General features: G+C 56.5%; 1 protein-coding gene across 8 annotated transcripts; it reads right to left on the reverse strand.

Moving 5' to 3' along the window:
- Positions 1-15,230: 15,230 nt before the first annotated feature.
- Positions 15,231-51,725, reverse strand: ADGRB2 (adhesion G protein-coupled receptor B2). Of its 8 annotated transcripts, none has more exons than XR_005718922.1 (30): positions 51,548-51,725; positions 43,925-44,750; positions 32,701-32,784; positions 32,282-32,446; positions 30,915-31,079; positions 30,151-30,315; positions 29,901-30,068; positions 29,725-29,826; positions 29,443-29,549; positions 28,474-28,668; positions 28,228-28,296; positions 28,042-28,150; positions 27,384-27,714; positions 26,898-27,003; positions 26,666-26,709; positions 26,273-26,399; positions 25,707-25,810; positions 25,493-25,595; positions 24,733-24,883; positions 24,452-24,521; positions 23,987-24,053; positions 23,745-23,830; positions 23,342-23,440; positions 21,118-21,289; positions 20,681-20,776; positions 20,292-20,327; positions 19,004-19,623; positions 16,639-16,674; positions 16,291-16,386; positions 15,231-15,720 (listed from the first exon to the last, which is right to left on the reverse strand). XR_005718922.1 is itself a non-coding variant. In XM_040227987.1 (30 exons), exons 2-30 carry the CDS (start codon positions 44,733-44,735, stop codon positions 15,535-15,537), a joined length of 4,674 nt encoding a protein of 1,557 aa, XP_040083921.1. In that variant the 5' UTR covers positions 44,736-44,750; positions 51,548-51,722; the 3' UTR covers positions 15,231-15,534. The 8 variants fall into 8 exon arrangements, 5 of the variants coding, with proteins under 5 accessions (XP_040083921.1, XP_040083920.1, XP_040083923.1 ...); XR_005718921.1 differs by having other exon boundaries at positions 16,291-16,389; XM_040227987.1 differs by having other exon boundaries at positions 20,292-20,331; positions 51,548-51,722.
- Between the last annotated feature and the right edge of the window lie 18,042 nt (positions 51,726-69,767).

The following is a 69,767-nucleotide window of genomic DNA, read 5'->3' on the forward strand; positions in this document are numbered from 1 at the left end:
CTTTCTTTTAAATTTTTATTTATTTATTTATTTAGGCTGCGCTGGGTCTTTGTTGCTGCGCGCAGACTTTCTCCAGTTGCAGTAAGCCGAGGCTGCTCTGTTTTGGTTCACGGGCTTCTCATTGCAGTGGCTTCTTTTGTTGCTGAGCATAGGCTCTAGCTAGGGTGCACAGACTTCAGTAGTTGCAGCGCATGGGCTTAGTAGTTGAGGTGCACGGGCTTAGTTGCCCCATGGCATGTGGAATCATCCCAGACCAGGTATAGAACCTGTATCTCCTGTACTGGCAGGCAGATTCTTAACCACTGGACCACCAAGAAGTCCTAGGTCTTAGTTCCTTTACCTAAAAGTCAAGCAAGAACTCAGCATAGTGTTAAGGGTGGGGGCTACAGCCTTAGAATAATTAGGTTCAAACCTCACTCCTACCACTTACGAGCTGTGTGACTTTTGACAAATCCCTTCATCTCCTGGAGAGAGCTTCAGTTTCCTTGTTGGTAAAATGGAATTGTCCACAGCTCACAGGGATGCTGTGAGAGTTCCCTGAGATGAGACATTTCAAGTGTTGCGCACAGCTCCTGAAACTCAATAGATGCTAGCTATTCCATACACACGATGAGAGAGTGTAACCTTACCACCACTTCAAACACAGTCTGTTGGCTGCCTTCCCTTCCCACCTGCCCTTCCCATGTTTAGCTTTGAGACTATCTTCACCTTCCTTCCCAAAGGGGCTGAGGAAGGCAATTGGGAACAGTCTCCCAGAAAGGGCAGATCTGAGCAGAAGCTGGGAAGAGGGAGGGGTGTAATTAATTATCAGCCTGCCAGACTGTAAGCCACAGAAAGCCCTGTTTTTGCTACCATTTATCCCTAGAGCATGTGACAGAGACTAGGCCCTTTATAAATACTGGCAGCAGGAATCAAACAGGGCCCAGGACAAACTCCCTTTGGTGGAGAGCAAGCCAAGGAGTCTCCTGGGTGAGGCATGGTGGGGAGAGGAGCACTTGGGGACTCCCGGATTCTGTCTTTGCATGCAAGAGCCTCAGACAGTTGGACTCATAAATTCTTTGAATCCTGGAACTCTGGGTGGAGAGAAACTGGCTGCTGCCCAGCCCCACCTCCTCCCAGTAGTGCCCGGGGCTGGGTTGGGGAGTCCTAACAACCTAGCTAGAAAGGGAGGCTGAGGGAGTAGATTTTCAGGGTGAAAATCCAACTTTTTCATCAAGGCAGGAAATAAAATCTAAGCTCGGAGAAGGTTTGTTCCTGGCTCTGCTACTTCCTGGCTTCATTCTCTTCCTTCACCTCTCTAAGCCCTTAGTTTCCATATCTGTAAAATGGGGTGATAAGGATAGCACCTAACCACACGGAACTGTTGGGAGGATTAAATGAGACAATACATAAAGCTAAGGCAAGTCCATAGTAAATGCTAACAATGTTAATTATTAACATCATTAGTACTGGGGAGGGCTGCTAATTCACCAGGCACTCTTGCTCTGCATCTTACACCCATGTTCATCACTGGCAGTCCCTCCCCACCCCACCTGCCTTCCTATCTACAAAGCTGATTTCATGTAGCTTTGAAAGGTCAATGACATTTCCAACAGATATCAGACAATTTTTTCCATGAAGTGGCCTAAATAATATATTATAAAGAAATAAAACCAACTGGGGTACTGTCAGCCTTGATCATTCAGAATTGGCTTGATATTGGTATCTGGATGACAGAGGACAGGTGGTTGGAAGGTGGGGAGAAAGAGCCAGGACCGGAGACCTGGATTCAGGGCCTGTGCCCTTTGCCAACAAGGGAAAGATGATCTTAGAGACTGTTGAGCCCCTTTGTTCCCTGAGCCTGAGGCTCTTAAACCTGTAATGACCCAAACATGCCCCCTCCTCAGAACAGGAACCAACGTTAGTTGCTCAGTCATGTCCCATTCTTTGGGATCCCATGGACTGTAACCACCAGGCTCCTCCGTCCATGGGATTTTCCAAGAATACTGGAGTGGGTTGCCATTTCTTTCTCCAGGGGATCTTCCCAACCCAGGGATTGAACCCGGGTCTCCCATATTGCAGGTGGATTCTTTACCATCTGAGCCAGGTGAGCCAGACCCATGCAAAGCCAGGATGCTGCCCTTCTTCCCTCCACTCTGACCCAAGCGTTCCACATTCACTTAAGCGCCCTGACCAGGCCCCAGTCATCTTGGCTGAGCCCCTGGGGGTAGGAGGTGGGGCTTACCGCACCACACCCATTAATCCTCCTCTGCACATCCAGAAGCTAGAAAAATAGGTGACAGAGATAACTGACTTGCTGAGCTGGAACTAAACCCACATGTAACACCCAGCAGGTCACTGCTGCTTTTTAAAGAATAATTTTAATCGTCTGGACAATCCTAAGTACCTATACTTATTCCAATTTTACAGGTGAATGGGTGTCATCTTCAACTCGAGCACTTTACCGTAAGGAAACAGGCAGGGAGAAGTGGCTGGCTAGGAATCAGAGCTGGGATTTGAACCCAGGAATATCACAGCACAATCTTCTGTGTGATAGGCCCCTTCCTCTCTCCTGGACTCAGCTTTCTCATCTGTTGAATGGGAATGCTAACTCTGGAACCTCGAAGATCCAAGTTGGGACTTCTTGCTGCCCGGAGGCCAGGTCCCCACCCAGAAGCCTAGAACATCTCTGTGGGCCTGGGCAGGAGAGAAGGGCAGATGTAGACGTGACTGCCCCGCGGGCGGGTGGGGGATGGGGGCGCTGCCGGCAGGCACACAAAAACAACTAAATAAATCAGGACCGGGGGATTCCTAATCCTTCCCGGCTGTGGCTGCTACCGCTCACGCGGCCGGGTCCGCCATCGCCTGGCTGGCTCCCCGGGCCTGGGAGGGGGACATGGCACGGCCAAAAGTGCAGAGTCGGGCCAACAGGATCGGAGCGATGCCCAGCCGTCAAGGCGGCCTCGGCTCCCGAGACGTGGGAAGGCCCTGCCGGCAGGGTGACTCAGGCCTCCCAGACCCCCTCCTGCGTAGGCACGCTCCCGGGCCTCGATCTATTTTTAGAGCCGGCTCCAGGCCTGAGCATCGAGGGGCGGCGGGGGGAGGTTCACGGGAGTGCAGGCGCCTGACCAGCTTTTCCAGCTCAGGACGTAAGCCCCAGGACCTCCAGCTGTCTGTCTAGCAAAGAACGGAAACACTTGGGGTGTAGGGGGCGGGGAGGTGCGCGCCCAGAAAATGTATCTCCCCTTTCCCCTTCGGCTTCTCAAGGCCTGGCAGTTTCAGGGAGCTGGGCGCGGCCTCCTGAGAAACGACCTCTGTTAAGTGGGGCCAGGAGCCTCCCGACCGTCGGTCTGTCTGGCTATTGGACTGAAAGCCAGAGCGGGCAGGACTCCCGGGCGACCGCAGTGGCTGGGACGGGGCGGAAGTGGGGAGTGCTGGGAGAGAGCGGAGGAAGCCTCCAGTTTCGGGAGATCCCAACCCCACCCCGCCATAGGCCACGCCCCTAACCCGCCTTGGGCCACACCCACGGCCCGGGTGGCATCCCTGACTCCACCTTGGGCCCCGCCTCCTAACTAGCTCCGCCCACAGCCAAGAGTGTATCGTGTTCCCAAAGTCCAGGAAGGCCTAGATGCCATTCTCCTTAACAGCCTGGCACCGGAACTGGGCCCGTCTTTGGAGGATGGGGCAAAAGTGAGAGGGATGGGGGCCTCCTCCCGCAGCGTGAGGTAGGGAGAAGGAGAGCATCGAGGGCAACAATGGCGCCATTGATGGGGATGCCTCTAGGCTGGGGACCTATCTGTGGGAGCCAGGCAGTTTTGGAGGCTGAAGGGGTGGAGGCAGCCCCCAGCACGTAAACACTACTGTATACCTGGGCACAGAGCTCTACACCGAGGGAACCTGGGGCAGAGGGCCCTTACTACTGGGCCCTCGAAGCTGAGAACAGAGTCCTAGGGAGTGGGGACAGCTGATGACCCCAAATATTGATACATGTGCTCTGGGTCGAGTTCAGGGACACACAGGGTTTGGAGAAGCTCAAGTGGAGGCCCAGCCCACTGAGGGTGAGGGGCAGACGATGAGAGGCGGAGCCGGTCTCCCAGCACCAGCCCTCCATCTAGTGGGAAGTTTGGGAATCGCGGGATGCAGAGATGGGGTGTGGTGAGGGGTCCATTGCACCCCGAATCCTTCCTTCTTCTCCCTAGATTTTCTACTGACACCTTCACACCAACATCCTGCTCTGCTCTGTCTCAAGGTCTCACCCCTGATAGTCATTAGAAGATCCACCCTCCCCCTCCCCCCCAAACCTGTCCCTCTTCCCTCATTACTTATGGATAATGCCCTCTTCTGTTTATCACTGCCACCATCAGGGGTCCAGGCAGCCACCATCCTTTGCCTGGATCCCTGCAGTTCCTGGCAACTGCCTTCCCTGCCTCCAATTTTACCCTCTCCCCATTCATTTTTCTACTACTAGTCAACTAAATGTTTCTGAACCAGACCTCTGCTTGGGTCACTTCCTTGATTAATTTTTTTCTGTGGCTTCCCGTGGTCAGATGAACTCCAAACCTTGGCTTGGGACTTGGGAGGCTCTTCATCACCCAGATTCACCTCCTTCAATCCCAGCTATTCTCACAGAGCAATTATCAGTTCATCACACACCCCTGGTGGCTGTCACCTCGAGGCCTTCATACCTGCTGTTCCCTCCTCCCAGAATACTTTTCCTTGCTGTCTTCAGGACTCTGTCGGAAAAAAAAAAAAAAAAAAAAGTCCCCTCCTTGGGAGGCTTTTCCTGACCTTCTGGCATGAGTTAGGTACCTCTTGTCTGAGCTCCCACAGGAGCCAGTGCCTGGGTCTCTCATCACCTATCCACTTTTGTGGCAGTATATTTTATTGAGATGTTAATGATTTTGCTCCCTTTCCAGTTCCAAGCTGGTATCTGAGCCCTTTGATTTTTCTAGCCTCGGGGAACTTGTGAGGGTTGAACACAAAAGCTGCTTGAAGTCTGATGGCTCATCCTGACTTTTGAAAAAGATAACCTTCTGGAAGTGACTGTGCTAGGTGTTCCCAATGGGGAGAAGAGGGCAGCCAACGAGGGCAGAGAAAGGAGAGCACGCAGCTAGCTGCAGTGGATTCAGAAGCAAGGGTCGTCTGAATGGTGGAGATTGGGGTCCAGTAGCCCCTCCCCCCAACAGATAATGGGAACTGAGGGGAGGGGTGGAACACCTGGGGAGGCCAGAGCCCAAGCACTGGGATACCAACCTCAATGCCTCTGGGTGGCAGAGGAACAGCTGAGTTGCCAAAGCTCAAGGGACCCCATGGACTAGTACAATGAGCATCTATCTCTGTGTAACCAGTGTACCCAGAATCAGGACTCCATGTTTAGACCCCAGGTGGGATAGCAGGTCCTCGCACAAGCCTATAGGGAAAGTGACAGGCAGCCCCAAGGATGGTTGAAACTGAATCTTCTGCCAATATGCAGGAAAAGGCTTAGAGTGAGAGTCAGAGTGGAGCTGATTTAATGAGAATACAAAAATAGGGTGTTTCTTGAGTCCGTGTGCCAACAGTCCCACCTGCTCCACCTGTCTGTGCTTCCAACTGCAGGACTGAGACTAGGTGTGCCTCATTCAGAATTGAATTCTTAGGACCCAGCGCGGTGCCTGGCACTTTGTAAGGATGCATTCAAAATGTATTTGTTGAATTCATTTTCCCTTGGGAGCTACAGAAATCTTTCTAAAGCCCAAGTCTGTTCCAGTGATTTGCCAGCAGTCCTCAGAATAAAATCCAAACCCCTATTGTGGCCCACAAGGCCCACTGCCATCGGAACCTGCCTCCCTTTGCCACCTCATCTCTGCAGCCCATCCTCCTCACACTTTCCTTTCCACCCAAACCTCATGATTTGCAATTTTCCAAACTTTCCAGGTTGTTTCATGCCTCCGTGCATTTGCTTACATGGCACCCTCCACCAGCAGTGTCCTTTCCCTTTTCTTTGCCTGCTGAGTTTTCAATCAGTCTTCAAAGCTCTGTACAAGTGTGGTCTTCTTTAAGTGCCTCCCCTGACACCCTTCCCCTAATGGCAAAGGAGACGCCTCCTGCTCTTGGGCCTATTGCTCATGCCCAGTTCTGACTCCTTCTTCCCAGGCTCATTTTCTTGGATCGTGAGCTTCCCTCGTGTGATGAGTCCCCAGTGCCCAGAGCAGCGCCAGGTTCACCATAGTTCTCCATAAATGCTCAGTGTCCACTCTGTACTAGTCCTGACTCTCCCCTCCATGGACTCCTGGTGTAATGTTGAGCAACCTCTCCCCTCTGTGGGCCTACACAATGTGGAGAGGGGGGAGTGAAACTCATGGTTTCTAAGGACCCTTCCTTCCCTGGGTTGGGATTGGAAGTGATGGCATGTAAAACATTAACCACTCATGTGTGCTGTCAGCCAGCTAAGGGCAGAGCCCACTCAGACACGTAGCTGCATGTGCTAGCACCCAGGGACCACCTGGGAGCAAACCCCTGCCTAAATAGCTGCACATAACCCTCTCACACACAAGTGGACGCAGCCTTCATCCCCAATCAACCGTTGGCCCTAACACTAAAAAATTCATTAGCAGCTGGAGCTGCCAGTCCAGCAGCAAGTTAATATGCAAGGAAGAAGCCTCCTGCAGTATGCATGCTCGAAGGCTGGTGTTCTCTGGGGCTCTCCCCTTTCCAGGCCTGCACACGTAATACCCTCCCTCAATACCCTCCCTCCACTCCCAAGTCTAGACACAGACGCAGTTGGTCTGCGGTAGGGAAACAAGGGCCAGAGCCTTAGCTCTACCAGCTTTCTGGATACTTGCCTCTTGATCTCCAATGGGAACCTTAAACTCCACATTCATTCACTCATTCATTCAATATTAGCTATGAAGTTCCTATCATGTGCCAGGCAATGGTGTGAATGTCAGAGACTCACCCTGTTTTGCCCTCACAGGCTTACAGTCTGGTGGAGGAGACAACCCTCCTCCAGGGAATCTTCCCAACCCAGGGACTGAACCCAGGTCTCCCACACTGCAGGCAGATTCTTTACCATCTGAGCCACCAGGGAAGGCCAAACAGAAGATAGGTGCCATAATTTCACCAGGAGAGCGGTACTATGGAAGGATTAGGGTGATGTGATTAAAAATGGTCCAAAAGGGCAAGGGGTATGCAGGAGGTGCATTAGAGCTTCAGTCAAAAGATGAGAAGCCAGCAAAGCAGATAACCAGGGAAGAACCTTTCAAGTGGTGGGTATAGCATATCCAAAGGCCCTGGGGTGGGAGAAACATGTTCAAAGAGCACAAAGGAGGCCACATGAAGAGCTCTGTCAAGAGAGATAGGCGGGGCCACAGAAGGAAATGTAACTTTATTCTAAGAGAAACAAGAGGCCCCTGGAAGGTTTTGGGTAGAGGAAACAAAATCCCTCCCTTTGTCCTGCTTCCCTCTTCTTCTATGTCCATCTTAAAAAGTATGTCTTCCTCATCTTTACATTGTTAGTGCCCAGTTCAGGGTCTGGCACAACCTGGCATCAGCCAATGTTTACTGAATAAATGAATGACCAAGCCAGGCTCTTCTGGCTTTAGGCTTGACTGAGTGGCTCCGAGTGGGTCAGCTGGGCTGCTGTGAAGTTTCGGCAGCTCAGAATGGGAGTCATCTGGGCCAGACTAAGACATTAGATGTCCTCATACTCCCCATACATGATCCATAACAGAAATAACAGTAACCCCCAAGGCATAATACTTACATGTCTGCTGAACTGAAAACAACTTCTTTGTGGATTTTTCAATCACAAAACTCTGGACAAGTTCATCGAAGCAGTATTTCTTCACACACACGTGTGTGTGTGTGTGTGTGTGTACCTATGTTGTTGCCACCTTGCTGGTGCCCCAAGCTGGACTGTCTGTTGGGCAGTGCCACATGGCCGGCCTGACCCGACTGTCCGCTTGGTGACACAGTCTTGGCTCTTGAGCTCTGCATAAAGAGGAACACCATGGGGGCCACAGTGGCGCAGGCCTAACTGATAGTGAGCAGCCTCAGAGCATCGTTGCCAGCAGCTTCTCAAGCCTGCACCAGCTGTGACAACTGCTCGGTGTGAGAACTCTCGTAATATCCCCTTGGGCCACCAAGGTTTGCCCTTGCCCATCCCTGACCCTCTAAAACTATAAAAAATGATCCAGGCCCTAAGAAACTTCTCAGAAGAGGAATCTAAGGCTCAGAGAGGTTATTTAATTTACCCAAGGTCGATCAGAAGTTTGGGATGGAGTTGTGGTTTGAGCACAAGCCTGGCCTGTAAAGCAGACTCCATGCCCTTCCTGAGGGTGAGTGGGCTGGGCTGCGTGCAGAGGCACAGCCCCCCAGCCCATATCTGGATCCACACAGCTGACAAGAACACATGGTGGAGCTGGTCCCAGTCTAGTTTTGAGATGGGCTCTGCCCGCCCCTCAGCCTCTTTCACTGCTCAGAGGGGCTCAAGGCCTCTAAGCTCAACTCTCCCCGAAGCCCGTCTCCAGGGCCCAGAGAAGGACTCCATATAAAGTGCCTGTGTGGGTTCCACAGCATCACACGGGCACAGTGGCGGGCACCTGGGAGGGGCTCCAGAAGCCTGAGCCAACACGGCCCTCGGGTTCTGGGTCTCAGGACTGGGCCTCACTTTTGTCCCACAGTGGGTCCTTCACGGTTTCTATCCTTCCCTTCATTGCTCAGCCTGCAACCACACCTGCTCTGTATATGGACCCTACAGGGAGTTAGGCTCAGTCCCTGCCTGGGAGGAATGTACACCTCCCCACCTGCTCCTCACTGGAGACAGAGCTCAGGAAACTCAAACAAAGATCAGTGATTTGCAGGGAGAATGGGAGGCTGGGTGGCTAAGGGCAGCACCCTCATATGCAGCCAGTTTTCCCAAGCGGACCCTGGCGGAGCTCCACCGCCCCTGGGTTCCAGTACTGCATCACCCCACCCCGCCCCCCATGGGTGGGAAGTGACAAATGAGTCTGAGGAAGCGGAGGAGGGGAGTCAGCAATCGATGGCATTAACATGGTGCCCAAATTAAATATTGACTTTCTTGGTTGACCCTGGGGATGCCTGGATTGATGGCTGGGGCTGTGCTGTGCCACCGCTGGGGATGGGGACATACCAGCCTGGAGAAGGGTCAGTGGGCAGCTGAGGCTTGTGGGGTGAGCTCGCCCCTGTTCCTGCCTGGTCAGAAGGAACAGGGACAAGGGCCGCAGAGAGCCCAAGGCAGTGGGTTTGTCTGTCCATCTTGTGCCCGGGAGCTCCCTACTCTGTAAAGTCCAGAGTTTCCTCTTCCCAGAAGACCTTAGAGCCAAGGTTTCGTTGAATGCCCACCCCTCTCCTCCCCCATCCTCCTTCAGGAACTGTGGCTGGCCTGCCGCCCAGCAAATGAGCAGAATCAATCTCTGTGATGATATCCATTACCAGGGCTCAGGACCCTGCCTCCCAGGACAGTAAGGCTGGTTATTTTTGGTCTATCATTATGTAGGATCTTGGGGAGGGGGTAAGGATGGCCTCTCCATCCTTGGAAACATTCCATCATCCTCTCCAGGTAACTTCACCTTCAGAATCAACAGTGGCCCCTGAGCTTTCTTTCTTTCTTTTCTTAGCTCCATTTCAGAAATTGTCTATCCTGCCTTAATTTCTTCACCTCCTCCTCACCCTGAAGCCTGCTCCAGTTATGCTTCCTGCCATGTCAGTGACTGTAGTCCCACCCTTCTCCTGAATTCTAGTCCTGTATGTCTAACCACCTACTTCCTACTTGAAATTCCCCCTTGACTATTTCCAAGGTATTGCAGTGTTAACAGGCTCAAGGTTAAAGTCGTAATTGTCTGCCCCACAGCTGGTCCTCTTCCTGGCCTCCGAATTCAATGGCATGGTCATCCATCCAGGCATGTTAAGACAGAAGCCCACAAGTCGCCCTTGGCTCCTTCTGATAACGCCCATACCAGGGGCTGACAATCCCATTGCTGCATACATTCAGATTCCATGCCCCCTTTGTAGCATCCCCCTAATTTAAGTTTCCTTGTTATGGGTGGTCTCTTCATTGGTCTCTCCACACCCATCTCACTCTTCAGTAACTGCCCCCATCCATTTCCCATCCACCCTGAACAATCCTATTAAATCGCAGCCTGCCACCCCCTGCCCAACACCCTTCTTGGATTTCCACTAGTCTGAAACACCAAAACCCTTATTAGAGTCTCCCCTGCCCTGGACACTTAGCAAGTGCTTCGAGGGCCTGAGAGGTAGGGGGGTTCCTGGGGTTAGTGTCCTTGGAAGAGTGCAAGGAGGAGTAATAGGGGGGACTGGGGACTGGCTCTAAAAAGCCCCAACTGTTGGAGCCCATGAACTGCCCAGGGGGTACAAGAAGAAGCCTCAAGGGAAATGAGTCCAGAGAGACAGGAGTTGGCAGCCTCCTCCACCCAGGTTCCCCCTCTGGCCACCTAGGCCACCTAGGCCACCTAATTTTCTTTTAATTGGTATCTAATGGAAGTGAATTAAACTCAATTGAGTTTTAATATGTTGATCCAAGTGCCTTTCCTAACGTGCCTCCCTTATCCCAGGACCTGGGGCTGCAGGCAGGAAAAAAGGAAGACAGGTTGTGAGAGTGGTTGTAGAGGGTGAGGGGAGGGGGTGTGTAGTATAAGTAGGCCTGATACCAGCACACAGGTCTCCTCAGGACCTTCTCCTACATCCCTAACACCCCCTCTCTGCCAACTAGCGTCTCCTGAATACCCAAATCCCAGGAATATCGACTTTGGACCTTCTCGGTACTGGCACTGAGCTGGGAACCCTTTTAACATCACCCCCATGAATCCTCCCATGACCATTTGAGGTAGGTAGTATTCCTACCTCCTTTTCAGAGGTCGCTGAATTGATTTGCCCAAGGTCACTGCCTTTATTCTGTCTACAGCTGTGCTGTCTAATATGATAGCCACTGACCACATGTGGCTACTGAGTCCCCAATTCTGAATTGAGATGTACTGTACATGTAATGCACACACTTTCAGAGAATTAGGTATGGAAAAAAAATGTAAAGTAGCTCATCAGTAATTTTCTATATTGATTATGTGTTTTTGAAATAATAACATTCTTGATATAGTGGGCTAGATTATTTAAATGAATGTCACTAATTTTTACTTTTAAAATAATAGCTCCTAGAAAGCTTTAAATCACATATGTAGCTTGCATTAGGCTCAGACAGATTAAGAATCTGCCTGCAATGTGGGAGACTGAGGTTTGATCACTGAGTCAGGAAGATCCCCTGGAGAAGAGATTGGCTACCCACTCCAGTATTCTTGCCAGGAGAATTCTATGGACAGAGGAGCCCGGCGGGCTACAGTCCATGGGGTTGCAAAGAGTCGGACACGACTGAGCGACTTTGAGAGTGAGAGAGAGTTTGCGTTATATTTTTGTTGGACATTCCCGGGGTATGATCTTATGAAAGTGGGGATGGTCTGCTCACCCATGACCTTGCCACAGTCTAAAAGGCAAGGAAAGGCTGCAGGTGAGCTTGGGTGAGCTGCTCAGGCTGTTGTCTCCTTATTGCCTGGGAGGGCGGCAAGTCTCTTTCAGCACCCTGGACAGCATCTAGGCTTGCTTCCCACCTGGGGTCCTAAGAGCACTGAGGCCCAGGAAAGAATAAGGGGAGGGAGGAATGGATACCACCTGCAAAACTCTCCCTGGGAATAATTTCAAGCCATGTTCTGGATACAGGAAGGCTGGGTAAGGATGATCAGTATCCCCATTTTGCAGATGAGAAAACCATTGTTTAGAGAGATTTGTGCATTCCATCTCTCTCAGGGTTTCCTTGGTGATTTAGTAAAGAATCTGCCTGCAGTGTGGGAGACCTGGGTTTGATCCTTGGGTCAGGAAGATCTCCTGGAGAAGGGAATGGCTACCACAGCAGTATTCTTGCCTGGAGAATCCCAGAGACAGAGGAACCTGGCAGGCTACAGTCCATGGGACGCAGAGTGGGACAGGACTGAGTGACTAACCTGTTCACTTTCTGGTCTCCCAGTAAAGAGCCATAGTTCACATGGAGCCCTCAGCTGAGTGCACAACGCAAACCACTTGACACAGATGACAGCCAGTGACAGTGCAAGAGTGGCAATGTGTGCCAGGGCTGTGGGAGCCCAGTGAGTGCTGAGGGCTGCAGTGGGGAGTTCAGGGGCAGCTTCACAGAGGGGGCCGGATCTGGGAGGCTAAAGGGAAAGTTGCCAATGGGAAGTTCCAGGCAGAAGAAATGGCCTGTGCAAAGGCACAGAGGTGAGAGAGATGGGTCAGGCAGGAGAGGTAGGCAACAACCACATCACCAAAGGCCTTGCATTCTAGGCTAATTCCAGGGTTGATGGAAGGCTTCTTAGTAGGGACGGCAGTGGCCTGGCCAGATCGGCATTTTGGAAAGATCACACTAGAGCTAGGTAGTGACTGGAGGCAGAAGGAATAAGGAAGACAGAAAAATCAAAGACAGGACAGGGGACATCCCTGGAGGTCCAGTGGTTAAGACTTCACCTTTCAATGTAGGGGCTGCAGGTTTGATCCCTGGTCAGGGAGTTAAGATCCTACATGCCTAGGGGCCAAAAACTAAAACATAAAACAGAAGCAATGGTGTAACAAAAATTCAACAAAGACTAAAAAATAAGAAAAAGAAAGACACAACGGTTATTAGATATTAGTCCAAATGAAAGGGCAATCAGGACTATAGATAAGGAAACCCAAGTCAGACAGGGCCCGGCACCCTGTCTGAGGAGACACAGTGCGTCAGTGCCTGGGGAGTGGGGACTCAGGAGCAGAGAGGAGCACAGCCCTCCACACAGGAAAGCTCTGCCCTGACCGTGGACGAGGTGAGTTTCAGAGGCCTCCAGGAGCCTCTGCTGCAGCTCTGCTGTTGGAGCAGAATCAATCAGGTGAATATTAACCCTCCTCCTCAAACCAGATACAAAGCAAGAAACTAAGAAACTGCAAGGGGGGTGGGCAGGGGTGAATGCACCTTGTATCTCAGCTGGAGAGATCCTAGTGGAGCCAGTGGAGCTCAGGGAAGGAGGAAGGCAGGAACAATGGAAAGGCACCCAGAGGATTTTAGGTGATGCATCAGAGAAAGCCTAGCCCAGTCATGAGGGGTGGGGTCTGCTGGCACAAGGTCAGAGACAGGGGGCTTTGTTTGTGTGAGCCTTTAAATCCCCTTCTGGGAAGAGCTCAGACGGTAAAGAATCTGCCTGCAATGCAGGAGACCTGGGTTCAATCCCTGGGTTGGGAAGATCCCCTGGAGGAGGGCATGGCAACCCACTCCAGTATTCTTGCCTGGAGAATCCCATGGACAGAGAAACCTGGTGGGCTACAGTCCATGGGGTTGCAGAGTCAGACACGACTGAGTGACTAAACACGACTGAGTGACTAAGCACAACTGGGACTAGGGCTCCCTTTTCTAGAGACCTACGCCCCTCCCCCTCCCCTGAGGCTCTCAAGGGGGCTGCCAATCACAGTGCCCCACCCCCTGCCTGGGGCCAATCAGAGTCCTGCCTTGGGGGGTTTCTGATTGGAATTCAAGAGAAAGTTTCTTTCCCTCTGGGGGCAGAGTTGAGTGATTTGAGCTGGGAGAAGGAAGCCTGGGGGCCCAGGGGAGTGAGGGAGTTTGCCCTAAAGAACGGCATTGACACAGAGAGCAGCTGGAAGGGATGGCAGCTCTGGCCACACCCTGACCCTGGCTCTCATCGCCCAAGGCAAACCACCCACCCCTGCCCCCAATGCTGCAACTTCAGCCAAAGTCTCCTTCTGCCCAAACTGGCTGGTGCCAGGGCTCTTCTTCCAACCACAAGTTCCAATATAGCCGCTTACAAGCCATGGGGGGTTTGGCCCCTCTCTGAGCCTTGATTTCCTTGTCTGTAAAATGGGGGAATCACAATATCCACCTTGAAGACTCAAGTGAGGTGGTACCTGAAAGAACGCTTTGCGCCCAGAAGTGCTGGCGCTGCCGGAGGGGAGGGAAGCCCAGCTGCTGAGCGATCATCTGGGGGGAGGTGGTCCGCTCTCTCCTCTGACTGGGCCCACAGGTGGCAGGGTTCAGAGAAGCCTGGGGGAGCCTGTACCATCATGACCCCCAGGCCTCCAGCCACTCCGGGAGGCCATTATCTGTGGCACCCACGCCCACCCCAGGAGCCAGTCCCTTCTTCCTTCTCCCTGATTCAGTCCCCTGCCACCTAATCCCTCCTTCTGATATGTCCACCCCAGAGATGGTCAGCTCCCCCAGGGGCTGCGCCTGTGTCTCAGAGGCGCCCATGCTGTTAACTGAGCAGAAGATGTACCTGTGGCCTCTGCCCAGGCTGCTTAACCACAGAAGAGCCAGAGCAACACATCTCCACACTGATCCTATCCGGTCACTTCTAGATTCCTGGGAACTGAGCAGCGTCCACTCACTCAGGCCTGTAAAGACTATGCCCCAGAAATTGCCCTCTGGCACTGAGCCGGCCTGGCCACTCCTCCCCACATCCACCTGAGCCCTGGAACCTGAGGCTCCCCCAGCAACCAGCTTCCTGACGTTTCCTGCAACCATGAAGGTTAGGTCCCCACAAGTTGAGCTCAAGCTTCCAGTCCTACTAGGAGAGTGTTGATAAAGATGCAGTCCCAGCCCTGCCTCTGACTGTGGCCCTGAGCAAGTCATTTCCCACCTCTGGCTTCATTTTCTTATCCACAAAATGGGCTGCCTAAAACCTTCCTGCAAAGTTGTGGTGAAGGGTCCAGACCGAGGGCGTGGAGCTCCTAACATGGAGCACAGCAGGAGACCAAGTATCTGGGACAACAGCTAATAAACAGCTAATGTGCCAGGCACTTACTAAGCTCTTTGTATCTGTTACATTGTTTCATTCTCATAACAACCCTATGAGGTAGCTACTGTCACCATCCCCATTTCACAGATGAGGAAACTGAGGTCACTAAGCTCTTCCTGGCCTCTGGGTCTCAGTGAAAGGCAGCCATGCCCCTCACAGCCACTGAGGAAGTCTGGCTTCAAGGGGCCCCACCCTACACTCCCAATCTGCTTACCCTATACCCCAACAGGGGAAGGGATGTGTCACCCAGAGAGTCAGGGGCAAAGATGGGGTCATAGCCCAGGCCACCCCTCTTCCAGCTGGACCCCATCACAATATGTCAAGACCAAGAGAGGTGAATCACAGAGATAGAGGAACAAAGCTGGGGGTCCCAGGGCTGGGCCTTCTCCTGGGGAAGCAAGCAGCTCAGAAGCAAAATCCACAGAGTGAAGTTTATTCCCAACAAAGTTCCCCTCCCCCCTCCCCAGCCCGGGACAGGGACAGACAGGCTGGGGGTGAAGATGGGGCTCCAGGAGCTGAGGGGCCTCTGAGAAACAGGGAAGGGCCCCGGCCCCCCGGCCACACCATGCCTGGCTCCCCCAGCCTGGCCGAGTCCACTGTGCCTCCCTGCCCAGCCCTCGGGAGAGGGGAGGGGGCGCTGGCTCCTGGGTAGTTCCAAAGTGGAGTGTGAAAATAGAGAGATATATAATATTTATACGCAGTGGGCAGTCCGGCGTGGCACTCACACCTCTGTCTGGAAGTCGCCATCCGGTGGTTCTGTGGGTTCCCAGGCTGCTGCCCGGTGCAGGGCCAGCCGCTCTCGGGGTTTGGGGGGCAGCGAGCCCAGCGTCATAGACTTGAAGGTGCTCCAGCTCTGATGTCGCCGCTGTTGGGATAAGCCGGGACGCTCCCCTGGACTGGGCTTCTCCTGTGGGCGGAGCAAAAAGGGCCAGTGGAGATGGGCCAATACCCTCTCACCCATTGTACAGAAGAACCAACTGAGGAGGCCGAAGGAGAGGGCCGGTGATGTCTCACGTTACCACCAATCAAGTGAGGTTCAAATCCAGACCCACCAGCTCCGGAGCTGGGTTCCTGACCCATGTGCTCAGAGCGGGCCCCTGAGACCATGTCTCCTGTCTGCCCATCCTCCTCAAGATCCTGGGGGAGCCCCCACCGATACCCGCCACCTCCCGAAAAACCCCAGACTGTTGCTTATGCCACAGGCAGGCCCTTGGTGAGGCAGGCTGAGGCTGGGGAGGAGGGCAGGAAGAAAATGAGTGCCCCGTGGGCCACCTCACCCCTACTCAATCCGGGGTACTTATGCTGGACACTCTCCATTTGGCTGCCCCAGCCAGGGACACACACACACACACACACACACCCCGCCGGCTTCTCCCTCTGCAACAGGGGACCATGGCTCAGGGTCTGACCGCAGGAGCCACTGTGTCCGGGCGGGCCCCCAGCTCTGGGCAGGGGCAGCCACGGGAGGAGCTCTCACCTTGGCTGTGGACTGGCTGCGGTAGCGGTCGAAAGTGTGGAACTTCTGGTTGAGCTCGTGGTAGAGTTCTGAGTGCCGTTTCCGAGTGTGCATCACCTTCTGGGAGCCACAGGGCGTCAGCAGAGGTGCTCCCCGCGGGGTACTCAGTGCCTGGGTCCCCACATCCCTGCCTGCTGCTGGCCCCGCTCTGGGACAAGGCCTGGTTTGGTCTTGGGCAGCAGAGGGCCTGTCACGGGCTCAGGCTGTGCACTGGCGCTTGGATTAATTTTAGGAGGGGACCCTCTATGGCCAGACAACCCCCCATCCCCCCCTCACACAATTCAAACACACGTGTACTGGAGCACTTACCTCAAAGTCCAGGTCTGAATACCGTAACTTCTTTCGCTGAGAAGGAGCAACCAGGAGGCAGTGAAGGAGAAGAGAACTTTTTAACCAAGTGCAGGGGCTTTAGAGACAGGAAGTCTGCTCCCTCGGGGTCTGTCCCCCTGCCTAGGCCCAGGAGTTAGGAATCCTTTAAAGGGCAGCCCTTGAGGTTGTGGAAATGGGGTGGAGGCATGAGAGATGAGGCACTGAAATGCAATCCCACCCCAAGGGGTACACACGGATGGGCACACGTGTAGACGTGCACCTACACAGCGGCCAGATGCCACAGGGCAGACTCCCAACGAGGCAGGGACGGGGATCCCCACCCCGGACCGCGGGGCAGACCCTCCCTCCTCTGTGCCCCGGAGGCAGGCCCTGCCCTAGCCCATCTCGCCCATCCTCTCTGACACCAACAGGCTCCCCTCTCCCTGGAAGCCTCCACCCTGCTGGAGATACAGGACTTAGCATCACAGAAGCCTTCCATCGATTGCACTTTGTCCCCTTTTCCTGCCAAATGGCCCCGCCTCCCTCCCTCTCTCCCAGCTCTCACTTGCCCAAGACCACCTTCAAGCCCCAGTGGCCTATGCCACATCCAGTGCCGCTCAAGAAGTCTTCAGCATCTCAGAACATCCGCATGGGAGCACTCATGAGACCAAGACCAACCTTCCCAGGTTGTACGAGGGAAACAGGTCCAGGGAGAAGGGACTTGCCCACAAGTCCTCAAGGATGTGGCTAAAATCACCATTTGGATTTCCCCAGTCCCAGGCCTGCACACACTCACCACCACTGGGGTTGGTTTACACCCTCTCCTGGTCCTTCCCCCTCCCTGCCTACTCTTTCTCAGCCACCCACCCTGACTTCTCCAACTCCAGGCCCCCATACTCTGCCCTGGACTCTCCCCGGGCCTTCTCCCCGGTCCATGTGCATGGACACGCACATGCGTGTCCTCCCCATTTCTGGCCACACTGCATTTTCAGAGGCCGTGGGACTCCTTCTCCTTGCTCCCTGATGTCCACAGACACCGTGCACACAGCTGCGCCCAACGGAATAAACTCTAACTTCCCCCGCCCCAAACGCACTCCTCTGCCCCCGCCCCATCGCAGTTGCCCACACCAGAATTCTGGACGTCATTCCTGACCCCTTAAGACTCTGCCACATTTATAGCTACCTCCCACACAAGGAGCCCAGCGCTGGCCCCTCCTCAGGGACCCAAGCATGGGCAGGTGTCCACAGAACAAAACCTGCCGTGATGCTGAGCACTCCCCTCCCCATTGCCCGTGTCGAGAGTTTTCTGTCTTTGTGACGCCTTCCTGTTTCTGCCATCTGTGGCAGGAGCAGGCACCAAATGTTCAAGAAACATTTTGGGAGGAAAAACTAAACTTGCAAACCTTCTAGCTGCTAACTTAGTTTTCTCCGTAGGGAGGATGGGAAGCCGGTTTCTGGGGCCCAAACATGAGCAGCCAACAGTGCCCAAGTGGTGACGCCTGCCCCTTCTCTCATTCACACCTTCCTCATCCTGCCAATGAACGTTCTAGAATGTTCTAGAGTTCTACAGTGGGTCACTATCAACTGTTTGTTGCCAGTGATTCCCTGCAGGGAGTGGGCCTGAGGGAGACAGACAGAAGGCAGGGAAAGAGAGGGGCTTCTGTTTTCTCGGGGTGGGGGGGGGGGGTAAGAGGGAGGCAATTACCATAGGCCTGTGGGCAGTGCCTGAGGCTGATCTCAGGAATGGTAACAGTAGCACTCCTCAATTATCTAGCACTTTCTACCTGCTCCACACAGAGATAAATGTTTTATATCTGTCAATTAGTCCTCGCAACAACTCTACCAAGAGACTGCTACGTTATCCCCACTTTACAAATGAGGAGACTGAGGCTCAGAGAGATTAGGGCGAAGAGAAATTACGTAAGTCTCAGGGAGGGAGACTGGGCCCCAGATCTCATTGCTGATCTAGCAGCACTCAGATCTCAACTCAGGGACTTGGAGGCCCAGGCTCTCAGCTCCTAGATACGGCTTCCCTAGCCATTAGGCCCCAGGCCTGAGCCACGGGCCCCTTTAAGGAGGGCCCACCCTGACCGGTTCACCCCAAAACAGGCACGCAAGCAAATGTGAGCACCTTCGAGAAGGGCACCCTCAGCGTGTGGAGACCACGCCCATCTGAGGAGCTCAGAGGAGCCAGGATCCCCTTGGAGCCACCATGGGCATCAACGGAGGAGAAACCCACAGCACGCACACTTCCTGGGACTTTGTATGGGGAGGCTGCCAGCTGTCCCTTCCCGGCTGCTGCCAAAGTCACGGGCGCCCTGGGGCAGGCCTCCGACCCCCAACCCCAGGCCCAGCAGCTCCTCACCTCCAGGGAGCCCAGCTTCATGGTGGAGCCAGGCACAGTTCGGGGCATGGTCCGGCTGCGCTCCCCCGGCTCCGGCACCTGGCGGGCGCTGGGTGTTGGCGGTGGCGGTTGGAAGGTCATCCCGTAGGGGTTCTGTAGAGACCCATAGGCAGGGCCCAGCCCCAGGCCCGAGTGTTCCACAGACAGGAAGCTGGGGTAGGCTTCGGTGTGGCCCAGGGACTTGGAGGCCCGCCGGGGGGTGCCCTCAGGCCGGGCCCGCGGGGGATCCTCACCACCTCCGCCCCCGCCGCCAGGCTGCAGACTCAGAGTCCTCCGGGGCAGCACCATGTAGTCCCCCTCGGAGCCCGGCTCGGCCGGCCGCAGCCACGTGAGGTCCAGCTGCCGCAGGCCACCCTCTCCACACATGTACACGGGGTTGGCCTCCTGGGGGGGCGGTGGCTCCCCCAGCCCTGGCGAGGCTGCCATGGGCACCAGGATGTTGCCAGGCAGTGGTGAGAAGCTGAGGCTGCCCTCGGGGCCCACGAGGCAGGACTTGGGCTCCTCATCCTCGTCCAGAGACAAGCGGGACAGCGTGCCCGTGATGGTGGATGGGTTGCAAGTGTTGACCTCCTTGAACAGCACTGGGGGCAGGAGCAGAGGGAAGTCAGTCTGGGGGAGCACGAGCCCCCAGGTGTCCCCTTGCCCAGGCTGGGCAGCTACCAAGGCCCTGAGTTTGGATGGTGGGGGCAACTGAGTCCCGGAGTGACGGCTGGGTGGCAAACACGGGGGTTAAGACAGTGACTATTCCCGAGGTCCACAGCCAGGCAGAGCAAGGAACGAAGCCAAAGCCCCCGCCCCCATGGTGCCCAGGTGCAGGTCCTGACCTCTGACCCCACAGCCCCAAGGCTGTCCAAAGGGCCTTGTTCCTCCCTGCTCCCTGGGCAGCTCCGCCCTAGGTGACAGAACTTGGAGATTCTGATAAGAATCATGAAAATGACACAATAATGTAACAGCCACTTTGTGCTGAGCACCCTGCTAGGCATTTCGTGTCCCCTAATTGATTTAAGGCTTCTATCCACCTTAGGAGAACAGATTTCTCTCCTTTATAAGTGAGGCTCCAGGAGTAAGCTGTCCACGCAAAGTCATACAGTGGGTAGTATTCACAGCCTTGACTCCAGCTCAGGGCTGCCTGACTCAAAAGCTGGGCCCCACAGCCGGAATCCATCGGAGCATCCCACAATAGGGCTGGGGGACCCCCTGTTCATCCCCATCTCTGGGGCCATTCTTAGCGCTGCCCTGGCACACTCACCAGTCTGACAAGCCAGATCCACATCTTTTTCAAAGTCTGACTATAGGCAGAGAGGGAGAGAGCAGACAGGCAGAGAGAGGATCCATGTATCAGGGTGGGAGGGAACTCAGGCCCCTCCCTACCCAGCCAGAGGGTCTGCCCGTGGCACATTGCCCAACAGAGCAGAGGGGCCCCCCCGGTGTGGTCTCCTCCAGCCCCACCCAAGAGGGGGGGATGTCTGAAGAGAGGACTTGCCCAAGGCCACTCAGCTGTCAGCGGCTAAGCCAGAATCAAACCTGATCTCTGTTCCCAGAAAGATGAGGACAGAGAAGAGGGAAGGGGAAGGTGAAGGGTCTAGGGCAGGGGCCACTCAGAACCGATCTGTGTCCTGCCCGGGCCTCCTCACTCACCAGGATCTGCAGCTGCCCATTCTTACACGAGTCGGGGGAGTCTTCACTCTCATCAGCCCGGCACACGCCCATCTGGCACTTCACCACGTCCTGGACCTGGGGACAGCAGGTGTCTGCTGGGCCTGAGGCCATCACAGGGCCCCTTGGCTACGGCGAGCTGTGCCTTCCACCCTAGGCACCCAGATGGGCGTGGAAGGAAAGCGGTGTATCCAGCCTAGGGGGGGTGGGTAGAAGGAGCCCCAGGGGGGCCACGGCTGCCCAAGGTTATCAGCTCCCACACCAAGAGCTGCCCAAATGGGGGCCTGGTCGGGGCCTTAATCCTCCCCAGCTGTGCTCGTCTGCACCATGGGGAGCGGCAGGGGAGCGGCAGGGGAGCGGCAAGGGCCCGGCATGGTCGCGGGCAGGGGTGGACAGGGCCCGGGAAAGGCCCAGCCCACCTCTCGGCGCAGGAAGCAGTGGACGGCCGTGATGACAAAGCCCTGTGCAGAGTTGAAGACCGCGAACAGGGCCTGGAAGAGGACGGAGCGGCGGTCTGTCATGGCCAGGACGGCAGACATCCAGGTGAGCGCCAGCAGGGGCAGCACCACGCAAGAGCTCCAGAGCGAGGCCCTGAGGACGAGGCAGACGGGCCGTCGGGGACCCTCCCGGGGGCCAGGCTGGACTGAGCCTGGGCCTGCACTCAGCCTGGGGCCCTTGAGCTGCCCGAGACTGGCGGGGCCCCCAACGATACGACCCCAGTCACGTCCCCAGGCAGAGAGGGGCTGAGCAGCTGGGGGCAGAGAAACGGAACAAAGACAAAGAGCAGAAAACTGGGGGACCAGGAAGGAGGAAGGGACAAGACACACTGACATAGGGGATGGAGCCGGAGGCAGCGTCAGGGGCAGACGGAGAAACTGGAGAGGACCAGTGGGAAGAGGAGGAGGGAGACAGATACAGATGCTGTGAGTTTCAGCCCCAATCTGCACAAAATCACAGGCCTGGGCCGCATCCCCAGAGACTCTGGGAGGGGAGGAGAGGGAGAGGGACAAAGCGAGACAGACACGGTGAGAGCAGGGGTGAGATGGGCAGAGACACACTGGAAGATTAAACGGGCGGAGAGGACGGAGGACATCACAGAGCACAAATATTCAGGGGAGATGAGGGGGCCAGGGTGGCAGAGGCTCCTCCGCCTCAGTTTCCCAAGGAGGAGGTGCCAGGCTCTAGGGTGCCTGCTCAGAGCTGGGCAGAAAGACCATAGCTGGCAAGGGTGAAGGGGGTGGGGTGGGGGGCAGGATGGGGAGGGCGGGGGTCAGGGCCAAACCCACATGTCCCCAGCCTCCTTGACAAATGAGGGCAGAGAAAAAAGGCAGAGGGTCCCTGGCGTCTGGGCACCAGTGTCAGCCTGCCCCCACCAGCAATAGTTGATGAGGGCACAGTGGGGGCAGTCTTGCCCTCCATGCCACCCTGCCCACTCTGCCTCATGAACACTGGGGTGGGAGAGGCAGGCAGGAGTGGGCATGGCTCTGGACAAGGCAGAAACATGGGCAGGGAGCCAAAACCTGTCCTAGGAAGAATGGTCCAGGGTTGTTCACCCTGGCAGGGAGCGGGCACAGTGGCCTCCACAACCCCCGGGGGGCAGAGCCAAGGCTAAAGAGAGGGCTTAATCACAGCCATGAGAGCTGCCATTGATTAACCACCAATGCTCTGCCAGGCCCTACACCGAGTACTTTACGTACATGAGTCACACTGCGACCAAAACACCTCTAAGAAACAGGCACGGGGATTATTATCCCAATTTACAGATGAGAAAACTGGAGTGTGCCCAGCTGGGCAGAGACAGAGCCAGAGCCAGCATGCAAACTCAGCTTGGCTGCCTCTGAAGCCCAGGCTTTTGACTTAGTTCTGAGAGACTGGATCAGAGAAGCAGATGGCAGCCCAAGTGAGAGGGAGCTTTCTACTACATGAGCTCCTGGAGATGGTCCCTGCCACCTCCACAGGCAGTGAGCTCCCTGACCCTGGAGGTGAGCAAGCCAGAGCTGGGCCCCCACTGGTCAAGGGAGGGTTAGCTGCCTCTCTGGCCTCCGTGGAAGGTTGGGCCTGAAGCCCTTGTGTGCTCATTCATTCATTCTACTCGTGTGGCTGGGATTTTAAGGGTCTCAGCTGCCAGGGGACATCTCAGCCTAACAATTCCCTACCTCCAAGCTTCTCTGTCCTCCACCTGATTGTGAGATTCAATGCCTCTGAAATTCTAAGTCTCAGATTCTATGACAGATGATAAGACTCTCTGATTCACTCATTCGAACATTCTTAGCTTCTGATTGTCTTATTCTAAGATTCTATCATTCTAATTCTAAGGTTCTTTGGTCTCAAAAATTCTGAGAGCCGAAGATTCTATGAGCCTCTGTAGGTTGGGGGTGTAAGGAGGAGGGTGTGGCTGTGCCTGAATAAAATGTAAGCCGGGGGTGGGGGACAGGGGCGGGGAGCAACGTGGGGGGGGGCACAGGACTCCAGCATATTCTGGAAGGCACAGACATTCATTCCCTGTGCCCTTTGCTATCACCCTTGAGAGTGGGAGGAGCTGGCAGGGCACTGGGCTGAATCCCTCCTCCCCCCCCACCACGAGCACTGCCCCCCACTCTTTTGCCCCCGCCCACCCCCCTTTCCCACGGGGGCACAACTAACATGGCGTTCCTGGCCGAGGCTGAGCTGAGCAGGGGGCTGGGGACCGCTCCACACGCTGAGCAGGGGAGGAGCAGGCTGGCCCAGGGGCACCGCTCCGACCTCGGGGGCGGCACAGACATGGGAGAAGGAGGGGAGACACACAGGAAATGGGAGGAGACGGGGCGGTGTGAGCCCCAGTGGGGTGGGAGGGGGAGGGCAGATGAGAGAGAGAGAGGTGGGTTAGGGTGAGCGAGGGGCTGCAGCTGAGCACACCAGGTGCCCACCTTGCCTGCACCCTTGATGCCCCAAGGCCAGGGAGCGCCAGTTGCATCATCAAGCCCTGAGTCTCCAAGGGTGGCTGCGGCCCACCCTGCCTACAGCACTGCCCACGAGGCCGTGGCACAGACAACCCCCCTCCCCTTACCCGGCCCTCTGCTTCTTGGACTTGTCTGAGATGCCATCGCGAGCCATGAGCTTGTTGAAGACGATGATTCCGATGAGCATATTCACCTGGGGGCCCGGTGGAGTGGGAGTAGGGGAAGACAGGATCACCAGATGCCCTCCTGGCAGGGACACCCCCAGGTGGAGGAGGCGGACACCCCCAGGTGGAGGAAGCAGACCCCCTGGGGCCACACGCCCGTCCCGAGACGCTGCAGGGGCACATACCAGGACAATGACAGCTGCTGGGCCCACGAAGGCATAGAGCAGGCCACCCTCCAGAGAGAGCCAGCAGCTGGGGAAGGGGGAAAGGGGGCGTCAGATGATACCCAGGGAGGCTTGCCGCCACCCTCAAACGCCATCCCTCAGGGCTCCCTGAGCTGCCAGGTCACATCACACATGGGGCTAGGACCCAGACGGGGTGAGAGTGAGCCACTGGCTCTCACAGAGCCTCGGTCACCCCTCTAACAAAGGCTCTGGGGCTACCGCGGGGGTCAAACAAGGCTGATCCCTGAGTAAACGGTTCTGAGATCATCCAATCCCGGCCTTTTATAGTCAGGGAAACTGAGGCTCAGACATGGGACAACAGGCCCGAAGGCCCACAGCAGGCATGGGCCAGGATCGCAGTCTAAGAAGTCTGGAACCCTATCAGGCTCATGGACCCCCACTGCCCACCCTGGGAGGCCCACGTACTAGCTGGATGTACCGTATCCTTTCGTGCGGGTAAAGCCGACAGACACGGCCACCACCAGAGCAGGCAGACCTGGGAGAGCGAGGGAGCCAGAGTGAGACGGCCGCCCGTCCTCAGAGTCCTTGATCCTCCCAGACCCCCAGCCCAGCTGACCCCTGTGCCCAGAGAGCAGGGCCGGGGCCACGTCTGGCGCCAGAGAGCAGACCAGGGGCCAAAGCTGAAGCTCTCCAGCTGCCCTTGCCCCCGAGGCCCAGGGACAGGGTCCAGCACGGGCCCTGCTCACCCCAGCCCAGGCAGAGGAAGCGCTTGCGGACGAGGCGGGTGCGCATCCGCCCGATGACAGCCAGGTAGGACTGCCAGGCCTCGGTGAGCACCCAGCAGAAGGACGACAGGAAGAAGAAGTGCAGGAAGGCGGCGGTCATGGTGCACACGCCCTGAGGGGAGACCAAAGGCAAGGAGTGGCCCTGAGCAGCCGCCAGGCTGGGAGGCGCTGGGCTTCCCACGTCCGCTGCTGCTGGGCGCTGCCACAGCCGCCCCCTGAGCTGTACCCCCCACAGAGCCCTGCCAGGCACCCCCGTCTTCCTGCACCCACACACAGCACGACACGGGCCCAGTGACACGCACACGGTGCTCGGCATCTGGGGGCGGGTGGGTGGGTGGCAGGCGGGCTGCCCATGCACAGACGGGGCTGCCAGGGAGGGGGACAAACAGGACGGCCTGCGACGTCACGGCCGGGCGGGCAAGGGGTGCAAGAGGCTTCACTTGGGCTCCCTCATGCCCGCAGGCACTTCCAACACACGTGCACACACTCGCTCAGCTCACCTCCACGTTTGCAGATGTACACAGACATCTCTCCCTGGAACACACACACCCCCCTCTCCAACGCCCGCATGGATGCTCACACACACCAGCTCCCACTCACACTCTCACACAACCCCCGCTTGAGAGTCTACACACTTCAGTTTCATACACACGCACATGTGTGTGCCGTCCCCCCTTCACCCCACTCTCGCACCCCGGCACCCCTGTGAGCCTGCACCTGCCTTGCTCAGCACCCGCGACTGGCCCACAAGGATCAGGATGTTGGATGCCAGGATGGACAGGCAGAAGTTCAGCAAGATGATGGAGCGTTCGGATTTTATGAACCTGGGGGTGGCATGGGGGGACACAGTGGGCACAGAAAAGCTAGCTGCCCTGCCCAACGTGGGGTGGCCGGACATCGCCTTCCCCACCCCTACCCACCACCATCCCACCTACCTCCAGAAGGCGGCGTAGATGGCAAGCAGGGTGAGCAGTGCCATGCAGGATACAGCACAGCCGATCACCAGGGGGACCGAGGGGGACCCCGCCAGCTCCAGGGTCTAGGGTAGAGGGGCAGACAGTCCGATGGGTCACGGGGTGGGGGGCAGCTGCAGGGGTGCCCTCCCCCTCCCCCGCTTCCTGTCTAGGACAGACTGGCACCTCCATCTGGGTCATGCGTACACACAGAGGGGGCTCACTGCTGCCTTCACACGTGCACGGAGCAGACCCAGTCACATACGTTCACGCGTATTTATGTCGCCCACACTCTTCCGCTCACAACCAGATGCACACGTGTGTGTACATGCAGGCAAATCACCCACTGCCACACACCCCCAGGCGTGTGTCATCGTTGCGGGCACCATCCCAGGGGCACAGACTTCCTTGTGCCCTCCCACAAATATACCTACTCAGATGCCACGTGGGATCACCCAGGTCCCCCCCCCCAACCAACCACCACAGATGGCCCCTGGCACCCAGGAGCCTCTTCTCCTGTCCAGCCCAGGCACTTCCCTCCCACTCACCAGGTCCTTGGGCGGCTGGGCCAGCACGGCAAAGGTGGACAGGCGCTGGCACTGGCAGCGGGTGTGGGCTGCCTGCGTCTCCAGCGTCTGGCAGCTCTCGGTGTCCCAGTCCCCTGAGCTGGCGTCTCTTGGGTCCAGGGAGAGGGGGAATGAGCCCCAGGCTGGCTCGGCAGTCCCACCCCCAGTGCCGGCCACTGCCCAAGAAGAGGTGAGACCCAGGGCAAGGCCACATTCAAGAGGCAGGCAGCCGGAGCCCCGGGGTCTGCCCTTGATCCCTTAGGCCAAGGATGGTGCCCAGGAACCTGCCCCCTAGCCTTCCAGGTGGGACATCCACACCCAAGGGGGAACAGTGCGGCTGCAGCCTTCCCCACACTGAGCCCTTGCCCAACTCACGCTCTGGAGTAGTCCCAGCTGGCACAATGGGGATCCGTAGTGCCCTGGGGAGCAGAAGAGCTGAGTCCAGCATGGAGTAGGCGCTCACCACCCAGACCACCACCCACCCTGCCATGGCAGGGCCCCACCGGTCAGAGGTTCACCGTCAGGGGGACACCACCTCCCCATCAGACAGGCCCTTGGCTGCCCTTGCTGCATTACCCCAGGGTCCCCTGCCCAGGCGCCTACTCACATTGATGATGTAGGAGAGCTCCACTGTGATGAGGGGCTCCGCTAGTGGCTGGGTGGGAGGCCTCACGGTCACTGTCATCACCCTGGATGTGACGGCCAGAGGGGGCCTGGGGGACAGATGCTGAGGTCAGCTCCTGCCAGCAGGCACCCACACCTAGCTGGGAACCTGGAAGGTGCTTTGGACCAAAGGCAGGAGGCTACCATGGGGCCAAGGCTAGAGGAAGGCCTAGGGTTCAGCGGGGCCAAGGACTTTGAGTGAGGTCTAGAACCCAGTCCAACACCACCTAGACCCCTCTGCAGCCTCTGGGAGCTGCAATGGACATCTCTGAGAAGGACCTGTGTCCAGAGCCTGGCAAAAGGTCCAAGAGGCTGCAGGAGGCTCCGGACGGATCTCTCTGTGGCCAGCGTAGGCTCAGCCCTCCTGCCTCACCTGGGCCTGCCAGGATCTACAGCAGCCCCATCCACGTCCCTCCTCCCAGGGACTCACCTGGGTGGTGGCAGGATGAGGCCCAGGGTGCGGTAGAGCACAGCACCAATCACAAAGTAGGAGGAGGAATCCTCGGGGTCTGCCGGGAGGAGGCGCTGGTGGGAGTGGCCGGGACCAGGGGGCACGGTTCCTGGGCCTCTCCCTCTGCCCAGGTTGCCCGCTGCCCCAGATGCGGCCGGCTTCCCTGGGGAAGAGAGGCTGAGCACCTCCTTGGGTAGGAAGAGGCGGTCCTCTGAATACCGCACCCAGTCCTTCATGCCCCGGCGGCCCCGCATGGGGAACGTGATGTCGCTGGAAACAGCGGAGACAGGCTCTCGCTGAATGCTGATCACTGCCATTGACCGAGAGAGATAAGAGACAGAGAGAACCGTCACGGGGAAGAGACAGACGCAGGGGAGACAGAGCAGGAATGCAGATGGAGACGTCAAGGTTGGTACAGACACAGAGGTGGGGCGGACACACAGAGAAACAACAAAGAAATGGGGGAATGGGAAGAAAACACGGAGAGACAGATGTAATTAAGGAGTTAAATGAGGGAAGACAGGACCTGGAGAACAGGAGAGGAAAATAGGAAGAACCCTCGGAAACCATCCCCTCCCCTATGGCGTCCTGCATTTGGCCCCATCCAGCAGCCCCTCCCCGGCCTGCCTCTTTGTACCCAGGTTATCTGTGACAATCAGAGAGCTCTGGAAGGCCTTGAGAGCATCGCCCACCAGGTGAATGAAGTCTTCCACGACCCGGAGCAGGTGCACAGAGCCTGGGGACACCTGGGGACAGAAAGGGTGTGAGGGGTCGAGGTAGGAGTGAGCCACAGGGCAAGAAGCCTGGCAGCCCAGCCCCTCACCTGCTGAGCATCATCCCACTTGTCTTTGTTCTCTGCATCTATCATGAAGCTCACCACCTGGAAGAAGCGCTGGGGAGAGAGCAGTGGGGGTCGGGAGGTCATGACCCCAGGGACAGTAGCTTCCCCGCCACAGCCACACCTGCAACACCGCCTGCAAACTCAGCCATAGAGGCTTGGCCTCCTCCACTTCAAAAGAGGGCTTCTGAACCTTCAGCCCCACTTCCTCTTGACAGAGCAGAGTGGTACCTGCACGTCATCAGCTGAGGGCACGTAGGTGGCTCTCTTGAAGGTGTCAGTGACGTTCCTCAGAATGTCCACGGAGAAAAGCAGGTCCCCGCTGTAGTAGGAGCGCCGGGCCAGGAGCTCCTGCAGGCTGCGCACCACCTGAGACATGCCCTCGCCCGCCAGCATGCGCTGCCCCTTGGCCAGGTGCTCCCGAAGCTGCAGGTGACAGGGGGACCACTGTAACAGAAGCGTCAGGAGCTGGGACCAGCCCCTGGCCCGTCCCGCTGCAGTTCAGCCACCACGCGCATCCAGAGGGAGAAGGTCAGATAGAGACGCTCAAAGGGACTGCGGGGAGAGAGAATCTCAGAAAGAGACATACAGAGAGAGAATCCCTAAAGACACTTTAAAAAAAAAAAAGACTGAAACAGAAGTAGCAAGAGAAGGAAGGAGCTCAGATGCACATGGAAAAGATGATAAACACAGTCCAGGGACCTCCCCAGTGGAAAGGAGTCCACCCATGCTGAAGTGTGCTGTGCTCTCTCCCTCTCAAACACAAGTTCCAAGCACAAACACAATACCAGCTCCAGTCAGATAAGTACACACAGGCCAGGCTCGCGAACACCATGTTTACCCGACGGGGAGCCCTGGGTTGGGCACTGGGGACATAAAATAATCTCAACTTTGTTCCTGTCTTCAAGCAGCTCACAGACTCACAGGACCCAGACACTGTGCTGAGCACTCAACACCTAATGGCGGAGAAGCTCAGGGGCCTGTAGGTGCCGAGAGGTAGGCCCCAGGGCTAAGGGAAGAGAGTCCGGCACTGAGGGACGAATAGGAGCTTGCCAGACAAGGAGAGGTAGAGCTGGGCAGAAGTGGGCACGCATCTATAGCCTAAGGCACATGGGCATGAGCAAGAATCAAGCTCCCTCCTCCCGCCACCAGAGTCTGGGACAGACCCTATGTTGCCCCAGCCCAGCAGGGTGCACTCACTGATAGATACAGGTAGCGGTACTCATGGGAGATGCAGCGGGCAAAGCTGGGCAGCCCCCAGTAGGCCACACCCTGGGCACTGAGGAGACAGCGGCGGCTGGCAGACCCTGCAGGGGAACAGGACAGAGGGCTGGATGTGGAGGCTCAGCTTTCACCCACTTCACTCCACACCTCAGGATGGAGGCTCAGAGAGGCCGGAGGCTTGGAAGGGAACAGCAGGGATGGCGGGTGTCGGCGGAGGGGGGCGTGGGGGGCCTGCAGGGAGAGCCACCTGCCCCTGACCTGAGGCGTTGGGGGGGCACTTGTTGTAGATGATCTCGCCAGCAGCCGCCTTCTTCCACGTCATCAGCATCACGTACTCGTCCCTGCACATCTCATGGAAGGCTGTGGGTACAGCGGCGGGGCTCAGCCAGGCCCAGGCACTTGCCCCCCAAGCCCCAGGGCCCGGTGGGCAATACCTGGACACCTCTTCTCACTGCAGGGCTTCACCTCCTCGCCGGTGCCCTCGCAGGGGTAACCCTGAGCACCTGTGGCCTGGCACATGCGGAAACGACGCTGCCAGCCCGTGTCACATGTCTTGGAACACAGGCTCCACGCATTCCACGGCCCCCACTTGCCATCTGTGGCTGCAGAGACGGGGGGCGTGAGTGGCCCCAGGCGCCCCCTGGTCCAGGGCTGCCACCTGCTGCCTCTGCACCGCACACTCACCCGGGCACTCAAGGTTGCCGCACTCCCGGGTGTCAGTGAGGGCCCCGGCACACGTGGCCCAGGCTGGGCCTGCCACGCTGCACTTCCGGCTGCGCTGCTGGGTCCCGTTGGCACAAGACGTGGAACATGGGCCCCAGGGACCCCATTCTAGCCACTGGCCTTCCACTGCATGGGGAGACACAAGCAGGGGTGGCTGTTGAGCAAGAGGTGTGGGGATGGGTGGGGGCAAAGCCCTGCAGGGAGATGGTATTCAGATTTGAACGAGGCCAGACCCACTGGAAAGGGGTGGATGAAGGGGGGCTAGAGGGAGCTGGTGGTGCCTGGGCCTGGGCCTGCCTGCCACCAGCTCCAGGAATACAGGACCCTCTCCACTCAGCACTGAGGCACGCACACTCTCTTCTGGCTAGGGAAATTGGCCCTGGGCCACCACCTTCTGATCTTTGCCCACATATAAGCCCAGCTTTGGGTCCTCTCAGAGCCCAGCTAGCCATGAGCTCCAAACTGCTGTGAACAAGGCATAGCTCAGGGGAAGGGGCATGGGCAAGCAGCCCCCTCGGATGGGGGTCCCTGGGGCGCCAACTCCAAGTACTTGCTGGGCCAGGTCACTTCCCACACTGGCAGGTAGACTTTGCCGGTCTCCCCATGCTTGGTCAAAGTTCCTGGGGTCCCCCAGGGGCAGGGTACTGGACCTGACTTCCTCCCCTTTCCCGACCCCCCACCCTGGCTGGGCAATGCCCGCCTGGAAGCCCACGGGTGCTACTGACCCGGGCAGGCGGCCATACTGCAGAGCTTAGTCTGCAGCTCGGGACCCTCGCAGGCCTTGCCGCCGTGCTGGGGGGGCACGCAGGTCCGCATCCGGCTCCGGGACCCCCGCCCGCAGCTGCGGGAGCACAGGCTCCAGGACCCCCACTCCTCCCACACGCCGTGCACTGCAAGGAAGCATGTGGCCGGTGGCTGGGCGGCACCTTGGCCCCGCCCACTGCCATCCGCCCACCAATCAGGAGCTCCGGCGGCTCTGCCCCCGCTCCTCATTGGCTCTGTCCTGGGCCCCAGGACACCGCCCTTTGAGGGTGATCGTAGAAAACACAGACTTCTAGTCCCAACTCACACAGGCCACACTGCCTGTGGACACCCGACCTGGGAGACTAGAATCAACCCAGGAGGGGAGCCAGGGGTCCTCCTCTCCTGGGGGCACAGGAAAGCCCAGGAAAGGGCTCAAGATCTACCCCGCCTTACCCCATCCCTGCCCCTCCCCACCCCAGACCCAGAACGAGAATCCAACAAGGCTGGCAGGGGCAAGAGAATGCCCCTCCCGATCCCAAGCACGTGGACAAACAAATAGACATGACCCTCTACATGGACACTGACACAAAGAGCTCACATCGGAACACAGCTTTGCCCCAGCCCTTTGCAAGCTCCTGCACACCCCCAGTTGCCAAGATCCCCTTCCCCTGGGTAGCCCTACTCTAAGTTCCCAGCCAAGAGTCGGTCTGGCCTAGGCACCACTTCACTCCCTCAGGCACAAGGGGCAGGACCCGCTAAAGCCGCCAGGCCCCTCAGGCGCATGCGCATTCCCAACAACTCCATGCTGAACCAAGGAAGGCTTCAGGGTCTAGAGGGGACTCCCTGGGGAGGAGGACAGGCAGTCAGAGGAGAGAGGGGATGGTCAGAGAAAGTTTCTTTTCTTTTTTTTTTTCAAAGTGGCATTTCTCCCAGATCTTGAAGGACAGGCTGAATTTTAATAGCCCAGGGGGAGGTGGAGGGGATAGGATGAGAATAAGCCAGTGCAGGGAGGTGGGAAAAGTGCAAGAGGTGCCAGTGTGGCCAGAGCACAGGGAACAGGGAGGACAGTGAGGGTAACAAGACACGCCTTGATTACCAGGATGCAGGTATCAGGGGAGTGACGTGCCCGGAACCAAGCCCGCTACTGCAGGCCCTGGTCTGATTCATCTGTGTCCCCAGTGCCCTGGGTGGGGGCTGGGCACGGATGGTGGTGGGGTGGCGGGGGCAGACAATCAGTTTTGCTGAATGAAAGGAGGAGGCAACCAACCATCTTTGGAAGATGAACTTGCCCAAGTCCCAGGCAGGACCTGACCCTGCAGGCAGACCCAGGAGGGGAGGATGGGCATACCTGGGCAGGTGGCTGAATTGTTGCAGGGCCGGGTCTCCCGCAGGGGCCCGCTGCACAGGGTCCCATAGGGGGAGGACACGCAGGAGCGGGTCCGCACCTGCAGGCCCTGCCCACACGTCAGGGAACACACGCTCCACGGGGACCACTCCTCAGCTGCCGGGTCGCCTACGAGAGAGGGACAGCGTCGGCGGCAGGGGGTATCTCCCAAGCACTGTCTCCTAGGAATCCTCTTACCCTGACCCCGGAGCAACAGGCTCTTCAAGAGGTGACCCCGCCCTGCCCCAACAGGCGTCACATGGCAGAGACATGACTTGAGCGCCAGGACACAGACACAGACAGGCACACGCCAAGCACACATGCCACCAGACGCCACACAGTCGGGCCCCCGCCACAGAGGAAGGGAGGCGGGCCCGAGTTACCTGTCTGCGCCATGTACAGCCCAGGCTCATCTGCAGACCTTGGCCACTGGGTTTTCACCTTCGGTTCCTCTTCCGGCTCCTCACCTGGAACACGGAGGTGGTGGCAGGGGCTCAGCAGAGGCCAGCTCCGTCCTGCCAGAGTGGCACAGAGCGGGTCTGCCTGCCCTCAGCTGGAGGGCCTGGAACCAACTGCAGGCGACGCTGAACGCATCACGTCCTGCCCCCTGCCCCACCACCACCACCATTTTACAGATAAGGAAGCTGAGGCTCAGAAGGCCACACTGGGTTCACGCATAGCCTCACAACTATCTGCCTCTTGCCTCAGCCAGACTAGGGGAGACTGCAGGGGAGTGGCTGCTCATATTAATGAGCTCTGGGAGGCTTCTCTGCCAAGCGCTGTCCTTACCTATCTCCTTAAACCCTCCTTGCCTGGGAAGTAGGGACCATCACCACCGTTTAAAGATGAGAAAACTGAGGACCGGAGAGAAGGGAAGTGCCTCATCCAAGATGACACAGCTTGGTAAGCCGGAAGTCCAGCCTCTTGCCCCTGACCCGAAGGCGGACAAACAGCCAAGGTGAGCAGCCATGACCACCCCCCAGTCCTGCCTATGGGCCTGGGGCCCAAGCAGCACTAGACTGTGATCTGGAGACACAGGTCAGAATGCTGCTCCTCCAAGACCTAAGGGCCTAGGGCAGGTGCCTCCATCCAGCAGACCCAACGCCCCATTGCTCTGTGGCCGGAGAGCAGTGGGCGCTCCAGGGTCTGCGGCTGCTCCCTGGCCCCGCCTCACTGGGCTCTGGGTTGCCCTGATTTATGTGTCTGATCTAGGGCTGGGAAGTACCACCAGCCCTGGAGGAGGGGCTGGGAGCTCCCTTTCTCCAAAGCCAGGCCCTCCTGCTCAGACATGAGCTCATCAGGCCCCCTCCCACAGGCTGGGTAGCGGGCATGGAGGCAGACATGAATACAGGGGAGAAAGACCCAGCCCATGTAGAGGCTGCTGGGGCAGGTGGGACCCGAACATAATTCTGGGACAGGGCTCAGCCCACGCTGTCCCCAAACTAGAAGGTACTCCTCTCCCCCCCACCCAGGCCCTCTCCTATATACTGAAAGCCAGGTCAGCACAGCACAGGCACTCCGTGTTGGAAGGAATTCGAGAAGGTTGTATACTCTTCCTGCCCCCTGCCACCAAGCCTAAGAGAAAGCTCCTCCTGACCAGGTATGAAAGTGGCCACTCTGAGCAAACCTGCAGGTCCAAGGAGCCCTGAGCTGCCACTCAGCCCAGCCTCTGGTCTCATCCACTCCTGGACCCTTCCCTCCGACTCAGCCACCAGTCCTAGCAGCTGATCTTCCTCATCCCTCAAACTTCTCCACCATCTCAGAAACCTGTGGGCCCTCTGTCCCCAGGGCAGCTTCAGAGTCAGGCAACTCTGGTTCTAACTGGGGTGTGGACACTGACCAGCTGCGTGACCCTGGGCAACTGTCTTTGGCTCTCTGATCCTGTTTTCTGACTTCCAGAGAACAATACTCAGTATACGCCCTACCTCAAGGGCTGACTTGAGGACTTTCCCACCGGAGGCCAGTGAAGCCCTCAGCACCCTGCTTGGATGTGGAGAATCCTCAGAAGGCACTACTATCTGGCTTATTTTCACCATCTCCCCTCACCAACCCCTTAGCCCCCTGGGCCTCCTCCCTTTGAACAGCATCTGCCATCCCTCCTGGCCTCACTTTGGGCCCTGTCTCTGTCGAGGCCACCGGGAAGATGCTGGAGCCATGTCTGGCAAGTTCTTGAATCCCTTCACCCAGCCCTTCCACTACACCCGCTCAGCCATTCCCCGGCCCTGGAGCCTGTGACAACCCGCCTTCTCCACGCCCACCCCCAGGCTGCTGAAGAAATCCACAGTTGTGCCAACTGGCACCATGACAGATTCAGGGCCGCACATCCACTGGGCATGCAGGGCTCCCTGCCTCCCCCGTCCCCCACCTCGGCGGCTGTGCCAGACCTCGACCTCTCTCCTCAAGCCCACTTCCGCCTACTCCCTCTCTGCAACAAGCTGCTTTACTGAGAAACTGCGGAAGCTTTGACATGGAAGTCCCCCGACCAACACACACACATCCTGACTTCTTACCATCCCCCCTCCAACTCCCAACTTTCCTGCAGTCCTGTCCTCTCAGAGGACAGCCCCCAGCCACGTGCGGCCTATCATTCCTCCTGCCTGCCTCCTCTCTCATCAGCATCTCGTCAGCATTCTCCTTGTGGTAGCCGGGGAGCAGATCTATGCCTCTTCCATTCTGAGGGCAGCCCTCCTTTGACCCTCCAGCCTTCTCTGGCTACTGCCCTTGGCTTCTCATCACCATCAGTGAGTGGTCTGTAGCTGGCACTCCAGTTTCTCACCTGCCACTTACATCCTGCCTCAAATGTCACCTTAAATCTGCTGCAATCTGACTTCGGACCACATCCTTCTGCTGAAACCGTTCTTGACAGAATCATCAGCACCCTCCTTGTTGCTAAATCCTAAGGACACTTTGCAGGCCTCATCTCACATGACTCCTCGGCAACATTTGGCCCCGCAGACTTTCCAGCCATGAAACACTCCCTTCCCGACTCATCCGGCTTTCTCCTCACCCTGCCCTGCCTCCTTGACAGGGTTGGTCTTCTTGCTGCTTCCCACATCAGGCGTCCACACTTTGTCCTGCTTCCCTGCTCCCCCAGGCTTCATTAACCCCCTCAAAATGGTTGTTCCCACATCACTGTCTCCCCTAAGACAGAGTGAAGCCCTCTGTGCTTCACTCCTGTATAGCTTCCTGCCTCCTGAACAGGTCTCCCAATGGGGGGGCCGGGGTGGGGGGTGCCCAAACTCAATATGTCCAAAATAAGATCATCATCTCCTCTCAAACCTGTTTGTTTCCTACGTTCTTCAACTGGAAAACTCCTACTTGACCTTCAAAACCCATATCCAATGACCTCCTGTTTTTGAACTCATATTCCTCGCTCCCCTAGCAGAGTTGGCTGCCCCGTCTTAGACACGGGCTCTCATCACAGATGATTCCATCCGGTAACTGAATTTCCCCTGACCCATGAGCCCTTTGAAGGAAGGCTGGGTGAGCCATCTCCCTGACCACCAGTGAACATGGGCACAGAATCCAGCCCAGAGAAACAGCAGTGAACACCAGTGGACACACTGCTTCTAGATCCTCCCACCCCATGGGGGTCATTGGAAATGGTCATTTGTAATCTTGAGTATCAGCTCTGCCCTGCACCCCACCACCAAGACCACCCCCAAGCCTGACATCCACTTGTTAATATTCTGGAAATGCCATTTGACCTGTTGCAACCCAGCTGAGAGTCCTCTCATCCAGCTTGTTTTTAGTGCCTTGGCCATTACTGTTGTGTGTGACCCCCTCCCATCCCTGACCTCGCATCCACCAAGCCCATCAAACGTAGCCACGTGATAGACCAGCCTGACTTATTTGTCAGGGGCTCACACTGCTTCCTATGGTGCCTGCATCCTCTACTAACCACTTACCTCCCATTTGCTGGCCAGCCTCACCATATAACCAGAGGAGGGGTTGGTGGTTCTAGAATCCACCCCATTTGAAAATCAGAACATGTCCCAGGTCCAGCTTTTGAGCCCCTCTTCTAGCCTCCTGGGTTGGGCCAGAGAGGGTAAGTGACAAGCCTAAGGCTACACAGTGGGGCCTGCACTGACTACCCTCCCCTCCCCATCCCTACCACAGCCCCCTCCAAAGAAAGCCAGTTCTCCCTGCCAGGAAAGAAGGCAGCTAAGACCAGGGGTGTCAGCCACTGAAACCCACGTTTATTGTACATATGCCACATGCAGGTCCCAGCCGGCTCTGGGCCCAGGCCAGGGCAGGGTGTGAGAGGACCCGGGGCCAAGAGGACACAGAGCAGTCCAGGGAGGGGTGTGAGCAACCCCAGACTGTGAGTGCCATGAGCTGCCTGGACCAGGGGCTAGGGTGCCCCTCGCCCTACAACTGACCAGCTTTCCCACCTGGCTGCCCAGGTGCCAGACCCGCCCCCCAGCTCAATCCTGAACCATCTCGCCACTGTCCTGTTGGTTTTGAATGACTTCGCAGTAGGTAATTCACCACAGCACTGCTATGTGCCAGTCACCGTGCGCTCTGCACCAGCTCATTTAATCCTCATTAGGGCGCGTTTGCCCATTTTACTAATGAGCTACTAACGAGGCTCCAAGGTCTCATTCTGCAGAGGCCCGTGTGGGATTCGAACTCCAGCCCGCCTCATCCCACGGTCATGTTCCACTGAACTGTGCTGGCTCTGACAAAATACAGGTCAACTCAGGCCTCCCCAGAGATACCTTTCCTAATTCCCACGGGACCCCATTCACTCCCTCACCCACCACTGCCTCCGCTCTCTTTTTTCCTACACCTCTTCCTAATCATTCCTTTGCTCATCGACCCCTCCCTCCCCCAGGCGAGCCTGAGTCTCCTCCGTTCAGTTCAGTTGCTCAGTCGTGTTTGACTCTTTGCAACCCCATGGACTGCAGCACACCAGGTCTCCCTGTCCATCACCAACTCCTGGAGCTTGCTCAAACTCATGTCCATTGAGTCGGTGATGCCATCCAACCATCTCATCCTCTGTCGTCCCCATCTCCTCCTGCCTTCAATCTTTCCCAGGATCTAGGTCTTTTCCAGTGGGTCAGTTCTTGGCATTAGGTGGCCAAAGGATTGGAGCTTCAGCTCCAGCATCAGTCCTTCCAATGAATATTCAGGACTGATTTCCTTTAGGATGGCCTGGTTGGATCTCCTTGCAGTCCAAGGGACTCTCAAGAGTCTTCTCCAACACCACAGTTCAAAAGCATCAATTCTGAGTCTTGTCTGTAGCCTCCAAAGCGGCCCTCTGGAAGCCCAGCTACACACACTCCCTTGCTGAGGAAACTTCAGTGCCTCCCACTGCTACAGCCACCACAAACCTCTGAGCCTGGCATGCTCTGGCCCTGCTGACCTGTCAGGGCCTGTTTTCCCCTTCCCCCAGGCAGCCAAACTCACTGTGAGGCCAAGTGGGCCAGTGGGAAGGACACAGATCTGGGAGCCAGAAAGACACAGGGCTGATCTTGCTGAGTGCCACTGGGCAAGTCGCCTCACCTCTCTGAATTTCCCACTGAACATAGAGATGACGCTTCCTAATTCATCGTGAGAATTAAATGATGAGAGATATGGGCCACCTGGAGCATAATAAGCTCTTAATGAAAAGGAACTGCCACCCCCTTCTTGGTATCCCTTGAACATGCAAATGTGTTCCTCCCTCCACTCATCTGTTAATGGTGTTCCCACCTCCCGGAATGCCCTTCCTCTACCTCAATCTGTCAAAAGTTTCTAGATTCCAAATGCCACCTCCTCCAGGAAGCCTCCCTAGACTGACTACACAGAGGTTTGGGCGTGTAGGTCCCTTCTCCCCAGCTGTAGCTGTGAGTATCCTGGGCTCCTCTCTCTCCCGGGCCCTCAGGAAGGATCTCAATCTCCCTTGACCTTCTCGCACAAACGGCCCAGCTCTGAACTGCCAGACACAGGATAGGCATCCAGCAAGCACCAGATATTCCTGAGGGCTCCTCCACCCCGGCCGCACGGGGCCACTCTAGTCTTACCCCAAGTACTGGCGGGCGGGGTGAGCACAGGTGCTCTGCCATCTGAGAAGGATCACACACACCTGGTACTCCACGCTCCACAGACCCTGGCCCCAAACGACACAGTGCAGCCCCCTCAGCCTCCTTTGTCATGAACGTGTTAAAAATAACCACGATAATCATCTCTTCCACAGCAAGACAGCAGTGCAATCTACAAAGCAGTCCTTCCTTCCCAGGGCTCTCTACACCCTCCCTGAGACCGGCCCTAGAGCCCCAAGTAGGCACCAGCTGACCCCCTGAAACACAGTTCTGTCGTGTCCCTCCATGGCTCCCCATCTCAGCAGTGTATCAGGATCTGGGGGTGGGGGGTGGGGGGGAAAGGCCAGGGCTTCCAAAGAGGAAGGTGGCTCTTATAAATTCCAGGCCCTACGTCTGCAGTACAAGGCAACTGGGTACATACACCCCACCAGAATGCCAGTTCCCCCTCCAACGACTTCCTCCCCAGGCTGTTGGCCTATCTGCCCAGCCTCCCAACAGAGCTAGCTGGGTCTCTGCCACGTCCCCCACGTGGCCAGGAGCTCCCCGAGAGCAGGGACTACGTCTGACTCATCCTTCTTCCCCCACGCTGCCTAACTTCTCGCTTCCTTAAGGCCCTCCACCAACAGGATGAGGTCCCAGTGTTTGGGGGCAGTGGTCAGAGCCTCAGCCCCCATCTCCCACCCCTGGGGCTACCGTCTAGTAAAGGCTGGTCTACTATAGCCCCCAGTCCCCTGCACGTTCACACACCATGCCCCAGCAAGGGCAGTTTCCTCTACCTTGAAAGCCCTTCCCCTTGCCCGGGGCAATGACTTGGGGAGGCGCATAAATGTGCCACAAAATAACACTGGGCCCCTTTCCAGGCCTCCTTCCCGCAGAGTGCCGATTTGCCAATCTGCTGGGGAGAGTCCAGTTTGGGCCTGCCGCCCTGATGGAACTGACCGTACCCCTCCCCCCATTTATAACCTCGAAAATGTCCTGGTTTAGATGATAAACTATATGACTCATGTCACTTTTAATCCTTCCAAATGTATGAGAAAGAAGGTGTCTGTGCACTCTGAGACGTTAGCACCATCCCCAGTATCTGATGGTTTCTTTTTCTAACAAATCGAGAGAAAGGATGAGCGTCAAGCTAGAATCTCTTATTTTCTTTGGTTATCTCCTATTTCAGATAAGTGATACTTCTTTTCCACTGATGATATGGTATCTCTTTTTACTATATTAAATTTAAAAAGCCATTTGATTTAAAGAAAAAAATTCACAGGCCAGTGAATTCCTATTCACTCCTCAAAACCCAACTCAGAATCACCTTCTTTAGACAGCCTTCCCACCCCTTTGTGGTTTAATCATTCACTCTTCCTCCTCCCTTGGCATCCAGCACATATATTTATACCTATTGCACTAAGTTCTGACAACACACATCTATTTATTAGGGGTTTACCATGCGCCAGGCACTGTGCTAAGCGTTAACCCACATTCTCCTGCTTAATCGTCACCACCACTCTTTAGAATAGCTCCACTCTCCCCATTTTATAGGTGATGGTACACAGATGGGGAAATATGCCCGTGATCACACAGCTAGTCAGTGGTGGTGTCGGGGATTGAACCTAGGGCTTGGCGACTTCAGCCGGTGGCCTTGACCACCACTGAACTAGTGGTCACTCTCCCCCACCAGAGGGCAGGTTTGTCCAGTTCACCTTGGATCTCATTTACTCAGAGCCACTCCAAGGCCTGGCACAAACTCCATTCTGATGAAGACTCAAAGACATGTGTGATGGATGGGCTGGGGCTCGGTCCCCTCTGAGAGGTCTGGGGTGGGGGTGGGGGGCCTGAGTCCCACTCCCCATCCCATGAGGGAGCACACAGCTTTCTAGCAGCACAGATCTGGCTGGAAGGATCTTCCAGGAAATGTACTATGTGTGCTGGGCCTCCCCCTAACTCTCTTTGAGAGAGGCCCTGCCTCCTCCATGTCTGCACCCCAAAAGGCAGGTAGGGCCCCTCTTCCTGACACTAGACCAGGCTTGTCAAAGGAAGACAGCAGGGCCTGACTGTCGAGGAGAAAGCCAATCTAGGATTGGGTTAGGCAGGTGAGCAGCAGCTTCCTGGAGCAGACAGGGCTTGAGCTGTGCTTAGAAGGATGGGGCAAAGGATAACCCAGGGTAAAGGGCATTCCAGGTGAGGGAAACAGCCCAAGCAAAGGCAGAGAAGCCAGAAAGCAGAGGCTTCCAGGGCCAGCAGGAGCCTGGGTTGAAAGGGTGAGAGAGAACTAGAGAGAAAGCGGGTGTCAGCTGGATCAGGGGCGGGGCTGGAATACCAGGACAAGGAGTCTAGGCCATAACCGGGGCTGAATCAGGGAAGGGACACACACAGAGAACTGGGGGTCCTGAGGCTCCAGTGGGGCACGCCTTGTCCAAGTCACCCAGCAGCAGTGGCAGAGCAGGATCTGAAACCATTCTTGCCCACCCCAGGCCCAACACTCAGGGGACTTCAGGCTCACCTGGTGGTCATGCCTCTGGAATGGAGCCTGGATGATGGGAACGGCCTGCCCGTAGCATCCGGCCAAGGGTGGGACAGTGCCCCTGGAGGGAGGCAGGGTGTGTGGCAGAGGAGGGAAGGGGATGCAAGGACACTTCCTCCCAGATGTCTCCTGGAGCAGCCACACCTCAAGTTGAGGATCAGTGGGCAGAACTGCAGGTTGATGCCCAGCTCCCAGAAGCTGGGCTCTGCAGCAGGTACCACCTCTACACCCCATCTTCCAGCCCTGGCCTCAGCCAGCCTCCGTGCCCGTCCTCCGCGGAGCTCCTTCCTGCCTGCCTTCCCTTTCTTCCCCCCCACCCCCAACCCAACAGATTGCGGCAGCAAGATGGCACAAATTTATGGCTCAACTCACCAAAAATAACAAGAGATCTATCAAAGGCAGTTTGCGTGAAATTAACAGGCTTCTGTACCCTCTTGTCAAATGCACTCGGTTCTGAGGCGGGCCCAGCCATGCCGCTCCCAGCCTCATCACTCTCCCAGTACCAACCCAGCTCCACCCTGCTTGGCCTTGCGTTGAAACTACCTGGGAGACCCCAGAGAAAATGAGCACTGCTCGCCTTGCCCTGGTGCCTGGCGGAGGGGCTGGGACAGGGATCTCAAGCTTTCTGTTCACCACCATCCCACCGATCTTGTCCTCAAGCCGGCAGCCCCATGTGTGCCAGCCAGTTCTCCTGCAGCTGGTCCAAGTGTCCACCTGGCCCAGTAGGGAGGAGGTGAGGGGAAGCACGGAGGTGAGGCCAAGGGTTTGGCCGAGGTGATGCCACCACTGGGCACAGAGTGCTCCGGGTCCTGATGTTGCCACTGGGCAACTCAGATGCCCCCCACCCCATGGAACCAACTGAATCAAGTGCCCATCATCTCTTGACCCAGAGAGGGTAAGCCCAAAGGAAGAGGTGGTGAAGAGGAAGAATATCTTGCCTACCAAGGGAGATGAAGGGGCTGTGCCAGCCCAGCTCTGGGCACCAGTGTGCCCTGTGAGTCCACTTAGAACTGATGCCACATCACCACCCCTCCCCCATACAACTCCCTACAAGAGCCCTGCCTGCAGACCATCCCATGGAACAGCCTGGCAACACGCCAAGCAGGGCAAGGAGCGTGAGCTGGAAGCCCAGGGTTGCCTACTCAGAGAAAATATCAGGCTTCATGCCCAGAGACAACCAGCATCCAACCTCCACCCATCCTCAGTCCCAGAGGACCCTGCAGAGGCTCAGAGAATGGTGGGAACAATGGTGCCCTTCCCGTCACCGGCCCCCTCTGACCCCTAAAGACACCCCAGCTACCAACCAACTCCTGCTTCCGGCTTCAGCCAAGCCCAGCTGGCTGCTTCTGGCTCTGTGCTCCACATGGCAGCCTGCCCGGATGGTGCCCGCCCAGGAGGGCAGAGCCTCTCTCCATCCACTGCAGACCACTGGGCCTACGGACCACAGGGAAAGCCAGACAAAAGAACCTGCCCTCTGCCGAGCACAATGGGGGAGGCCCCCACACCGAGACAGGCAGTGGCGGCCAGGCAGGAAGAGCCATAGGCCTCCTGATACACGCCTGGCGCTCTCTGCTGATGTTCGACAAAGAAGCGAAATTCAATTTCTTCCTGCAGGCACTAAATCCCAGGCCAGCCTCCAGGGCTCGTAGCCTGCCCACGGACTGGCTGTCACTCCGATGGCTTCATCGACTGCTGTGAGAGGCCAAGGTGGCCTAGGGGAGAGGCCAGAGCAAGGCCACTGGGCACTTGCCATGGATGGGCATGATGCCAGAAGTCTCACGGGGGAGGCTGAGAAGCGTCTCCCCCAGAGCCCTGGGAGAGGCCATTGTCATGATAAACCATCTCTAATTAAACCAGGACTATCTTCCATTTTACAGCCAAAAACACTGATGTAAGTAAAACAGTATCTACTCAATGTAACAAAGACAGCTCCCAACTTCCGGGCTCTGTCTCCAAAGCAGGCACGGGAGCAGTCCTACTCCTCCAATGCTCCCAGCAGCCCTCACTCAAGACCCCTTGTCTCCCTGTCAACGCTCTCAGCCTGACCCAGAAGGTCCCTTCTGACTTCTGTCCATGCATGAAGCCTCCCGATGGTTGGCCAGCACTTGTTATCCCAAATGGGGAAACTGAGGCCCAGAAAGGGGTGGGGGTGGGGGAACTCCTCGTTAGTGAGCTAGAAACCACATCCCAAATCTTCCTCCCTCCCACCCCCATGTCCTGAGCCCCCTGGCCAGTCCCTGACCCATTCAGCAGACACATAGGACCCAGCTGAGAGTCTTGGGGCCTTGAAGCTGCAGGAAGGAGGGTCGGCAGAAGGTGGCCGTGGCTGCGGGAGCTGAGGTGGGAGGGGCAGCAGGCAGGACTCAAGGGCTCAGAGAGCTTTTGCCCACTCAGCAGGAAGCTCCAGAAGCTGGTGGCCTTGGTCCCAGAAGACGTGGGCCCAGAGGGGAAAGACAAGGGATTCTGGGAGCTGAGCCAGGCCAGCCCTCCAAGGCAGCCTCGAAGAAGCTAGGCCTCTTCACATTCTTCTGCTCCTTCCTCTGCCCTGACCCTGGGGCCACAGGCAAAACTCACTGACCCGTGTGGGCAGGAAGATGTCCCTGCACCCTGCCTACTCCAGCCTCCAGGCAACCTTGTCCGCTTGCAATGCCAAGGCCTGCTGCAGTCATTCCCAGCTTTGAGCCTTTGTACACACTCCTCTCTCTGCCTGGAATGCCCTCACCACTGCTTTGGTTTGGCTTTTTTCCACTTGTCCTTTTCATCTCTGCTCCTGTATCGCTTCCTTCAGGAAGCCTTCCCTGACTGCCCAGCTAGGGGCTCCCCTCCCTGGGTTTATCATGCTCCTTTGCTTGATTTGTGCCCCCATTCATCCACCCAGACTGCAAACTCTTCCAGAGGGAGGTCTGACCCTCACCCCAATCCACCTTGGTGACTCCCACACTTGGATAAGGCAGAACCCAGAGGGCACACTGGTGGACAACCACATGAACACCCCAGGATCTGCTGAGATGGGCATCATCAGTCCTCCAGACACCCCCGCCTCACCTGGGCCCTGCTCAGACTCACCATATCTCATCTCCGTGGTGAACAGGTCATTGCTGCTCCCCGAGTGCAAATCAGCCTCGGCAGGTGGGGCAGGGCCCCCGGGCACCAGGGCATTGGACAGGGTGTGGGCAGCAGGCGGACCCGGAGGCGTGGTGGTGGCGGCAGGGCCGGCCCCCGCCTCACCGGGGCAGCTGCAGCCCGGCTGGGCGAAGCCACAGGCCCTGCCGGCCGCGCGGCTGCACTCTTCACTCCAGCGGCAGAGGACCCCACAGGTGAACTGGCTGGAGTTGTTGTTGTTGATGAGCAAGACTTCCACGAAGCGGAAGGCCAGGGCCGCGGGCGCCAGCAGACGCGGGGCCTCGGAGGGCTCGGCCGACAGGCACAGCTGCACGAAGTTCTTGTCGAAGTGCAGGAAGGTGAAGGGGCCTGAGCCACCACACAGCTCCAACCCGGCGGCTTCCTCCTCCTCCTTCTCCTCCTCCTCAGGCAGCCCCAGCTCCGACCCCGCCTGGGCCTCCGCCTCCTCAGGGCTGGGCCGCAGGCAGGTAAAGTTGACCAGGTAGTGGTCCAGGGGCAGCAGGCGAGGGGCGAAGTGGGTGCACACCTGCTCCTGGCGGTTGAAGCGCAGGTAGAGGGAGTACTTGGTCGGGTCTGGGTTCTCCAGGGTCCAGGAGCAGCCCGAGGCGATGGTAGGAAAGAGGTCCTGCAGTGAGAAGGCCCCGTAGAGCACGCCTGAGGCCAGGGCGGAGCAGGCGCTGGGGGCGGGGTCGAAGGCGGCGGCCAGGCGCAGGGACAGAATCACAGATAGTAAGAGGGGACAGGCTGGGGTCATCCTATGTCCCTTGCCCTGTGGAGAGAGACAGTGGTCAGTGGCCCCGAGCACAGCCAGCATGGGCTCTGACTCCCCTGTGGCCTGCTGCAGGTTGTAGCCTCGTGGCGAAGACTAGGTTCTTTTAAGTCACCCAGGGCCACCTGTGTGATCTTAAGCCAACAGACTTGACCTCTCTGAGCCCCAGTTCCCTGACTTCTTAAACCAAAGCATGCAGGAGGTGGTCTGGAATCTCATATGTCCCTAAGAAACATTAGTTGTGACTATGACTATACCGTTCCTCCATCAGTCCCATCCACCTCCAGCATCTCAGCTGATGTTTAGACCCAGCCCCAGCCCCACCACGCAGCTTGTATTATTCTCCAGCACAGCGCTGCTCAGAGTCGCAATGTGTCGTGATCGGCTGTGAGGCGTGTCATACACAATCCAGCAGTAATTGTCAAAGTAGTGATGTTTGACAACAATTTGCTTTTTTATAAATAGAGCAAATCAAGGTTATTCCCGGAACCATGTCATTCTCAGTCACTCTGCTTTACTGAGTGGGAGAGAAGGGAGAAGTTAACCGCCCGTGTGCCAGGGACTGAGCCGTGCCCATGGGAGGGCATCGCAGGCATGAAAGTCATGACTACCGCTGTGTGGACTTCCTGCTGGAAACCAGTGGGAGAGGCATCTGCAAAATGGGTACATTGCTCCCCTCTAACTCCTCTTCCCCTCCAAGGGTTATCCTCCAAGGCCTGGCTCCTGGCCTTCTAGGGCCTGACCCAGGGAGGCCACCGAGCCGTCTCCCTGCTCTTAGCTGCCACAGCCCTTTCCTGAAAGTCTGTGTCATCCAGTTGAGACCACTGTCCCCTGCTGTCTCCCTAGGGCTAGCTCGCTCATCTCATGAGACTTCAAGCTCAAGGTGGGGAGACCAGAGTTCGTTGATTTCCACCTCCCCCCAAAGCACTAAGCTGAGCTCCCAGCAGCTTTGAATGGACTCCAGGCACGGGACGGTAATTAGGACCCGAGTTGACGGACACACAAAGCAGTCACCCCCTTGTGGACAAGGGATGTGTGGGCGCTGCACGTGTCTCTCACCTACCAGGTCAGGCAGAGCCACTGCCCACAGCCTCCACCCCAGCTGTCCAGATGGCAGAGAGCTGCACCTGGGCTGCCTGAGACCCACTTCCAGTCCTGCCCCCAGAAGGGATCCACACTGCCTCCCTCCCCCATGCCCGAAGCATAGCTCACAGCACTGGATGGGCCCCTAGAGTCTGCTTGTTCCACATTAGAGGAGAAAGATGAGGCTCCGAGAGGGGAGGCAGTGTGTTCAAGATCACCCCCAAAGATGCCAGGCTGAGACTGGAGTCCAAGAACTGAGGCCCCAGCCCGGATTCTCCTACATCCACCCATAACCTCCTGCTCTGTCCCCTTCCCTGCTACTCAGGCTTCAGGCCCAAGCTCTACACAAACCTAGGATAACTCACACGGTGTGGCTAGGTTGTCCCAGGACACAGCTGCTCCCCCAGGGAGCTGTGGCTGTTCAGGGGTCTAAATAGTGGCCAGAGCCAGTGAGGGGGTGGGGGGCTATGGACAGGAATTAGAACCCCAGAACGCCAAACCCTGTGCAGCCTCCAGGGAACGCCTCACTGCCCCAGATCCCATGTGCTGCCACTCTGAGCCAGACCCCAGGCCCCGACCACAGACACACACTTGCCCATCCTGGGCCACAGACAGGAGGGGAAGCAGGTTCCAGGCAGGAGCATTGATTGGGGAGGAATCGCCCCAACCCTCCTCCAAAGACCCTCCTGGAGCTATTCAGCAGAAGCCAGGATAGGCTGCGCCTCTACTCCACCTGCCCTCAGAGCTAGAAAAGGGACCAGGCCCCTGGCCTTCTCGCTCCACATCGTGCCTGTCCCAAATCAACCGTCCAGCCCAGCCAGCCTGCTGCGGCACCAGGCCCCGCAAAAGCCAGTGGCTGACGGTGAGTGACATCCAATCCCCCTGCTGCCCCCAATTATTTTTAAGCAGGCTGCAAAATTCAGGCCATGGCTACTGTTCAGTAGAGGAGAGGAGGGGGTTCATTATAACTGGCCTTGTCTCCCCCACTGAGAGCAGATCAGGGAATCTCCACGCACAAATTCACCAACACCCCTGTGCCCTGCAGACATACACACAAAAGCATGGATGCACAGACACATGTCTAGCCAGGCATTCTGCATGTGAAAAGATAACACATGCACAGAAATCAGCGTAAACCCCAGATGAGTGAACTCAATGCACACGAGGTGTACACACTCACATGTACAAGGCTGTCAAGAGCCAGACACTCATACACATGCATAGAGATGCAAATGTACTCTCTACTGTGAACACACACACAGGTGTTTGGTTCTTTGAAGCTCAGCCTATGACAGCTAAGTAGCACGCAGGATCTGACCTGCTGCTCCTTCCTTGGTGTTCCTGAAACAGTGGCTCAGGCCTCCAGTCCCACCTCCTGAGACTCCCTGGCTCCTGCAGACTCCGTAAGCTCCAACTTGCCAAAAAGCACTAAGTCTCTTATCCTTCAGAGCCACAGCCTGCCTTCTCCAGAACTGAGCCACCTCTAAACCCTGCCCAAACCCCCTACTCCAGTCAGTCTCCTTCAGACACCTCCCCTCACATCAATTCTGGTATTTCACCCTAGGTGTTGTTCCTGCAGTGACGTAAGACTTTTTAGGGGTCCCTCTTTATATCACTCCCCACCCACAAAACAAGGCCAGGAGCCCAATTCTAAGCTGGGTCAGAGATTGCCTCCCCTGGGAAGGGACCTAGAAGGACCCCTGTCTCACAGGCAGCTCAGATGGTCACCAGCTATGAGTAGCCTCCCTGAGCCTCAGTTTCTCCCTCTGTGGAGCAGGGACCCAATCCCTGCCCTGGGGTTCCCAACTTGGAGCCAGTCTGTGTGGGAGACCCTTCACACCATCTTTTTCCCCTTTACCCCCCTTCTCAGAACTTCAGTTTCTCCTCTTTCCTGCTGAGAGTAGAGCTGCTGCCTCTGAAGGCTCTTTGGGTTAAACCTCAGGGTAGCTTTGCCACCTGCAAGTCCAGGAAGACCACCAAACCTTCCATGCACAGAGGCGGACAGGAGGGGTATGGAGGTCAGCTCTGAGGAAGAACTTCCCGGGTCCGGAGGTTGACCGAGGGGATAAGCTGAAGGCCACCTCCCTCAAGACCTCTCTGGGCTGAGAGGGGTGAGGAGCTGATTGGAGTCATCTCATTTTCAGAGACCCCCTCCTCCAGCCACAGGCTCCCTTCACCAGCGTGCCTCTCTGCCGCCCTAAACGTGAGAATCCCACCCTCTCTCCAAGCACACTCAGGCCCGCTTCCTCCCTGACCCCACAGGCCTGGGCGTCCCTTCTGCACCAGTGAGGGAATCCGAGGTTTTTCCAGCAGCTGGAAGGACCAAGACCAGACTGGAGCGGGAGGGGGCATGGTGGGTAGCGCGGCGGGGAGGGGCACCTCAGGGCAAAGAGCTGGGTCTTCGGGATCCCTGGGATCGACCCCTAGCCTCCCGATGGCCGGAAGCAGGGGCGCTGGGCGGTGGGAGCCGGCTGCCCCGGGCCGCGGGCGGGGGAGGGGCGGCGGATGGGGGAGGGGGCGCGTCCGCGCGCACATCCGTCGCGTTTATCCACCTGGCAGCTCCAATTCGCCTACCCGTCACTCACCCTCCGCCTCCCCGGCGCTCGCTGCGCGGCCAAGCCCAGGCCGACACGCGGGCGGCGACCCCTACGCAGCGCCTCGAGATACCCCGCCCTGGCCCCGGCCGGGGGCTGGGTCTTCAAGGACCCCTCTCGCGGAGCTCTGGCACCCGGAAGGGCACACACCCTCCATCCAGCCTCGAGAGCCGACGGGCCAGACTCAGGGGAGGGGCGACCCTCCCCAGTGCCGCCCCTCCCTCTTCGGCGGGCAGAGTCTGAGGACGCGGGGGCTCCAGCGCCCTCCGGCACACCTCTAGGATGAGGTCCCCTAGCCCCCCGGGCTGGGGGTGGCGGTGCCGTGGAGGCGGCGGGGGAGGGGTCGGTGACTCAGCCGCCCTCCGCCCGCCTCCCGGAACTTTGCAGCAGCTGGAGCCGCCGTTGCTACAGGAACCGAAAGCTTTTGTTCCCCAATGTCAGGGTTGCCCGGGCAGGCGGGAAGCTACGATTCCCCGGTGGGCCCCAGACCCAGCCACGCTGCCCAGAGGGCTTCCGGCCCAGCAGAACGTCATGGGTTCGAGCCTTCTCTCTGCCCCTTGCCCGCCAAAGCCAGGTCTCTTCCAGCTCTTGGGGGCCCTCTAGCCAAGCTGCCCCCTAACTCTGACCTGGAGCACTAACTGCCCTGGAAAGTTCCTGATTTCATCTTTCCTCCCTCCGGGGGAGGTAGTGTCTCTTCTGTGCCCCCATTTGCTCCTCTGGGACTGATTCCCCGCGTGGGCCCCCACTAAGAGGCAGCCTACCTTGGGGGACCTTGGCTGGGGTTCCTCCACCTCCCCAGCCTTTGCACTTGAGCCAGTATTTCAGAGGCCTTGGCTTTTCACTGATGCCCCTCTGATCACACAGGAGTCTAGCAGGGATGTTGAAGGATGGGTGAGGAGTAGGAGAGACTAATGGTCACTGACTCCCTGGACCCATCATGATGGGCCCTGGAACTGTTTTCTGGCTTTATTATCCTGGAGGCTGGAACAGTGTCACAGAACTTGTCCTGCCTTTCTCCTCTGGGATTAGGAGTGGTGTGGAGTGGAGAGGGGCTTGACCTTGGCCTTGAAGAGGAAATAGCCCAACACACCTATCATTGTCAAGCATTATTAGGTGCTAGACTCTCTGTACAAATCTACCTAATATCATTAGATACGATTAGATATATGAGGCAGTTATCACTGACCCATTTTATGGAGGGCCAACTGAGACTCAAAAAGGCTATATAGCTTGCCCAGGTCACACAGTTTTGAACCCAGGTCACCCAACCAAAAGCTGAGTTTCTAATTACTTACTCAGCTCCATTTCCTGGAGGTTGGGAGAGAAAGAAGAGGGCAGGGACTAGCTGGGACCTCACTGTGGGTTAGAGAAATGCCTGCCACACACACCCACCCTAGACTGGACCTAGCTCCTTCTGAAGAGTGATGGGGGAGGGGGAAAGAAAAGGGGAGGGGAAGGCAGACAAGGGAAGAAGAGGGGAGAAATCTGTCAGTCTTGGTCCAGGGAAGACCCTCCCTCAAGCCCCCCCCTCCCACAACTAGGGCACACCCTGCAGGGTCCACACTGACCCTCACCCCTGTGGCAGCTCCAGGGGTGCTCCCTAGGTCCCCTTTCTGTCCCAGGCAAGGCCAAGTGGATTCCCCACTGCCTATGTCAGGCCCAAGACAGAGCCCACCTTTGGCACACCGCCCCCCCCCCGCCACCTAGTGGGTACTGCCATGGGGTAGACAGAGGCTCCCCGGGGACACCTGCCCAAGCCCAAACAATCCCAACCAGACCACCTCAAATCCAGGAGCCAGTCCTGCTGGTCTGTACCTGGGGGCTCACAGGGCTCCTGGGATAAGCCCTCCTGCCCACCCCACACCCCATCCCCAGAGCATATGGCCAGACAACCAGGACTGTTCCCGCACTGCTAGCACGAGGGGGCACCCGGCCTCGCCCACCAACCTCCTCTCCTCAGGGACTTCCCAGTGCCAGTCCCGCAGCCACCGCTGATGCTCGGGCTGCGGAAACCTAGGGTTGCCCGCGGGAGGAAAAGGGGCGGCGGGTCCAGGACTGCGGGCAGGGGGCGCCAGAGGACGCCCAGGGGCCCGGCCGGCAGCTGGCGAGGCGGGCAAGCGGGCAGCATCTCTTGGCCCGGGAGCCCCTCCCCCCGCGGGCACCAGACCCTTCGCCCGCTCCGCACTGGTCGTGGCGCGGAGGACTTCCCTCGGACCCAGCTGACTGCGGGAGTGGCCGCCAACTTCAGAGCCTACAACCCGCACCCCCCGCCCCGCCATTGTGCCAGCCCCCGGGGCTGCAGGAGGGTGCGTTTGGTGCCCAGCTCTATGCCCCGGGGGTGGAAAGAGAGGAATGGGGGATGGACAGAGAGACTCTGACCAAAGATGGACAAGGGAGGCAGGGATGCGGGGCCAGTCGAGATCCCAGGCTGGAGAGGAGGGGGCTCGGAGGGGGACATGGGGGACACGGCCCCAAGTCCAGGCTGAGGGGGAGGGGACTTGCAGCAGAGATTGGTGAGGGATAGCGGGACGCCCGGGCAGATATGGGGGAGGGGGCAATCAGGGCAGAAATAAGAGGGGGAAGCATGGTCGGGTTACCGGCGCCGGGAAAGGCAGTAACTCTGGGCAGACATGGACGGGGACAGGAAGGACTCTGTGCAGAGATGAAGTGGAGGGGAGGAGCAGGCTTCAGCCCCAGACGAGGAGGGGAGATTAACGGGGGAGACACAGTCGAGTTGCAGGTTGGAGAGAGGGATTCTATTCAAGGGTAGGGGCGCAACCCCGGATCCAGGCTCAGATCGGGAAAAGACTCGAGGCAACGATGGGGGAGGTCTGGGTCAGAGCTGGGGGACGAGGGCGAGGGGCTTTGGCAGAGATGGGTAAGGAGGAGGGGGACAGAAAAGGGACTCACCAGAGATGAAGGGGACCTCGGCCCCAGGCTTGTAAGTTCCCAAAGAGATGCGAGTGGGTAAATAGATGCTGAACGAACTCAGTTCGGGAGGGGGAGAATTCAGCAGAGGTGGGTTGGGGGAGCGCCCCTAGTCCGGGCCGGTGAGGAAATCGGGACCGCGCCGGGAGGGCTCGGTGCGGGCCCGGTCGCGGTCTGGGGCCGAGCACTCACCTGGGCGCCGTCAGCAGCAGGAGCGGGGGCCGGCGCTGGCGGAGGCGGCCACGGGGCGCAAGTTTGCCATCCCTAAGGCGGGGGCTTGGCCGGGCGCGGGGCAGCTCGCTGCAGCCTCGCGGAGGGCCGAGGCTCCCGCTCCGCGGAGCGGCGGGTGCAGAAAAGGCGCCGCGGAGCCGCGCGGGGCGGGCGGGCGCCGGGCCGGGCGCGGGCTCCTGCCGCCGCCTCCTCGCCACGCCGCCCCCCACCCCCCGGCTCCCCGCTCCCCCGCCCTGAGCACCGCCCGCGCCGCGCGCCGCCTCCTATTCGCGGGCGGCGGCCGCAGCCCAGGGCTCTGAAAGCCGGCGCCGCATCCTCCTCGGTCTCCGAGCGCCGCCGCGGCCAAACCGGGTTCCTCCGGCCGCTCCGGCCGCTGCCCGCAGCGCGCGCCGGGCCGAGTGACGATCGAGGCGGGACGCGGCGCCTGCGCGGGCCAGGCCCGGGAGGGGGCGCGCGCCGGGCTGGGCGCGAGGAGCCGCGGGAGAAGGGGCGGGAGGGGGGTGAAGGGGGTGGGGGCGACGCGCGCCGCCTCCTGTTAAAGGGGGAGCAGTGCCAGCCGAGCCAAGCGCACCCTCCCCCTCCCCGCCCTGGGCCCCCGGCGCCGGCGCGGGAGAAGCCCCGGGTAAGCCCCCGCCCCTCCCTCGGCCTCCTGGATCGCAGGATGAGGCGATCCGTAACACCACTCCGGAGATATCCCAGGCCCGAGGCATCTCGCGCAACCAGAGTCTCTGGGACCCTGAGGGCTGAAGCGTTACCACCCCCATTTCCCCGTGTGCACTGCAAATTGCTTATCCCTATGCATGCGGGCGCCACTCGTGTGCGCTGAACTTTGCATATGCTTATGCATACAGGTGCCCTCTGTGTGCCCTGCAATGTTGCGGGGCTCCGCATGCAACCACCACGCACATGCACGGTGCGTTAACGTGTGCTCAGGTCCTGCATGCATGTTGCTTGTTCCTGTGGGTAAGGATGCTATATACGTGCAAGCTTCCAAGTGCCACGTATGTGCTAAATGCTGCGCATCACTTGTATGTAGGAGCCACACATGTTCACTGCAGTGTGCTCGGTTTGGTGCATACTCTTGTGTAAACTGGGCCGTGTTGCATGTCCCTAGGCACGGGGATGCTACACGTGTGCGGTGTGTTACATGTTTTCCTGAGTGCCTGTCTATTCCCTCAAGTGCCTTTCCCTGTGCCAGGGGCGCCCCCATGTTGCATCTGTTTGTGTAAAAGCAGCAGAAACCTACAGGCCCACCCCCTCCCCATCCTGGCAATGCACCCAGGAACAGTTGGGTGGGGCCAGAGCCCACATGGTAAAGATGGCACTCAGGGAGGTGCCCATCACTCGGGGCCCTGGTGGGGTGGTTTGTGGCCTGGGCTTGTTGCCACCAGGAAGGTGGGCAGACCAGGGACACACCACTTCCTCCAAAGACAAGCAGGTTAATCGGAGGGCTCTGGTCAGAGGAGTAGCCAGCAGGGGGCAGCTTTGCAGTGAGGGTGGGATGGTTTCAGGAACTCTACTTTTTGAAGATTCTCTGATCAGGAGGAGGCCAAACCTGGAGAGCAAGGAAGTCCCCAGTCCACCCAATCCCAACCCCACCTCTCTACGGGAGCACCTTGAATTTGTGTCTCCTGGATATGGGGCAGGATAAGACCACTTCTTCCCAGGGGACAGTACCAGAGAAAAAGCCCCCTGTTCCCTCCCTCCGTCTCTCGCCTCTCCAGCAGTCTCCGTGACATTTGTTATGAGTGATTGTGAGAGATTATCAACTTTAATAGAAGGAGGTAATAAGGGGTGATGAAGGAATCTCACCTGTCACCTTAAGGGAATTTATGAGGTTGGATGAAGCCGGCAGGAGGGCTGGCACCTTTCCTTTCCCAGCGAGAGCCCAAGGAGGCCTGTGCCTTGGGCCTAGCACCGGCAGGCAGGGCTCCTGGGTTCTTACTGGGCACCCTCAAGCACACCCCAGGTCTCTAGGTTTGGAGGTTCAAGCTGCAGAGGGGAAAGCTATGCCCAAGCGGGCCTTGCCATCTGCACGGTGTGTTGAGAGCCATCCCAAGGGCAGTGGGTGATCCTGGGCCTCCTTACTTGGGCACAGAGACGGGCAGTGGGGTGGCTGGAGTTGAGGTCCTAAGGAGATGGGCAAAGGTGAGGAGAGTGCTCAGGACACGGGATGCCCACGACGAGGTAAGGCCCCTGTCCTTCACAGCTCCAGCCCCTTCACTCCTACCCAGAGCCTGCCTTCCTCCCTATGAATATTCATGATATTAGCATACTAAAGCCCCAGAGCCCAGAGAAACCCAGGGAAGGTCTCTTGCAGATGTGATGCAGCTGGATCCCTGAGGCCCTCCCCCTTCCTCAAGGATGCAGCTGGGTGCAGGGGATTGGGAGGCCTGGCTCCTGAGAGACAGCAGGCTTTTGTCTATTTCTCTGTGCCTTGATAGCCCTCAGAGTTCTTGACCCCATTCTTACAGCCACAAAAACATATGCCGTAGGAGAGACAGGTGGTCAGACAGAGGGACTGACAGAGATGGTACCCCATACTTGGGGGGTTCACTGGGGCAGGGTGGGGAAATCAGCAAGGCAGGAGGGCCTGTGGGAGCAGGGTGGAGAGAGCAGGACCTCCCAGGGGTTGTGCAGAAGCAGGCTGAGTTAGGTGGAACCGCCAGAAGGCTCTCTCAAGGTGCCTCTCTGCACTGGGGCTTCCCTACCTCCTTTTCCAGGAGCCCCTGCCCTTCTACACTCAGTCTGGTGATAATGCCACCCAGGAGGACTTGGAGTAATCACAAATCGTTTCCATATTCAAATCCAGCTGGTTGAAGAGAAATTACTTCTCTGATAGCCCTGGCAGGGGTGGGAACAACAAGTCTTAGCCCCAGGAGGGCCTGCAGGGAACCTGGCTCAGAACCTGGGCCAGGTAAGGGGTATCGGCCAGAGCTTGAGCACAGAGGGCTTGTGGGGGGTGAAGAGACATCTCCCATGGGTGCCCACCGCACAGACTTGACAAGGACCGTGACTGCAGCCCTTCAGCCCTCTGGGGGCCCCTCTGGGACCTCTGATGGGATGGAGGGGGCTGATCCCACAAGGCCATCTAGCAGTCTGCCTGCTCTCACAGTGCCACGCTGGGGGACCTTGAGAAAACCCTTCAGCTTTCTGAGCCTCTGTTTCCTTATCTGTGAAACAGTATAAATGAGCTCGGATTAAAAACATGGATTAACAAGAGCTATGCCCCTGAAGAGGGCCTTTTAAAAATAGTTTTGATTACCAATTAATTTGTATCCTTGTTAACAGTAAACATCACCAGTGGCCCAGGCAAAAGGCAGCACAGTCCTTAGTGGGACAGCACAGGAGGGGACAGAGGGTCGAGGGGGGAACAACCCCAGCTTTGTGCGCTTGGTCTCAGCCCTGCCTCCCGCTGGGCCCGCCACCGCTATGCTTCGTTGCCCTTTAAACAGATGAGAAAATGTTCTTCTTCCCTTCCCAATGATTTATTTGGCCCAGAGCCTGGCCAGGTTTCCTTCTAGCCGGTGGGACCTAGGAGCAACCCTCCCTCAGCCTCTGCCCTTCACTGCCACCCAGCCAGGCGCCTACAGCAATCCAGAATTCTGGATACCAAAGTCTTCTTCCAGACACCCACGCCCACCTCAGACACCTATCGGGAGCTCATAACATGTCCCCAAAGACACCCACTTCTATATGACAGTCCTCTACCAGGATCTGTCCCAGAGCTCATGTGACAAATACCTCAGTGTTCTGGCTGTCATGGATCCTGGTGGGGTATCCTGGAAAAGATGGGACGGGCCAACCCTCTCTGCCTGCAGGATGTCCTGCATATCTAGCTCCCATCCCTCCTGCTGCAGATGCCAAAAGAGTTAGGATCCTGGGGCAACCCAAGCTGAATGTTTGTCATTTTCTTGGTGCTATAAGTTAGGGAGAAAAGGGAGGATTAGTTGCTGCCTAGCTAAATCCCAGGTGGTGCTAGTGGTAAAGAACTCACCTGCCAATGCAGGAGATGGAAGACATGCAGGTTCGATCCCTGGGTTGGGAAGCTCCCCTGGAGAAGGAAATGGCAACCCTCCCCAGTATTCTTGCCTAGAGAATCCTATGGACAGAGGAGCGTGGCAGGCTACAGTCCATGGGGACACAAAGAGTCAGACACAACTGAAGCAACTTATCTCAGCACAACTAAATCTTTCCAGAAGGTCAGTGTCTGGTTTGTGTACAATACTTGGGGTTGCATTCTCTGGCCTCTAGCCCCTGGGGCAGAGGATGGAGAAGAACGTTAGGGTCCTGGAGGATCTTTACACACGTCTTATACTAGAGGATGTGGACAAGAGCCTGGCATGAAGAAGATGCCTTCACTCATTCAACAAATATTTACTGAGTGTTTACTATGTAGTAGGTACCAAGATGGGATTATTCGCTGGTGGCGATGGTCAAGAATCTGCTTGCAGTGCAGGAGACCCAGCTTCGATCCCTGGGTCAGGAAGATCCCCTGGAGAAAGGAATGGCTACACGCCTCTAGTATTCTTGCCTAGGGAATCCATGGACAGAGGAGCCTGGCAGGCTACATACAGTCCGTGGGGCTGCAGAGTCAGAGACAACTGAACAACTAAGACTTTCACTTCAGACATCAAGATACAGACCATCAGCAAGTCCTATTGCTTCTACCTCCCAGAATATCTCAGATCTATTTAGTCACTCTTCACATCCCCACTGCCAACACCAGGGTCCAAGTTGCCAATATCTGATACCTGAACTCTCTCTTATTTAATTTCCAGATTTCCACTTCTACTTCTCATTCTTCCGGAGCTCACCGAACCACCTTTTTTTTTTTTTTTGGCCATGTTCCCCAACCAGGGATTAAACCCATGCATCCTTTGGAAGCATAGAGTTTTAACCACTGGGCCTGCAAGGAAGTCCTTGAGCCATCTTCTTAACATGTAAATCAAGGGACCCCTTCTTAAAGCCTCCAATGGCTTCCCACCTCCCTGAGCACCGTGACCTTCCAGGCCCTGCATGACCTGGCCCTTAAGCCTCTCCACAGCCACTACCTCACCCCCACAGAAAGCTCAGGTGACACAGGTCTCCTTGCTGTTCTTGGAAAACTCCAAACTCTCCTCCTCCCAGCACTTCCCATGCTGACTCCTCATCAGGAAGATCATAGTTCTATTATCACCTCCTCCTGGAGGCCTCCATGATGACACTTCTAAAGCAGGTCCCCTCCCCCCACCTCCTGGCCCATCTACCCCACTCCATTCGCTTGATACCATTGCCTTGCTGCATTTCCTTCCTAGCACTCATTACTCTGAAAATATGTTGTCTGTTTCCCCACATGTCATCTGTTTTCCCCACTGGATTATGAGTCCTATAAAGGCAGGGACCTTGTCCATCCATTCACCATTGGATCTCCTGGCACAAATCAGTTCAGTTCAGTCGCTCAGTCATGTCTGACTCTTTGTGACCCCATGAATTGCAGCACGCCAGGCCTCCCTGTCCATCACCAACTCCCGGAGTTCACTCAAACTCACGTCCATCGAGTCGGTGATGCCATCCAGCCATCTCATCCTCTGTCATCCCCTTCTCCTCCTGCCCCCAATCCCTCCTAGCATCAGAGTCTTTTCCAATGAGTCAACTCTTCGGATGAGGTGGCCAAAGTACTGGAGTTTCAGCTTTAGCATCAGTCCTTCCTAAGAACACCCAGGATTGATCTCCTTTAGAATGGACTGGTTGGATCTCCTTACAGTCCAAGGGACTCTCAAGAGTCTTCTCCAACACCACAGTTCAAAAGCATCAATTCTTTGGTGCTCAGCTTTCTTCACAGTCCAACTCTTACATCCATACATGACCACTGGAAAAACCATAGCCTTGACTAGACGGACCTTTGTTGGCAAAGTAATGTCTGCTTTTGAATATGCTATCTAGGTTGGTCATAACTTTCCTTCCAAGGAGTAAGTCTTTTAATTTCATGGCTGCAGTCACCATCTGCAGTGATTTTGGAACCTCCCAAAAATAAAATTTGACACTGTTTCCACTGTTTCCCCATCTATTTCCCATGATGTGATGGGACCAGATGCCATGATCTTAGTTTTCTGAATGTTGAGCTTTAAGCCAACTTTTTCACTCTCCTCTTTCACTTTCATCAAGAGGCTTTTTAGTTCCTCTTCACTTTCTGCCATAAGGGTGGTGTCATCTGCATATCTGAGGTTATTGATATTTCTCCCGGCAATCTTGATTCCAGCTTGTGCTTCTTCCAGCCCAGCATTTCTCATGATGTACTCTGCATATAAGTTAAATAGGCAGGGCACGATACATAGGAGATAATAAATGTTGAGGGAATGAATGGTGAAAGGACAAGCATAGACCCCACCCTCAAAGAGCTTCCACTCTGAGATCTTCAATCAATGCTTGCCCAATAAAACAAGTGTTTAATAGTTCCCCGTGTGATGAACCAGAAGGAGTTCAGACCCTGGGATCACACAGGTCTAGACTCCTGCCTCTGTTCCTCACTGGTTGTGTGACCTTGGCCAAGTCACTTATGCTCTCTGAGCCTCAGTTTTCTTTTCTGTAAAATGGAAATAATGATCTCAACCTAAGACAGCTGATGTGAGTCATGTGAGACAATAAAGACAAAGTGCCAGATGTGGGGAGGTGTCATCTGCCTGAATATGGGCCCCTTTCAGACTTACTCTGGGGTGTGGGCTGTTCTAGTTCTGGGTCATGGAGATGACACAGAATGGGGCCCTGGCCTTGAGGCCTTCCCAGTGCCCCCCTCACCTTCCCCATACCAGCTGGAGTTCTTATGGGCTAAAATCATTGCAGAGAAGGAGGCGGCTGGAGCCAGCATGTGACCGAGACAGTGTGCACGTGTGATTCCTGTAGAGAAACAGTCCAGATCCACTTCTCCGTAGCACCTCCTCTCCTTATTTGGAAGACCTGGTTCCTTTTCTGCCATCCTTTTCCCTGTAAACATACACACACACACACACACACACACACAGACGCACATACAGACAAAACTACATCCATACACAGTCACTGACACACAGACATACACACTTGCCCAGGGCACACAGGTATATAATTAACCACACACACCCAACCCTAGGACGCAACCTCCTCCACTTCTCTGGTGCATTAGAGACCTGTCTGGCTTACCTATCAGTCCTGTCACCTCCTGATCAAGGCTGCGTTCAGACACAGTCCCTCCGGGTTGACAGGAGGCAGCCCAGGCACTCCCTTGGTAAATTCTCTCTGAGGTTTAATTCCACACACCCCCCACTGCTGCTGCAGGCCTTAGGGGCTAAGAGCCCTGGCAGCCACTCCAGAGTGTGGGGGAAAGTCCCTTGGGGAGGGCCTGGGATAACTGGCAGGCATGGGGCACACTGGCAGTCAGAGGATAAGTGTGTTCCCACCATCTGGGATACTGGATTTTCTCTCTACCCTCCCCCACCCCAAGGTGGGCTCTATGCCACCTGGATACTGCTGAACTGGGGTCCTGCCAAGCCAGACACAACGAGCATAGCAGGCAGGGTGGGGGTGACCTAGAGGGACCCGCTCAGCCTCTGTGGGCCTGACACTGTGCCGGCTATTTGTAACTTCTTGTTGCAATTAGCCCCTGGACAGTGAAAGTGAGAGTCGCTCAGTTGCGTCCGACTCTTTGCAACCCCATGGACTATACAGTCCATGGAGTTCTCCAGGTCAGAATACTGGAGGGGGTAGCCTTTCCCTTCTCCAGGGGATCTGAACAACCCCTTAAGTTGGGAGGATCGTCCCCATTTCACAGATGAGGAAACTGTAGCTTAGAGAGACAGGCAGAGATAGAACTTGTACCTCCCTTCACTCAGGAAGGTCCTGTGTTAATCCTGCCTCATCTTTGGCCTCCTTGCTATGCCCACCCCCCACCCCCCAGAGGACAGACCAAGGGCCAACTGTGGAAAATAATTTATTTCTGGATTAGAGATGATCTTCCAGAGAAGACCAGCTCCCTCAGGGTGAGAGATCTGAGAGGGGTCTGACTCCCAAGGCCTGCTAACTGAAAAGAGAGGCTGAAGCTGGATTGCCTATATTTGGGGGAGACAACGGGGGTTTTGCTGAGGGTGTTGGGAAGGACATGACACACGCCACATGCCGACTGACACCTACACACTTCCCTGGCTGGTACAGCCACAGGCCCCTCAGACACCGCTGCACAAGGACACAGCCCAGGAGGACATCACTCATCTTTAACAGACGCCACATCACGCTGGCAGGAAGGCAATGACTACTGCCAGGGGAGGGGCTGGGGCCAGCTCGCTGCCAACCCTGGCAACTCTCACCTCTGGGGGGTCTCAGACTTGGAGGCTAGCCCTGTGACTGAGTCAGGGGGCTGGGGCTCAGGGGAGGGGGCCAAGGCGGCTCCCCAGTGTCGTGTTTGGAGGGGAGAGGCCCCAGGGTGCATCACTAAGCCCGTGTTCTGCATGTCAGAGTGGGAGTGAGTGGGGCTGAGCTTGGGTACACGTGTGGGTGGTTGTGTGCGTCAATGCGTGGGGGCAGAGTCTGTGTGTGTATACGGTGTGCCTGTGCGCAGGTTTTGTGTGTGTCTGCCCAGGCCTTGTACGTCAGAAGCCTGGGCCTGGCTCTGGGGATCTCTGCTGTGTCTGTGTGTGTGTGTTTGCATGCAGAGTGTGTGGTGTTTTTGTGCACTGATTTTTGGGGATATATATATATATATATATATATATATATGGTATAGAATGAGTATCTGTGCTGATACTAGAATCTGTGCACCCACTCAGGGTCTGGGTGAACGTGCAGGGTGTTGACAGGGCAGTGTTTGGTGCTGTTGGAGTTTGTGTGCAATCAGAGTGTACGGTGTTTCTGTTCAATGTGTGTGTGTGTGTGTGTATGTGTGTGTAGGAGAAAGTGTTTTCAGGCCTCTGAGTACCTGTGCCTTGGGGTAGCATATGAGTGAGGGTGTGTGCAATTTGCAGGTCTGTGTGTGTCTGTGTGTCAGTGTTTGGTACCTGTCTATACCAGCCTGTGGCGTGTGTTCCTCTGTGTGCTTGGGGTGGTTGGCAGGCCTTCAGTTCCCCATGGGGGCCTGTGTGTGTGTGATACTATTTGGTGTGTGTCTGTGGCGGGTTGTGGACCTGGGTGTTATATGTGTGTGTGTGTGTAGATGAGGAGTGTGGATTATGTGTGGATATGTGTTTTGTGTGTCTGCAGATCCAGACACATGACATGGTGATTCTTGTCTTTGGGGACTTTTTGAACTAATTCTCCCAAGAAGCCCGGGGGGCGGCGGGGGCGGGGGGGAGTACCCACTCTCAGGCTGAGAACTTGGCGGTTCCCCTCACTCTCAACAAACTTGGTGAGCTTTGTGTTTGCCTTTTGAAAGGGGATCCCTCCTGAGGGGACCCAGAAACTGCTGATCCCAGGGTCAAGGTCACATAGCTGCAGGGGCAGGGGTTCCTGGTTCCTGGGCACCAGGCACCCCTTCACTTAGAAAGGGCACTCCCCGCAGAGGCTGCAGTGTCCCGTGCTCCTCCCACGCCTCCCCTGAAATGAATTTTAATTTCCGCGGGCGGTCGGGAGGGGGGCGGGTGACATAACGACTCCAGTTCGAGCCGGCGGTGGCGGCTGGGGTGCCGGGCTGCACGGTCGCAGAGCGGGCAGAAGACAGCGCTGATTTGAATTTCAAAGGCAGCTGGGGCCCAAGTGCGTCTGCGTTGTGCGATTGTGTGTGCGGCGCTGGTGTGTCTGCTCACGCGTGCCTGCATGTGTGGCGTGCGTCTGGGTGGATGCGCTTGGGGACTGGGTCTCTGTGGGGCCGGGACGAGCCCGGCGTTGGCTGCGATCCAGCGACCGGGAGCCCGGGTGTCCGGGTCTCCGTCACTGCCTGAACGTCCACCGGGCTGTGTCGGGTGTTTGTGCGCACTGTGGGCACGCCTTTGCCTCTGGGAGCGTGGGTTTCTAGGACTAGTCCGCCCGAGCGTGTCTGTGTCTGTGTCCGTGGTCTCGGTCCTGCGTAGGTCTGCGAGTGTGCCAGCGCGACTGGGGGCTCGCTATGTCACTGAGGGTGTGTCGGTGTGTCTGCTCGCCTGTGTGGACCCGCGTTTGCTCTGATGAGCCTAGGGGGCAGGCGTTTGCAGGACAGTCTGTCTGTGTTGGTCTGCGTGTGTTCGCGTCCAGCCCCCGCATGAAGCTGCGATCAGGTCCTTGCGTTTGCGCACTCAGGTGTCTGTGTCACTGCGTCTCCGCCGGTGTTGGCGCCCAAGAGTGTCGGTGCGTCTGTGCGAGGGTGCAGGAGTGGGTGTCCGTGAGCGGGGCTGAGGGCGCAGGGCTCTGGGAGCAGGCCCGGTCGCCCGCCACTGCCGCCCCCAGTGCTGAGTGTCTCTGCATCGCCGCTGGGCGTCTCTGGGCGCCTGCAGGAGGCTGAGGGAACAGCCCGCTCCTCAGGGGGATCCCGGGCACGCCCGAGCCCTGCTCCTCCCCTCACCCTCCGCCTTCGGGTTCTCCGACCTGTGGGCGCTCAATGGGCTCTCAGAGGCAACGACCGGAGAGGATGGGCCATTAGCCCAGAGGACGCAGTGGAGCCTGTTTCACACTGGCGCTTTTCTGAGGGCGTAGGGGCAGCTCATCAGTCTTGAGCTGTGGCTGCCCTGAGGCTCAAGCTAGAGCGCAGGAAGGACCACAGTGGGTACCAAGGCGGGGCCAGCTCCTAACAGGCCCGGAGCACACAACCCTAATGCAAAGGCATTGGACACATTGTTAACACGACTGACACAGACAGGAGTGTGAGACAGGCCCCTGACACCAAGCTAAGAGGCCAGGCCCCAGAGACCAGCAAGCTTGTGTGCACATTTCACTGCCTTGAACCGCAGCTCTCCCTGGGTTTCACACCCTGTGGGGTGACGAGCTCCCAGGTTCAGAAGTCCTAGGAAAGAGAAGTAGCCTGAATCACTCCTTGTTCCCTTTACTCACTTAGGCCCTAAGTGGGGCCCTGACAGGGAGGGCTCACCCCGCATCCTTCCTCCCTGAGGCCAGCGAGGGGCACAAAGACCTCAGATCCAGTTATTCCTGATCATTCTAATAATGTGTGATTCCATAGCCAGAAGCAGACAAGAGCTAGGGGCTGCCTCCTCCTGAGGGCCCTCCAGGCGCCTGCCTGGGGACAAGGGGGCTCCAAAGGACAATAAGAGAGGAACTAGGGGTGAGCATATGATTTCAGGTCCTCTTTCTTGGGTGGCTCAAGTGGTAAAGAACCCGCCTGCCAGTGCAGGAGATGCAAGAGACAACGGGTCTGATCCCTGGACCAGGAAGATCCCCCCGAGGAGGACGTGGCAGCCCACACCAGTATTCTTCCCTGGGAAATCCCATGGACAGAGGAGCCTGGTGGGCTTCAGTCCATGGGATCGCAAAGAGTTGGACAAGGCTGAGCATGCGCACACACGCATTCCTGGAAAGATGGGAGAATTTTGAGGAGGGTAGGGGCTGACTCCTCCCAGGAAGGCTCAGCAAGGGACTGGCACCAAGGGGCTGCTCCAGAGTCACTAGGGACTGGAGGAAGAAAAGCAGTAAATGAGTCAGAGAAAGTAGAGGACCACCTAAGAGCTGAGGGAGCTCTATACACAGGCACAAACAGTGTATCTAGGCTCGGTGCCTGTGCGTGTGTGTGTGTGTGTGTGTGTGCAGTTGCTTGGGGAAGGATGTGTGAAACTGGAGGTTAAGCTGGAAATATATCACTGAGGGTCTTATAAGGTAAACTAGAAGTGGATTTTAGGATCATAGTCAAGTTTGTTTAAGGAATGACAATTGCCAACTGGAAGGTGGATTTGAGGAGTCAGGATTGGAGAAAGTGATTGGTTAGAGGCTCATTCAATCATTCATTCATTCAACAAATACTTAGTGAGAGCTTACTAAAAGTGTATGGTACTAAGAGAGTGAAACGGATACAACTAAGATCTCAAGGAACTTCTAGAACCTGAGATCACATAACTGCTGTGCTTATGCGGAACTGAACTTTCAGTGGGGGAGGAAAACCAGACACAAAAGGATAAGTATATGGAATGTGAGCGTTGATAAGTACAAAGAAGGAAGATAGTGTTGGGTGAGCAGGCAGGAGAGGTAGAGGTGAATTTGGGGTAAGGTGTCTCTGGGAAGGTGACATCCAAGCAGAGACCTGAAGGAGGTGAGGGATATTGGAGGAAGAGCTGTCCAAATAGGGGGAATTGCAGTGCAAAAGCCCTAAGGGGAAGCGTGCCATTTACTCAGATGGGGAAAGACTCGTGGGAAGTCGATGATTTCTATTTTGGACACACTGCATTGAGGTGCCTTCAGGACATCCAGGGATGGTGACCAGGAAACAGGAGAGATTTGGGTAAAGATAGGGATTAGAGAGAATGGAACTTTGGGAGCTGATGCAGTTGGAGAGATTAAGGACAGACTTCAGGAAGGAGGATGAAGAGCAACTTGGGGCGTGAGAGTCAATTCTGGGGGAGACTGGCTGCTAGAGGTGGGGAGTGGGGGTGGGACCATGAGACTAAAATGGCATACTCAGAGCGGTCCCGGCACTAGCCGCCCCTCCTCCTGATCCTGCCTGGGCCCACAGCCTCTCCTCATTTGCCAAACTACCTGGCTACCTGGGACAGAGTCAGGGAAACAGGCTGGGTTGTTGACAGGAGCCCCTTTAAACATGACTTCCTGTGGTCCTCTGGCTCCCTCTGCCCCCTTCCTGGCCGTCACACCCAGCCTGCATTCCCAATGCCTCCTTCCTCCCTCTGGAGGCCAAATCCTCAACCAACGCTGTGGCCCCCTCTGCTGTTATCAGTCTTGGGGAGCAGGGGGCCGTGGACTGAGAGTCTGGAGGCCCATAGATTTCCTCGGTGGCTTCTGAGCCTCAGTTTCCCCTTGTATTGGAGAGACCTTCAAGCCCTAACATGATTAGTGTCTCTGAGGCTCTTACATCACATTTCAGATGGATTCAGTGGTCTGCTGGTAACTGTCCAACTGGCTCTGAGTAGGGTGTAGGGAGGTGTGGTCTTGATTTGTAGCATTTATCAATTTCCATGGTGTAAATCCTCCCATGATGGCCAATTTCAACCACCAACAACAAGTCAACTGGTTGGCAAAATTCCTAAACATTTAACAATGGGGTCTCATAAGCTGGTATGAGCTGGCTCCAGCACCTTTGCTGGACCCATTCCAGAGACAGAAGAAGCAAAAAGCCGGGGTGGGATATGGGGGTATCTGCCGGCAAGTGAGGAGGGGAAAAAAGCTGAGTTTTCTAGCCTCCCCATCTTTCCTCTCAATACCAAAGTCATTCCCCAGGGAGAGACTCAGAGCCTCCTGTCTGCCCCCATCACTCTCCCGATTTTAACCATTTGACATCCTTCCTAGGCCTACTGCATTTTCTACTCAAAAGGGATCTGGTACCCACAACCTCTACCTTTTCCCTTCATCCCTCTCAAAGGGGTACCTTTACTTGGAAACAGAGGCCAGACAGCCATGGGCCATGCCATAAGGACCCACAGTCAGGCCATAGCCATGCTCCCTGTAGACAGCTGACCCAGATATATGGTCCAGCTCTCCCACCAGCTCCCAGGAGTTTCCTCCTGCCCCCTGTCCTCAGCTTCCCCATCTGTAAGATGGGCTGCAAGTCTTGGGCTCTCCAAAGGTTTTTTCCACTGTGAGATTCTGCAGTCTCTACCTTTCCTTGTCTCAACCCCAATGGCAGCTCAGGGCCTCCTCCCTCAGACACATTTCCCCAGACTTCTAGACCCTCCCTGCTCCAGTGGCCCCCCCCACCGCCCCTGGCTCCCCAAGCTCCCCGATAAGGGGCCCAACTAATTACATTAGGATTTCATGCCAATTAGCAAACGATTACACGGGCAAATTGGTGCCTAATTTGGAGCAATAACGACAACTCCATTGGCTGAGTCAAGATAGCTACAAAGGAGGCTGCTCTGCTGGCCTGGCCCCCTCAGAGCCCCTGCAGGGTGGGAGCCGGCTCTCCTCCCTGACCTGAGCCAAAGCCTGCAGTTCTCCTTTAAAGATCTTTGAACAACTGTTTGTGCTGAGGTCACGGTTTCCTCCGACCTTTGCTAAGTGAAGCTTATAGAGGAAAGGAGGGAAAGTGGTTATAGAGGGAAGGAAGGAGGCGGGGGGCGTGGAGGGGGGTCGGGGTGGCAGGAGCACAGGCAGACAAGGCCTCCTTCACTGAGTAGGTGGGGAGGATTTGGGGAGGCAGGGAGGACAGAAGACATGGGGAAGGGGACAGTAATTAACATGAACAGAGGCTTGGATGCTAGAATGGGTGATGTGAGCTCATGACTAGTGGAGAAACTAGTTGGGCCAGAGCACAGGGTGGGGGGGAGGAGCTGAGTTCTAAGACGTAGGTAGGGCCAGACTGGGAAGGCCATCCCGGGGAGCTGAAACATTTTCCTGGTGGCCTAGGGAGCCACTGAGGGATGGGGGTAGGAGGAGGAGACTGTGCTGAGAGTCGATTTGGGTTCCTGACCTTGGACCACCAGCAACCACCCATCTCACCTGTAGGTGCTGTGGCGTCTAATCTGCCCTCTTAATATCTCTGGAACCCACTGCCCTCGTTCAGGACCACAGACACTGTAAGAGTAGCTGCTGGTCCTATCCTGCATGCTCTGTCCATGTTTTCCCCAAGTGATCAACCTAAGGAACAAATTCAACCATATCTCCTTTGGTTAAACCCTCTGTCTCCCCAGTGCTCTCAGGATAAAGTTCAAACGCCCTATCTCAGCATTCACTGCCTTGTACCCTCTGACCCCTGGAAACCTCCCAGCTTTCCCTTTCTTCCAGCCTCTATACCCACCCTGTGTCCCAGGATCTAGGACCCATTTCCTGATCATGCCAGGTTCTTGGCTCACCACCCAGCCTTTGACCACGCTATTCCTTCTACCCAGATTGCTCTTCCAACACCCCTCCTTTGTTATCAAATGCCTCCTTCCAGACCCCCTCCTTTACCTCCCAGATTCCTCCATTCTCTCCTTGGGGCTCCCTTTGTAACCTCCTTCTTTTGTGACACTGTATATCTGTTTCAGAGCATTAATATCAGCGTCTCTTATCCCACTGGACTCAGAGCTGTTCATGGGCAGGGCCTCAAGCTGATTTACTCTGTGTCTCCTTCCTCAGCACCAAAAGTGAACAAAGAAGACAAAGAGATGGGATAAAAACATTTTCTCCTGAGGGTGGTAGGGAAACTGAGGCAGGCACCCAGAGAAGTATTCATGAATCTGGTGATGTTTCACTTAGAAGAGCTGGGTCAGCTTTCAACTCTCTCTTGACTAGAGCTAAGCCCTACCCCATCCCTCCAGGTTCTTTTCGGGAACATTGCTGGAAAGCTTGGAGTACCTCATTTCAATCCACTCTTATCCAAGTGTTTTTATCTCTGCTTTCTACAAACGAGATAAAGAAAGACTCTACTAAGCCCAGGATACTACCCCCAAAATAAAGGCAGCTCTCAGGAGGATAATGACAGAGTAAACTGAACTGCAGCATGAAGGACTGTGGGAAGACTCAAGGAGGAACTTCCTGACCATGAAGGCTCAGCCCCTAAAGTGATCCCTAAAGAAATGGCAAAGGGGAAGGGGTAGGGGGCCCTTGGCCCATCCAGGGGAAACCAAACAGAGGCCAGGAGTGGATATGTAGAGCTTCCTGGAAGCACAGGGATGACCTGGCTGACTTTCGTAAGAGCTTGGTTCTCACTTAAAGGGGGTTGCCACTCCATCTCAAGGCCCATCACTCACGTTAATTACCGAGAAAAAGCCGATTTCTCCTCATTTCCAGACTTCAAATGACAGTATCATTAGGCTGGTGATGTTCAGAGAAATTGTGCGTGTCTGTCTTGGAACATGTCCTGAGCCAGAATGGGTGAGGGTGTCCCCAGCGAGATGCTGAGCCAGCAGGGCAGAGGTGCTGGCCCTCTCTGGTGACAGAGATTTAACCATATCACACAAAGGTGTGCATAACAGCTCACCACACAGAGACCCTGCCAGATGGGAACAGTGCCAACAGGCCCCTCTGGGACTTAACACAGGACACAAGCACCCTATCAGCTGAGCTGGGGCTCAGGCCTGACTGCCGCCACAGCCCCTCCCAGCCCACCTGGACCCTTGGCTCCTAGCTCCCTGTCCCTCTGGGCCAAGAGGCATCTGGGCCCCATCCTGTGTCTGGGAGGGGAGAGCTGGCCACTCCCACACATTCCTTCCTCCCCCGGCCACCTGAACGTGAACACGAGCAGAGCTCGAACAGCAGCTCATGTGCCTCTTCACACGCTTCTCCACGCTGAAGCCTCACTCAAACCCACTTATCATACACAGAAGCTGAGGCCCAGACAGGCAAAGTCATTTGCCCAAGTTCAATCCTCTGAGTTAAGCTTGACTCCAGGTTTGCCCAATGTTAAAGCGTAGGCTGGAGACAGTCTTCAATTAAATCCATCCAGTCCTCTGGGAACACCTCCTCAGTCCCTGCTCCTGATACAGAGAATTGGACCCAAACAGGCTCTGCCCTCAGAAGCCAAGGTTGGTGAGGGAGAAACAGGATGTAAAAATATAATTATAGCTCAGCGTGATCTGTGACACAAAAGAGGAGATACAAAAGCTTTATTCTCACCAGTAATCAAAGACATGCAAATTAAAACAATACAATGCAATTTTACCTATTGAAATTAATAGTTTTTTGGTTGTTGTTTTTTTTTTTTCAAAGATAGCATCAGTGTTGATGAGAACTGAAATCTGGAGCATTCTCAGACTCCCAATGGAAGGGTGAAGGCCATTGCACTGTGGTGTCAGGAACTTTTAAAACAGACAGACCCCTTGGCCCTCTTAATCTACTCTTACGAACTCAAGCCAAGAAATAACCAAAGATACTGAAAAAGAACCACGCAGAAGGATACTTATTACCATTATTTGTAGCTGTAAAAAATCACAACCACCATAAATGTCTAGCAATAGAGGCTGGTTAAATAAAATACAACATATCCATCCATATATAAGAATATTAGGCAAACAATAAAAGTCACGTTCTTAAATAACTTTTAATAACCTGGGGAAAGGTTCATTATATAATGATAAGTGAAACAAAGCAGGAAAAGAAACTATACTTATAGGATATTCTTAATTTTATAACAAAAATATTTAATCAATTCACTTAAAGTCTGGAAGAAATTAGTTAAGTCTGAGAGGATTATCAGTGACTTTTTGTTTCAATTAATACTTTTGTGTTTCTTCTAAATCTTTTACAAAATTTTTTGGGGAAAGTTATTAGAAATATATGTAGCATGTGTGGTGGTGGAGGCTCGGGGGCTAGGCAGCTCAGGATGTCATCAGAACACAGCCTGGACAGTCAGGGAGGGCTTCCTGCTGGAGGTAATGCCTATACTGAGTCTCATATGCATAAGTTTATCCAAAGGAGGGAGGATTGGTCCTAGGCTAGGAAACATTATGTGCAAGGCACAGAGGCAAGAGAGATCCTGACCTCTCCTGGAAACTCTTCGTAGTTTGTGGAGCTGAGTGAAGGGGCCACAGGTAAGCCCAGTCAGTGAGTGGAGACCTTGAATGGGTTGAGGAGCTGGCACTTTGCCCTGAGAATAAAGAGGATGTTCCTCTGTGGGGAGGTGGCAGGGGGGCGGGGAGGGTCGTGTAACATAACAGGATCCAAGTTGTGTTTTCCAAAGATCACCATCATGGCCACAGCATGGGGTGTGGGAGATACAGGGAGGCAAGATATAGAAACCTGGGAGCCCGGGAGAGCCATAAGGAGTCTGTTGCATCATCTGGGTGAGAGAGGGGGTTGGCCTGGGCTGGGTGGTAGTGACAGAGAAGAAGAGAGGAAGGGCGGGCTGGAGCAGTGATTATGAGGAGATTTGACAGGACTCGGTGATTAATTGGAGAGGGGAGGCGGGCTGGGGGAGGGGAGGCGCTGCCTCTGACAACGGCTCTCGGCTCTCGCATAGGCGTGCATGCACTCAGATTCAGACCGCATGGTTTCAGGAGTGGCTCCCCCCCCCACCCCATTCTCCCAAAGGAGCACATTCAGGGCTCATCCACATCTGGCTGCAGACCCTGGAAGAAGCCGACCTTGGTCCAGTCGCCACCTGACCTCTGGTTCACGCTGGGACCCCCTACATGTGTGGGCTCCCGGTCTGCTGCGCCGGAAAGCAGGAGTG

The sequence above is a fragment of the Oryx dammah genome, unplaced genomic scaffold, assembly GCF_014754425.2.
Source record: "Oryx dammah isolate SB20612 unplaced genomic scaffold, SCBI_Odam_1.1 HiC_scaffold_27, whole genome shotgun sequence".
Classification (NCBI taxonomy): Eukaryota; Metazoa; Chordata; class Mammalia; order Artiodactyla; family Bovidae; genus Oryx; species Oryx dammah.

What these genes read in the sequence shown, in the direction of transcription:
- ADGRB2 (XM_040227986.1), bottom strand. Translation starts at nt 44,735, where the DNA reads ATGACCCCAGCCTGTCCCCTCTTACTATCTGTGATTCTGTCCCTGCGC. An exon ending in CAATTCAGCCACCTGCCCAG is followed by an intron (nt 31,080 to 32,281) that starts GTATGCCCATCC and finishes GCTTCCTTGCAG; the next exon opens with TGCACGGCGTGTGGGAGGAG. An exon ending in GATTGTCACAGATAACCTGG is followed by an intron (nt 27,715 to 28,041) that starts GTACAAAGAGGC and finishes GGTCAATGGCAG; the next exon opens with TGATCAGCATTCAGCGAGAG.